At 40.7% G+C, this 72,089-nt stretch overlaps 2 protein-coding genes across 3 annotated transcripts; both read right to left on the minus strand.

Moving 5' to 3' along the window:
• Positions 1 to 11,428: 11,428 nt before the first annotated feature.
• On the minus strand, positions 11,429 to 18,886 carry LOC131578299 (sulfotransferase 6B1-like). The gene is made up of 7 exons (XM_058836900.1): positions 18,628 to 18,886; positions 16,315 to 16,454; positions 15,801 to 15,890; positions 14,138 to 14,264; positions 13,619 to 13,713; positions 13,034 to 13,190; positions 11,429 to 11,943 (listed from the first exon to the last, which is right to left on the minus strand). Exons 1-7 carry the CDS (start codon positions 18,827 to 18,829, stop codon positions 11,813 to 11,815), a joined length of 942 nt encoding a protein of 313 aa, XP_058692883.1. The 5' UTR covers positions 18,830 to 18,886; the 3' UTR covers positions 11,429 to 11,812.
• A 9,879-nt stretch (positions 18,887 to 28,765) lies between these two features.
• Positions 28,766 to 36,541, minus strand: LOC131577585 (sulfotransferase 6B1-like). 2 transcript variants are annotated; one of them, XM_058835578.1, is made up of 7 exons: positions 36,321 to 36,541; positions 34,753 to 34,892; positions 33,994 to 34,083; positions 33,197 to 33,323; positions 32,363 to 32,457; positions 31,698 to 31,854; positions 28,766 to 30,098 (listed from the first exon to the last, which is right to left on the minus strand). In XM_058835578.1, the coding sequence occupies exons 1-7, from the start codon at positions 36,520 to 36,522 to the stop codon at positions 29,968 to 29,970; spliced, it is 942 nt and encodes a 313-aa protein (XP_058691561.1). In that variant the 5' UTR covers positions 36,523 to 36,541; the 3' UTR covers positions 28,766 to 29,967. The 2 variants fall into 2 exon arrangements, with proteins under 2 accessions (XP_058691561.1, XP_058691562.1); XM_058835579.1 differs by lacking the exon at positions 33,994 to 34,083.
• Positions 36,542 to 72,089: the final 35,548 nt, after the last annotated feature.

Here is a 72,089-nt window from a genome sequence, read left to right on the forward strand (position 1 = left end):
GAAAAACAATCAAAGACCCCAGAGAGGACGTATTTCCCTCTGTTTTTTCAGTAACTCCTATGATTCTCCAGTTTATGGAATCCTTTCAGTTTCATCTGTATAAAATTCTAGGAATACCTTCTATATTCAGTGACTACTACCATCTCTTAAAACTGGGATAAAAGGAAAACTGCATTTCCTATATATTCTATCCATCTTTGCTAATAAGTGGATTTATTAATACCATGAAAATGTTCATCTGGCAAGCTTAGTTACAGCACCACCAAAAACTTGCTGTAGTGTCAGGGCCGACCAGAAGTTGATTCAACCCACCTAAAATCAGACTCATCCTTTTATACCCAGGGGGATTTACTGATTTCCAGTAACTATAGAGAGGCCTTATAATGCTGCCCCAAGTGCATGTTATTCAGATAATCTTTAGATGTGATGAAATTGGAACTCATGTGTGGACTGCCCAGCTCTTCTCAGCATGCCAGACAAGGAACATCTGAAAAATTATGATCAAACACAATGCTGTGTAAAATACAGTCTGGCTTTCATAAGTGGCCTTCAAATTAAGTTTCTGTGGGAAGTCTATAAACTTCAGTTCAGGGAAAAGAAACTGCTAGAAATGGGAATTCCTTTTTCTTTAATCCTTGAATATTTTTTCAGAGAAATTATTATGCTGTGCTACACTAACTAACACATATGCACTACTTCATATGTCTCTAGTTTTCAAGTGTCTTCCCCACAGTGCCCTTGTCTCCTGCCAATGTTTCCCTTCAGGCCACCAGAAGATCCTGCTTCCCAGAATGGCAAATTTCTCCTCAGCCCAATGCCAATAATTTCGACCCAGGTTGTAATTACCAGAAGAGCTCTGTTGAGCCTTACAGCCTCCAAGTAATTCTAAGGTGAAGAAAGCATTTAAAAAGTGACAGGCTAAATAAAAAATTCTAGTAAAACCAAGATTATTCTTCTGGGCTTTTGTAGGCAGTCTAGAAATAGCAAGCATTTTATTGTAGTGAATGTTGTTCTGGTGAATCAACACTACATGCTTTGCAAAAAGTTTGTAAAAATGATTAGCATTTTCAGCTGTTTCCATCTGGAGAGGTCCAGATGGAGGCTCATGTTCCAAAAGTGCTGAGTATGAGGGAAAGATGAGATCTAACTATGAAGTTCAAATGGGCTGTACATGATTTCAAGAAGCCCCAGGGTTCTGAACCTGTTAAAACAGAAGGGTTCTTGGGTTATGTCTTGAAGCAAAGTTTGGGTGTATAGAGACCTTTAAGACAAAAATTGAGCTGTTTCACCTCTGGAGTTAGGCAGCACCTGAGCTGTGGTTTACAGGATGAAAAATATTACGCTTGTGTACTTCAATTCTTGCTTAAACACAATTCAAGAAATTAAGTATTTTTTCTCATCCACTAAGTCACATGCAGCTTCATCTAAAAGTAATCATAACATTCATGGAGTTAATGGAATTTCTCAACAGGATATGAATATCCAACTGATTATTTTTTTCTTCATAGAAACTTCTTTTTGTATTAACCAATACACAAAATTGCAAGAATCCAGCTCATTCCACCAAGGTCAAATAGAGCATGTCACTTTTGCATGGCCTTGGCGAGGAAAACCTAGAATTAGTATCATGAGGAGTGTGCAGTAACTGATTTGTATTTCTCAGCTGACAAGCTATGATTCGCAACATTTTTTTAAAATATGGCCCATTTTCCCATAACAAAACTCTTTAATAGAATACTCCTGAATAAGTGGTAAATGAATTGTTGTCTTTTTGGATGAGATTTCCTCAGGGGACAAATCAGTCTCAGGGAAGAGCACCCCCACGAGGTAAGACACCAAGACTGATGTCTAGCAATAAATGAACTTTCTGCTGCAAGCACTGACCTCTCTCCATTAGGAAGATACGAGGATAAATAGCTTAGATACCCAACTTTTAGGTAACTGAGCCTAGGTAAGCTCAGTAATTCTTGGTACTATTGTGTAAGTGCATCCACATAATTTTCTATGTAGCAGGAGCTATATAATTGTGAGATATTATTAGTACCAAGAACTGAAATAGATTTTTTTTTTCCTGCTGCCTACAAAAAAATATCAACTCACCCTTTCTGAAAAAAATATTCCCAAATGTTTTTGTAGTTCTGAGGGTTCATAGCTTGGAAACTGGTCTTCTTGGCAGATGCTTCAATTTTCACTAGTCAAGGAGACCCAGGGAATTCAGCTACCCTTCCCATTCCCAGCATCTGATAGTGATTCAGAATTTATACAGAATTACATTTTGGCTGTACCTTTGGCAGTGTTCCAGCATTGTAACTGTAGACTTCACAATTTTCTTTTAGTGGGCTTGCTATGAAGAGGCTTTAGGTCCTGGCTCCACTGAGAAAATCTGAGGCAGAGTAAGAAGGGAAGCAGTGGGTAGAGGTTTCTCCTCATGCAAGGCTATTTTGTTGGTACAAAATGATGTAAGTGGGAAACGCTGTACTAACAATAACTTTCAGGAAACTCTGGTAGAATTCATTGACACAGCTTATGATTCTGTATTTGAAAGAATAAGTGTTCTGGGAAGATACAGGGTCATGAGCCAAAAGTGTATTTCCCAGGGAACTGATCCCAGTGTACAGGGAGAGACTGAACTAAGGAAGCAGGATGTCTGATGGTGGGGTAGCATCCCCAGCATGTCCATGTATTTCAGACTTTTTGAAGAAGATACTTAGAAGACATTTTTAATCTATAAAAGAGAACACATGCAAGCAGTAGCTAAAACCTTTTGCTAAATGCATATTTCATGTTATGGCAATGTAGTTTTCAATTCCATCTATAGGATCCATATTTTATAGTTAACTCTTCATTTCAGTCTTGTAATTTAAATTCCATGGCAATATGTTGGATATTTTTTAAAAATAATGCCATATTGGGCAAAATTTCTTTCCAAAACACCTTTTGTATCTTTACATAAGATACATCACCTGGTCTGATTTTAAGAGCTATTTCATGGTATCACCCTCTACTGACACCTATAAAATAGGTAGAAAATAAATGCTCTGTAATTTTGAAAATTATGTCACTGACGATTCATACATGACCAACATATTCCAAACAATTTAGGAAAGAAAGTGAACCTCTAAGACTTATCCTGATTCTGTCAGCAGACTGGGGATGTATAGATGTGCATACATTCTTGGGTTCCAAGAATCATTATAGAGAGCACTGGACATGTGGTTTGTAATAAAAAGTGTTTTTATTATTTAAGCCTATCTTCTTTAGTATGGTCTTTGCTTGAAGTTGGGAAAATTGCTCCTTTGCCAAACGATTTGATTAGAATTAGGTCATATCAAATCCCAATTTTTAGTATTTCTAAAAACATTTGAGTGTATATATTAAGAGCTCCATCCAAGATATTTACCAAGAAAGGCTTTTTGACTGATAGAAATTTTATGCAAAATTTTTCTTTTTTTGTCCAAAAATGTATTTTAATATTTCAGGTTTCAACAGCCAGTAACTGTATTGCATAAATATGCATTATTTTAATGTCACTTGCAGGATCAGCGATTTCCTGACCGTTTCTGTTTTGAAGCATCATTGAACTGATCTTAATGGGTCATTATGACATGTAGTACATGGTTTCAGTAATACTCTGACCAAAAGTTGAAATATATTTTACTTTAAGTAGCATTAACCCCACCTCTTTTGATTCCTCATAGCTTACCGACTATAGATATTCATCACTGAAATGCCTGTTTCACTCAACTGCACGGGCAAGCCAATTCCCAAGCCACTGTTGGAGAGAAAAAAAGTGTTCAGCATGAAAGCATAGATGGCTTAGGTAGAGGAGAAAGCGTTTCTTCTTCACTGCTACCTTCCTTTCATAACTTTAGATTTATGTTCAGCTGTGGGACTTGGACTATGAAGCAAGAGTTAAGAAACAGAGGAGCAATGAAGCATGATATCCAGAACTAGCTGGGATAAATAACTGAATTCTGACTTGTTCCCAGCTCCTGAGCTGTATTTCATTTTCTTTACAATAAACTGTTTCTGAAGAAATAAGATGAAAGAAAGATTTTCTATATTAGCAGGAGGATACTCAGAGGTGCTTTAATAGGTTTCAATCCTGGAAGAACCTTCTGAATGAATTCTTCAAATATTTTGACATTAATGTCTATGGTATAATTAACATCATCTATTACTCTACATATACGTCCTCTCGAACCTTTGATGTCTGTATCTTTGAACATGAGTTTTTTCATTCTAACAACATTTTTTACTGTCATGTTACATGTTAAACCCTTCTCCCCTCAAAAAAATTGCTACTCAAAAATGTTACTGCTCCTTTTAATGCAGGTTGTAGTACTCAACATGTTTTTCTTTGAAATATTTATGAAGAGCAACAACAAAGCTTCAAAAATAGGTAATTGATATTTTCTGCAAGCAAGGAGAATGAATAAAACTGTCCATACTGATACATACAGTCTTGGTGAAAATTTTTCTTTTGATCCCAGGACTTAAATAAACTCTTAGTGAATCATACACAACAAACATATTTTTATGGTTTTTGGTTTCTATTAATATATGCAAATCTCAGGTGATAACATGGGTCTGATTGCTCTGACTTCGTGCTTTGCACAGTTTTAAACAATTAACATGTCTTCAAAAAAATAAGGCCTAGGAAATACTGTCCAACAAGTAGTCTGAGGATTATATCCAATCTGTCCTGATGTTTCAGCCCATCCTTCCCTTTTTCTTAGGATTCCAGACAGAGGAGTTATCTAATAAATAACCATTGCTCAGGCAGCCCAGATCTGCTTTTTATCAGCCATCAGAAAGTTGGAAGTAGGTAGGAAAGCACACAGGAATCACTGAAGAGGGTACAAATGGCCTCCCTCCACATTTCCCCTCATCACGTTCCAGCTGCAGCAGGCAATGTGCATTAGCTGGGGAGAAGCCAAATGCACAAAACCAACCCCTGCCTTTAAACTCTGGTTCAGTCTCTTGCTAAGAAAAGTTCAATGCAGATCCACATCTGTGTCTTTGGAACCTCAAAAATAATACATGACAATTATTTCAAGAGTGGGGGAATTCAGGGCTAAGGTTTTTGAGTACTTTTCTGGTGGAAAGACCTAAATAACACAGTGTCAGAAAATGCAGTTTCTGACAAACACAAGTTCAAATTCTGTTTTTCTGTTCATTGACAAAAATCTAGGCACACTTTGGCTACAGCTATTTTTATGTGTATGTGCTGATAATCAGACTATCTTTCTGGAGAATGGGAACCCTTGCCATTCATAAAGGTGTGAAGTACCTATCCTGGAGGACAAGTAAAAGTTGAAGTAAATGGGTTTATCTTTGATGTTCTGGATCTAATATGAAAAAAAAAACGTAAGTATGCAACTGCGTGGCTAAGAAAAAGATGTTAAATACGCAGAAGATATGTGTTTAACATTTTTTAAAATTTTCAATATTGTTTTAAAAACTAGTGAATGCACACCTTTCTTACTAAGCTGTTTTGGGACAGAAAGGATATAAATTCTATATTTTTCAAATAAGGAATGACTTTCTTGGTGAAACAACCAGAGGGAATGCAACGAACCTGAAATGATCACCACAGAATTGAGGCCCAAAGTTCTCCTTACAGAAAGAAGTCAAATAATTCCCCCCAGCCCAAAGACTGTGACTCCCAGCACATCTAGAACCACTGCTGGCCCTGTTTGGGTATGAGGGAGAGAGATGCTATATATCAGTGCATGCACAGAGTGCTGTGTCTACCCTGTTCCCTTTCGGTGGCCAGCCAGGGGGTTGCCCCTTTGCCTTGCTGTGCCTGCCCTGCCCTGGGTGAAGGAGAGCCCTGAGTTGGCAAAGTCTTCTGGAGCATGAGGGCATGACCCAGTGGGGAAGAAGCCTACAGCAAGGGCAGATATTAGCAGATGCTTGAAAGAAGCAGAAAATGACAAAAGCCAAGTCTTTGAAGCAAGAAATTCTTTCTTAGTGACCCAGAGACACCAAGGGTGAGGTTGTGCAAGACAGCTGGGTCAATCTGACAGCTTGCTGTCACCAAGAATGAGTGTTCTGTGCTGTTTCAGAAAGCTGGGGGTGTCTAACAAACAGAAGAACTCATGCAAAAAAAAAGAAGCAGACAACTGCAGTCAGAAGTGGGAAGTAAGCCTAGCCTTTGGGGCAGCCATGAGCTCAGATTTCGCAGGAATATTCAGCCTGTGTGGAGCCTGCTGCAACCCAAAATTCCACAAAATGCTGCTGGACTGAGACAAAGAATGTGAGGAGAAAGGTCTGTTGTATTTTTATATTCTCATTCAGAAGAAAATTTCTGCATTTGAAACATTAGCTCTCCTAGTTTAGCTAAATGTTAATGTAGTCTTTAGAAATTTACAGTACTCTCAGTGATTATAGTCTGTCCTCTGTAAAATAAAAGTCTAGTTAGGATCACCTCTAAGCTTTGGACAACTGAAGATCCTTTCACAGCTAATTTAAAGATATCCTAGTCTGGATTTCTTGGGACGAAAGAGGCCAGGGAGCAGCTCCATGAGGAAATTCGAATGAACATTTGTCTTCAGCAGGGATGAGTGAAGGCCACAGTAGCCACCACTTGTAAAGAATGTGTGTTCTTAGTCTTTGTAAACATCACTTTTTTTTACTAGGAAAAAGATAGTTCCATGAACTATAGGTGAAACTGAATAAAACAAAGGAAGAAGATTTAAAACTGCATGCCTTAGGAAGGGACTTTCATTATAGATAAGGTTTCCAGCTTTTACACTGTTGTGGTTTTAAAGCAGTAACTAAAGAAATTACTAGAAAACTTACTTCTTGCTGTGAGATATGGATTAGAACAAGAGCAAAACAGGCTTAAAACTTAGAAGGAATAAAGAAAGTTTATTAACTACAAGAATAAGAAAACCAGAATAAAACTTCCAGAAAACCCCCTTTCTCCCACACTACCCAACCATTCCCTTGTTCACATGACAACATAGAGACAAAAAGCTTTGGAATTTTGGTGTTTAAAACAGTCCCAATTCCTGCTAGAGTCTTTTCATCAGTCTTTGTAGAGAAACAGGAGTCTTCTTCTGTTCATCTATGGAGTTTCTCACAAGAAAACTATTTCTGTTACAGCTTTCTACTTTTCTGATGCTAGCTGCCCAGAAAAAATCTGCCACCAGTCCTCTCTTCTCCTCTCATTTCACATCACTTTGAGGTGTGCTATGGGTCAAATGAGTCTAGGGATGTCATTTTTAAGGATGAGTTATTCAAAGGCAAAAGTTCTCTTCATCTGTCTCTGTGTGCCTCCCTGGAAACAGAAGTTTTTTCTTTGCCTCTCACGGCCCCAGATCTTCAACTATTACTTCTTCCCCTCTGTTCTAGCACTTCGCTGTATCACAATTACTCCACTTTTTGCTCAAAATCCATACTTTGAACACTATTCCTCCCAATATACTCTGTCATGAATTAAAGGAGTTTTTTCAGAACACTATTGTCCATTTCCATAGCTTTAACAGAAAAATATTTCAGCTTATAAAGCATCTCCTTATTCTCTCTTCCCCATCTAAAACTTAACTCTTTTCTTCACTTTTTTTGATGGTTTTATGATGTCTTTTTCATGTTGATTGTCTCTCTCTCTCTGACTCTCTGGGAAAAAGGAGTAATCTTTAAGTGTCATCCAGGTAGTAAAAGAATTAAAGTCTTGGAAAAGCTGCAGATGTTCATGGTGTCAGGTTTCAGTCCAGCAGCAGAAACTACAAACCAAGCCAGGCCGGCCGGCTCCGTTTCTCCCCGCCCGCCCTCTGCGGCCTTGTCCGGCCTGGAGGGGGGGGAGGAGGCCGAGACAGAGCCTTGGTACCTTGTCAAAAGCCCAACACCAAAAAGGACAAGAAGGCCATGGCTTTACATCTTAAGGTGGTGTTCACAAGTTCATCTCACTTCTCAATGGTTAAAACCGCCGCCAATTCTCAGAAATGACCGATAATTGGTCAGGAGAATAGACTCCCATCAGCCACCAGCAGCTTCAACTTCCTTCGCTCCCAAAGGTATCTTAAAGGTAAAGTCACCCCATGACATACACCCATAAGCATACATAGACTGAGGTCAGAAGAAGGAAATCCTTTAGGATACCATTGACGCTGCCCCTGCCGCGGCTCTCCTGGCCCTGGCTAGCTCTTGCTCCCTAGCCGCTGGCAGCGTCGGGAGTGGGGAACGGTCTGGGAGCTATTTGTCCCAGACCGAACCTTCAGAGCCTGTTAGCCACCAAGCTCTGCGGTCTCAGGTGCGTCGTGGGTGTCCAATAAAGGCAAGGAGGAGGCTCAGAGTCCCAGGTTCTCTCCAGAAACCAGGCTTTATTCCAGGAACGGGAACAGTGGATGGGGAAAGGACTGGAAAAGTCGAGGGTAGGACAGACTGAGCGAGGAGCACCTCTGTGCACCCCAATTTAAGGTGGGGAGGGTACAAACATGGGAACCAATCAGGGCATCTCAGGGGAGGAGTTGGGGGGAGGGTTCACAATGCTGGGGACCAATGGGAATAACATATGGGAGGGGCGGCAGCTGCAACACCAATGGGGCTTCGAATGAGGGATGAGTGACAGGGAACATGCTGGAACAGAAGGTTGGGTTTACATTGATTGATAGGATTCAGGGGCAGGAACAGGGTGATGGACAAGGAAGGTTCAGGAAAAAGGGCAGGGGTTTACAATGATAGGCAACTAGGGACAAACCATGTTGGGATAACGGGGGAGTAACTGGGGTGGACCAACTTTAAACCTCATGAAAGTGAGCAGACTTAAATGAAAGTAAACAGACAGGCGGCAACATACCATCTGATGAGAAACTATAAGATTTCACAAATCAGCAGACTGATGACTGTATTTCTAGAACTAAATCCAAAACAGCCTAGAATGACAATTTTTGTCCAAAGGAAATACAATTGATCAACTTCTGAAAAGATTTTTTTTTTTTCAATGGAGGGATAAGTCAAAAGTAACAGTCTTCACAGACTAAAATGATTTTGGTTCCAAAACTAGTTTTCAGAACAGTTTCTGTGCAACCATTACCTTGTCTCCTAATAACCAAATCCAGTTTCAGCCTTTTAATTATCAAGAGAGTCTGAGCTCATCTCCTCAAGTCATATTGCAATAACTTCTGTGAAAAATGTTGTTTGGAAGCCAGAAGTCCTTTCCCTCTGCAGACCTGAAAGTTTGGCTGCATCCCTCTCAGCTTACCCATAATTCACCACCACATGATGTAATTAACTGCATTGAATCTTGACAATATTATATTTAAAATAAGTCACATAAAGCATTTCCTAACACAGTTCTTTTAAGATTGGTTGGAAATTTGAGATGCTACAATTCAGACATCAAATTATCACTAAATTACCTATGATATTTACATAAGATAATTTTATAACTTTTCTGTCTGAGAAAAAAAATAAGTGGAGAATTAAGGAGATGTAATTCAGATCAAATATCAACTCCTTTTTTTTTTTTTTTTTTCACTCAAATGTTCTGTTATTTCTCTAAGTGATTTGGTAAAAACGTGAATGTAACCAATAAACCCATATGCTGGGACTGAAAGGTGTGGGAAGGGAGAGGAAAAGGGTCCAAGAATCTGGGCAGCAAGTGAGCCTGTAGCTCCACTCAGTACCAAGAAATTACCTACATTTTGCAATGAAAAAATCCTGTGGAAGCACCTTCTGCCTTCCTCCAGGGAGCAACCCCTAATCCTGTCCCTCTACAGAAATCTGAAGTCATCATTAACCAGTCATGGGCATTATTTCTGTGTTATGTGCAGCCACACAATTCTGTACCGCAACAATGAATAATTCATCAAGCAAGAAAGACTCACCCATGTTAGGAAAGCTGGTGAGAATCACATCATCACTTCTGGCTTACAAGAACTTTGGAGTTTCCAAAGTTTCTGGGCTGCTAAGGGCCTTTAGGCTGCAAAAAATCTTTTCAGAAGAAAAAAACAAACCAACACATTGTAAGATGTCACCTCCCTATCTTAATAAAAGCCTTTTGAATATTTCAGTGATTGTTTTTCCATTTCTGGCCAGGCTTATTCCCTTGTTTAAATCCTTGTTCAACTCCTTGCAGACACTGAGATTACACAGTGTTTTCTGTTGTCTAGACAGCTTTTGATATCACCATACAGTAAATCATATAGTCTGTCCTAGTAATGGGTAAAAATGTTGCTAATTTCAAAATTACAGGTCATGGTCTCTTGCCTCTTTTCATACATGGAAGCCCAGAATAAGTCCTACTTTCTGGAAATGGAAACCTACAAACCCAGAATCATCAGGTTCAAACAAACGTACCTCTCCACACAGAGCTTTTTTACATATGCAGCTCTTGCACCCACATTTAGAAAATCTGCCTGGGAAGCAGGTTTTGAGTGGCCCTTCAGAGCTGAATCTGCATCACTGTGACATTATCCCTGTCACACAGACAGTGGACACAGGGCACACTGGCCAGAGCACATCCTACTCTCCAGCCAGGTGCACAGCAGCCAGGGGCACTTGGACAGCCCCAGCCCAGGCATCGGACACTCTCCTGGCAAGTGATGGGCTGAGGATTGGCCAGGATGTGGGTCTGTGGAGGGATCCAGCCTGGCAGGGCCAGTGGCCAGGCAAGGAAGACTGTGAGGAAATGAAGCCTGACCCTGCTGTGGCATCACTGGAGCAGGGCTTGGCATGGAGTCCCAGGCCATGGGCAGGGTAGGGGAAGTCCCAAGGAGCTGTGCAGGGACAGTCAGCACTTTGACAAGGACTTAACGATTTCCCAGCTTTGTTAATTATATTTGTGGTCGCTGGTTGCTCAGTATTTAATCATAGTTCAGCATAAGAGTCCTGCTCATAAATCTATCTAGGAATATGGCAGAGGAATCCCTCTTCCAAGGAACTGAATTCTGTTTGCCAGACAGACACCTCCTTGGCTTTTCTTGTTTCCCAGGAGACTGGTTGGGACAAGGAGTCATGCAACACATTCTGCACAGATGTAGCAAGGACATGAACATCAGGAAGGAGGGTGTGGAAAACACACCTGTGTACCATAAGTGTATTTATTTTCAAATAAATGCCACTCTCATAGTTTAGCTAGTTTAGCTTAGGGTCATCAAGGGGCTTCTTTCCTTCAGTCCTCCCATTTGAATGTCGTGGTTCTTCCTACTAGCCACTTACCTTCCCACAGAGTCCAACAGGAGCAAAACACTCCAGAAAGCATATAGCAGTTCATTACTTGAGAGTTCATGGCTCCTTGAACTTGAGAAGTTCCACCCTTTGCCACACCAATGTGTGAATGAAGTATGCCTAAGTGTCAAAGTCCTTTCTGGCCGGCCAACACCATGGTAGCTATGATGGATCTAAACCCAGACCTGTATTCTACCTGTACACAGATATTGGGTGGTTCAGACCCACACCATATATCCATGTCAAGTCCACTCTGTGCCAGAGGAGAGGCTCTGTGTTGATCCCTCTGTCTCACCAACAAATCCTGCAGGGGTCTCATTCATCATTTAAGGCCAAGAAGCAGAGACAGGGATGTCTCCAGACTGGTGCTATGATGTCTGTGTATCATCTCCCTCCTGAAAGGATGCCAGGCATTCACTTGAGGTATACACACCTTTTATTTGGTTACATCAATCAAAGCACAAGCTCTAGACCCTGGACACACCTAAGAATTACAGGCCAAATCCTTGGAGGTGCAGGTAGTTCTCAGAGGGGTTTCTCTCTTGTCTCATGGGAAGGAAAAATGGGGACTATCCATCTTTGGAGAATCACCTTTGGAACATGACTTGCTGTCATGCTATTCATCTGCTTATTTTCAGTCCTTGCAGTAGACATCATATTTTATCTTTGCTGCCATCTTTGTTCCTCCTAGGGAATCTTGAAATTTACGGTACATTTCTTCATTCTGAGCTTTAGAGAAGACGTCTCTCCAGTTTCCAACAACCCCTGTGTACAAGTACCAAAAACTGAAGGAAGATGGTCCTGAGAGAAAATAATATCTAGGCAGTAGTGGGGCAGAGTCACTGATTACACAAGGCAGAAAGGTTCATATTTATTGCCCTGAGAGGTCTCATTGCCTGGGAGAGGACAGGTATCAAAGATCAGAAGCAAAGGTTGTAGCCAGACAGCAGGGAGCATTACTAGTCAGCTTCCTGCAAGTGCTCCCTCCCCAGAAGGAAATTTACAAGGTGACTTCACAAAGATTTTACGCAGTAAAGAGGGGAATCTGGTTTTATCACAAGGGAAAGATCATTTTTTAATTACTTCCTCTGAAGGGGAATATTTTGTGGTAGGTGGCAGAGAGTGGCTAAATCCCTCTTCCTCCAAGGAGTGGTGGAAGAAATGGATTTTAAAAAGCCCATGCTCAAAGTATTCAGAAACAAAAGATTCTTGAGGTTGTGGGGAGCAGGAAATCTGCCAGAGCTCTGACCCTGGCTCCACATCTGTGAGAGACCATCTCTGGGACCACCACTGACATGTCTATTGAGAGGAGACATATAAAGCTCTTGCTGAGTAGGTAACAGGAAGACGCCTTTGAGGCCAGCAGAGCAGTGAGCAATGCATTCCCTTGAGGTTCAATAGAGTCTTGTCCCATTTGCACACCTCCTCCAAAAGGTGACTTTCATGAAGTGACATGTGCAGCCTCATCACATAATCACCTGAACAACAGGAGACAGCTGCACCACAACACTGAGTAACAGAGTTACACAGACCCCAGGAAGGTTTGGTGCACAGCCACAACCTCACCAGTGCTGGCCCACACCTTTGCACCTCACTCACCTAAATAAGCAGGGCTGCTACAGAAAAAGACAGCAACACAGAGGCAATGACTGAGGACATTAAGACTGGCACTCTGGTAAGTTTCTCACAAACAGCCCCCAAATCCTATCAACAGCAGAAGCTCTTTGTACAAGTGACAACACAGGAGAGAACTCACCCAGACAGTCCAATGAATTCACAGCTAAGAAAATAACATACTCAAAACTCCTTCTGGAGTTCTCCTTCAGAAGGTAGCTCTCCATTTGCAGAGACTTACCTTTCCGGAAGAGGGCGTCCCCAAACTTTCCATGGGTTTCATTTGATTTCTCTTTCATAGCTTTGAAACTGGTCTTCTTGGCAATTCTGGAAAAATCTTCCTCACACAGAGAAAATCCAAAGAAAGAAGCAATCTTTTTCATCCCCAGTATTGGGTCCTGCCCAAAGGAACATACCACAGATGTAAAACTAAAAGATTTGACACTGTGGCTGTGGCATGGAGCCAGCGCCCTGTGGGAAGCCCAGCAGGGGAAGCTGTCTCCTACAAGGTCACCAAGGAATTCTAAGAGCTGTAACAGAAAATCCTTCAGGCCAGGAAACCTACACATGCTGGCCTCAGTTTCAAGGTCTTTTCTTTTTTCCCAAAATCTGTGCCTCTGCCATATAAAACTCCTTTCACAAATAAGCAAAGCTATCCTCCTCCTAACCTCCATGGGCTTCCACCAAACAAATATGAGTAACTCAGGAAGGCACATCCTTCTAAAGGGGCAGACAGACTTGCCCCAAGAGCTTCTACTTCCCACAGCCATACATAATATGGGGGGATGCACAGCACACCCATCAAGAGCTGGGTGAAATGCCACACCTCTTTGAGTTCCTCGTAGCTTATTGTCATGATGTTCTCATTGTCAATGTATTTGTTCCATTCCACTAGGTGGTCAAAGTAGGATCCCCAGGCCACTGCAAACAAAGAAGAGGCATAACAGTGTAGTGTAGTCCCCACTACATGCCCTTAACCAAATCAGAGTCAGCCCAGACAGCTTTCTAAGTGTGGCTTTAGAATGGTGAAGGGGTGACCAGCTCAACATATCTGTTCTTTCTCCTGAGGTCAATGTAGAGTGGCCCAGGCCTGGCCACTTGATATGGCAAACCACAAGCTCTCTTTTGGGAATAGAAAAGTCAGGGTAAAGCTTTCTTGTGATCTCTCCATTCTAAGTGAGAGACGAAACTGATTCTCTGGTAGTCCATTTCTGCCATAACAGGGGCCTGTCTGCCTGTTCTGGGAGTGCCTTGCTAAAGTATGTCACAGAAGGACTCCCATGCAAAGGGCCCTGCGTATGCCCCTCATGGTTGGAGAAATGCCAGAGGATGTAGGACAAAGTACATTTTCCATTCATGAAGTCTGCAAAGTACTCATCCCAGGAGGCAAAGGACGGCAGCAGTGGTAGGTTGTTGCAGAAATGGTAGTAGGAGACAGCTGTGTCCTTGGGGTTCCGAACTAGCACAAGGATCTAGAAGAGGAAAACACATAATTTGACTGACCAAAATGCCATCTTCTTGACATATCACATAGAATCATTGAATCACAGAAACATTTAGGTCATCAAGTCCAACCATTAACCAAGAACTACCAAGTCCATCACTAAACCATATACCAGATCTGCATATTTTTTAAATATCTCCAGGAACACTGACTCAAACACTTCCCTGGCAACCAGTTCTAATGCTCAGCAACCTTTTCTATGAAGAAATTTTTTCTCATATCCAGATCTAAACCCCTCTCAGTGCAACTTGATGCCCTTACCTTTTGTCCTGTCAGCCATCACTCAGAGAAGAGACCAAGCCCCACCTGGCTACACCCTCCCTTCAGGTGGTTGTACAGAGTGGCAAGGTTCCCCCTGAGCCTCCTTTTCTCCAGGATAAACACCCCTAGCTACCTCAGCTGCTTCTCCTAAGACTTGTGCTCCAAACCCTCCTCCAGCTCCATTGTCTTTCTCTGGACTCACTCCAACACCTCAGTGTCCTTCTTGTAGTGAGAGGCCCAAAACTGGACGCAGTACTCAAGGTGTGTCACTTACCAGTGCCAAGTGCAGGGGGACAGTCACTGCCCTGGTCCTGATGACCACACTGTTATTGATCCAGGCCAGGATGCCACTGGCTTTCTTGTCCACTCAGGTACATTTCTGCTCATGTTCAGCCACTGTCAACCAGAATTCCGAGGTCCTTTTCCACTGGGCAGATTTCTAGCCACGCTGCCCCCAGCCTTTAGTGCTGCATGGGGTTGTTGTGACCCCCATTTTGTAGGACCCAGTACATACTTTATTTAACCTCATACAACTGGTCTCAGCCCATTATCTGTTCAAATCCCTCTGCAGAGCCTCCTATCCTCCAGCAAATCAACACTCCCACCCAACTTGTTGTCTGCAAGTTTACTTGTCCACTAAAATTCACCAGACCATACAATTCTGGTCTAATCCCTTTCATTGAGTAAAAAATCAGAGCTTTGGCAAATCACTTGTAGCTAATGTAAGCTTCAGGCTGAAAAAAAATAAGCTTTTCAGTGATTCCCTCAAGACAGTTCTGACCTAGTTCAAATTCAGAGAAATAAGTTCATGATCTACTGAACAAAAGAGCCACAAACAGTCTTTAGATGTACCCTAGCTTGTCTCTGCAGTAATTCCCATCTAAGACTATCTTAGCCTCAATCTGTGGTGGGCTTTCCACAGGTACCCTGGTTTTGAAGGCAAGTTAAACCAGTCAAATTATTCCTTGCCTTGCTCAGTTTTCTGCCACCAACCTGGAAGCATCTTTCTGAAGGAGATCTGAAAGGACAGTGACACTCAGCAACAAGCCCACCAATAGTCAGCAAAGCTGCTGCTGGGAGAGGATGTTTGTTCACAGCCTTGGCACACAGACCTGTTATCTTCAACCTCGAAAATGTGGCTGTGTATTGACCAGCTTGTGTGAAAATGCAGAAAAGACACCTCACACAAAAGAAAGCTAAATTAGGGTGGAAAGCTTATGCAGTGTGATGCAAGAAGACTCACCTTAGCCTTGCTTTGGAAAATGGATGGAGGCAGGAGATCAGGTTTCAAATGAGTTACTATAATTCTTCTTGAAGGAAGCTGCTTCATCCTCTTTAAAGAAAGTGAGAAGAAATGTGACAAGACAGAAGTAGCTTATTCAGTGAGTTGTGCCTATTCATTACTTGTGGGTTACAGGAAAAGGCGAGACCAGGGAAATACTTTATCCCTTGGGAAACCCACAGGGATGCACTGGTGGTGTAGGCTTCTGCCAACCTCTGCCACCAAGCACCATTTCACATGACACAGGCCTAAGAACAGGACACCCAAGAAAAAGGTCTTACTAATCAAACTCACTGGCCTATGGCAGGAGAACCTTGTGCCTTCTCAGCCTGTCTCCTATCTGAGGCCCTTGTGTTGGGACACCAGAGGCAGTAGCACATGGTACTTCACAGACCATTACCTCTGAGGTCAGCCATTCTCTTTCAGCTATCACTACCTGTAGGGAGAACAGTGAGTATTTTCAGTTCCTGCTTACCTCATATATCCCAGGATCCCCAAATTCTAGACGCTGAAATGTCTCTAGCTTCTTTTCAGCATTTATTCTCTCTTTCATTTCCTCTTCTGTATATTTGGCATCTGCCAACTCTTTCACCATTTGTTCAAGCCAATTGGTTCCTAAAAAGATAAAGGACATCCATTCAACTTCATTTTTTCATGCAAACCCAGCTGATGGTATCCTGTCGAATTGGTTTCAAGTGAACCAGTTTGGCTCAATGTTGTACTTTAACCTTTAAACAAGTGTGTGTGCTGGTTTACACTGCAATGGAATTATTTTTCCCCATAGTAGCTGGTATGGAGCTATGTGTTGAATTTGTGCTGAAAACAATGTTGATAACACAGTGATGTTTTAGTTATTGCTAAGCAATAATTACAGTGTAATTATTGCTTCAAGGCCTTCTCTGATTCTCACACTGACCTGCCAGAGAGTAGGTTGCTGGTGCACAAGAAATTAAAAGGGGACATAGATGGGACAGCTGATCCCAACTAACCCGAAGAGTATTCTATTCCATATGGAGCCATGCTCAGCAATAAAATTTGAGGGAAGAAGAAGGAAAGAGAGATGCTGAGAGCTATGGCATTTGTCTTACCATACCACTGTCATAGGTGATGGAGCCCTGAAGATGGCTGAACATTTAACTGCCAGTAGATAGAATTAATTCCTTACATTGCTTTGTTTGCACACATAGCTCTTGCTTTACCTGTTTATTTCAACCCATGACTCCTCTGTTTCCCTCCTGCATCTCATTGCAGGTGAAATAGTGTGTGGTCCTGTGGGGCCACTGAGTTGAGCTGCAAGTTTCCAGCTGAGGTTAAATCACGGCCCTGGTTAATAATCGACAAGGGTATGCCTAAGGTCAATGGGGGAAGAGCTGTTAAGCAGATATTGTGAAGTGCTACCCTGCTTGCTTCAGAATCACATCATATCCCTCAGCAGAAGCAGAAGCAGATCTCTACTGCTCCTTTCAACACTGATACTTTTTGGTTACCTCACACTACTCCCTGTGGAAACTATTCAGAAGCTGTGTGGCTGCCAGCACTGGGACAGCTGAGTCATCTCTTGGCTGCTTCTGCTTTCCTTCCACAGTGCTGTTTTTGGGAACTCTATTCCCTCTTCCCAACCAGCTTCACTTTATGGTCTCTTAGTTATTGACACAGTTTGGCCTTATTCACCATTCCCAGCTAGGCTTCTGTAACTGTCAGAAGAAGGGTCACCAACCAAGCCACCAGACCATCATGCTTCTGACACCTTCTTTGCAGCAGACTTAGTTGTCTTGGCCTCTACAGCCTGGGAGAACTGGTAGGTGAGGGATTGGGTTCAGAGAGCCAAATCTCAGCTTTCAACTATCACTTCCTTCAGTGTTTAGGTGGATCTTCACACATATAAACCATTTCTTCTTAGGTACAGCTCTAGAGGCTGCACACAAAGGTGATGTGATAAGGATCAACTTCCTATTTTTCAGCAAATTACATATTAAAATATTTCTGTAAAGTCAATAGGAAAAAAAATAAGGCGTCTGAAATGCCCACAGTGAAAGAGAGAGAAAATGTGTAAAAATCCTTGCGGCATTTGTGTCTTTCCCTCCATTTAGATACAAGAGAATCACCTGCATTCTGCAATGAAGTAAAAATATGGAAACAGCAGTTCTGCTTGCGTTGGGAGCATATATTCCCTGTATTGCTCTTGCAGGGAGTAAGGTAACAACATACTTTCTTTTATTAGCTAGTGTGGTCAAAATATCAAGGGATGTGATTATCCTGCTTTAGCTGGCACTCTTGAGTTCACCATTTGAATGCTGTGTGCCATTCCTAGACTGAAGCACAAATGATTTTGAGAACTGGGAGAAAGTCTTGTTGAACTTCCATGAAACTACTGGGAACGGGAGCAAATGAACTGCATTGAAAGGCTTGGTTTGCTCAGGCTGGAGAAAGAGGAAAAAAGGCATGGCAGACTTTCACCTCAGCTTCCAGTACTGAAGATAATAATGAAGACAAGACTCTCTCACAAGGGTTGTCTAACTGCATTGATGTAAAAACAAAAGTTTCAAAACCCTTCTGGACTAGGCCTTGAGCAACCAAACCTTACTTTGGAGGTTAGGTCTTTCCCCTGCTTTGAGCAGGAGGCTGTAGTATTTTAGCTCTAGATATGCCTTACAGCTTAAATTCATGGTTCTTTGATGTCATCATAAGCTTTTCTCAGGAATTATTGCTGTATTAATTGATGGCATTGAATAATCAACTTCTGGATTGTAGCACTGTGTACTTATCTATTGATCAAGAAAATACTTACCTGATTTAGGATAGCCTACAAGAATCACATCATCACTTCTGGCTTCAAAGGATTCCAGAGCTTCCAAAGTCTCCGGGCTGCAAACTGTAATGGGGTATAAAATACCTCTGTAGGAAAAGAACATATTTTCTGGGGCCATCTTGTCACTCTCTGAAAAATATTTGTCCATTACTTCAATGATCCTTTCACTGTTTCTGGTCATGTCTGTATCCCTGTGTAAGTCTTCCCAAAGAGATCCAGGCTGTCTTTCCACAATGCAGAAAAGCTCTGAATAAATAGGACAGGGTGTTGACTCAGGGATGAAGGTGCAAGTCACTGATTAACTCTACACTGTTACCCCTTTTTGGCATTGCAGAACTCCATGGAGATCAATAGTAGTGAAAATATGGTCTTTGCTGCAATTGATACTAGGAACAGGAACTATTGGGACAACAACTAATAGGATTAAAAATGTTAAATTAAACCAGAGAAAGATCCGTAAAGGATATATTCTGAAATATTTATAAGTGGTGACTAATGAAGTGCAATTTGGCAACTGGAAAAGTTGTCCATGTATGTAGTGGACACCTGGACAGTGGATCTCCACTTGGTTTGCTATTGACTCCACTAATCCCACATCCTTGTGTCTTTTTCATAAATGGATTTTAGACTCTCAGCAAACCTATACCCAAGATTAATAAAACATGAGAAAGTATCAAATCAAAATCATATGGTAAGACTTGGAAGATTGCTTAAAATTACCTACAAAGAATAATTTAAAATTATTTTCCTTTCTCCCAAAATGCGGAACCATCAAAATAGACCATTTTATTGGAAATATTTTCTCTATCAGTGCTGTTTTACTCTTATAAGTTGAAGACACTGTTCATATATTATGATTCCTGTAAGCTTTGTTTTAGTTATTATTTTCAGGTTTTTGTCCATGCGTTAACTCTGAATTACAAAAAAGGCAAATTTCCTCCTGTTTTCCAGTACTAAAGTTACAGGCATCAAGAAATAAACACCTTTTTCTCAGGCCAGCTGCCTGAGAAATTTTCTTTGGAACCAGCTGCCTGAATCCTGAGGGAGCTAGATCACTGTAATACCTCAGCAGGGTATTTAGCAACCTGTCACCTGAGCCACTGGGGACACAGGTGCCTCCAGGTCCTTTAACCTTTAGACTCTGCTCTCTGCTCATGAGCAAGGTCTTCAGTGCTGTCACACCGTATGTCAGTCTGCTCAGGAGCTGCAGATGTGGGGGTCAGAGCAGCCCTGTCTCTCTAGAGAGGCTCAGGGCAACCAAGGATCCTGAGGATGCCAGCAATCCACATCCCAGTCCCAGCACTGTCTGCCCAGCAGCCCAATTATCTTGGGGTATGCGGGTCAGCGAATGTGGAACAGCTCCTGTGGTCCCCAGGGAAAATTCTTGAGTTGTTCAGTTAGTCACAGGAAAATCTGCCTTGGATGGAAATGCTGCTATCAGGAGCATTTGAAGTAGAACATAAAGAGAAGATGCACTTTAATGGAAGACTAACCCTAAACTGGCTTTGGAAATGGACTGGGGAAAGGACATGAGGTGGAAGATGGGTTAATATAATTTTTCTGGTTTGTTCTCTTTAAAGCAAACAGACAAAAATATGATATAAACATCCTTGTCAGCAGAAATGTATCTTTTTAGGCATCATAGGCAACAAAATAGACTAGACCAAAAAGAAAGGTACTCTTTCATTTTTTTGACAACTGGTAAGAACATAGAAGTAATAAATTTTGAGAGCTGCTGCTATTGTGTCAGTCAATTATGTCTTACCTTCAAAAAAGATTCCCAAATTTTTCTGAATTGATTCTCACACTTACTGGCTTCATCTCTGCTTACTTTTCACTGTCTCAAAATGTTACTCATCCATCAGGTTTTCTTGCCTACATTAATTTTTTGACATGGCAACTTGCCTTTTCCGTTCTCCCTTCTTCCACCTCCTTACCCACTGAATGCAAGGGCCCACATAGTATCTCTAATGGAGCAAAAGCACATGCGGTGTTACTGCTCTGAATAGCTCTGTCCTTCAGAGTGAGATTGTTAAGGACACAAAGGCATTGAAGTCTGGCCTTGAGATGACACAGGAGAGGATAAAACTACAAAAACAGGTCATGGTCTGGTTTTCAATCATATCAGCAAGACCAGAATAACATCTGAGCCTTCTTTTTCTAGCACTGTCATCATGTTAGTCCTTGCTGAGTGTGATTCCTCAGGAGTTTTTATGCCAACTGCTGCCTGACTGATTTACTCCCATCAAGTACCTGTTGCTTTGGCTTCCCTTTTCTAAATATAGAGTTTTTACACTTATCTTTACTAAACTTTGTGTTCCCTAATCTTCTCAGTTTGTTATGTTTCAAATTGTTTTGCCATATTTCCTAGTAGTTTCAGCCCTCTGTTCTGATCCCCAGACTTAAAAGCTAGACATTTATGATACAGTATATTAGTCTGCCCACCAGTGTTGAAAACAATATTGAATATGGCCAGGATTCACCACTAAAGGATATTGCTTTAACTGCCCTCCCAATTTTGCTGTCAACCAGTATATGCAGTGTGACCATAAGCATACTATTACAACCAAGTTCATAATATCCATGTAAATAGTGGTTATTCCTGAAAGTATTGTTGCTGCTGACAGTGTTTCTGAATACCTTTTATTGCTGTTGTATGAATTTCTAAGAACATAAGCCTACTTTCAGTACTTTTATTTCCATAACCACATTTGTATGTTGCCGTCTTTAAATAAATTTATGTCTCTTTAGTCACATAATTTCAGGCCCTCCCCAGTGCTGTCACCTCTTGTATTTTCTGTCAGTGGCTTATTCAATATATAAGTTATCTTAAGGAGGATCACAGACTTCTTTAACATGATTTATATTTACTATTTCATTAGGTTCAAAATGTTCCATGATCAGTTGCTTTGTCATTTTTGCTACTTGTCCTGAGTTAATTATGATGTTAAATTGTATCCCCATTCGTCCACCTAACCCAGACACTGGTTTTGTATTCTTAAAATTTCATCTAAGACTAAAAGTGAGTGGAAAAGAAGCACCGAGTCTGTTATCAGAGGCTGTACTTGCTCCCCCCACATCGGGAGTTTTGACTACAGCACAGACAGACAACAAGACACAGATCGCCTTGGCTTTCCAACTAGCCAGAGCAGAGGGGTCTTCCTGGACTGTTTTCTTTCCCTTTTCTGAAACAAATCGAACCTGCTCTGGATTGGGGACTCGGGGGAGCACCGGGAGCTTGCACCCGTGGACTACTGGGAGCCCAGCCTGGGCATTTTCCAGCGCCAGAGGGACTGATAACAGAGCAAACACCCACAGGAAAGAGACCCTCTGAAGTTTGTCATCTCTTCGGAACGGCAAGAGGTTTTGTAATTTGATATCGTTCATTCTTGTGCTGGGTAGTGCTGTGCCTGTGAAATAAACAGGTTTTTTCCACTTCTCTCAGAGAAATCTCTTCCCGAACTGGTTGGGGGTGGGAGAAAAGGGCCACGTGGGTTTGCTTCCCAGGGGGAGCCCCATTGGAGGTTTTCTCCCAAAATTTGCCCTTAACCAGCACAAATACATTCATTGTCACCCAGCACGTGGCACGAGAGAGTGGAAAAACCCTGTACTGATTGTACTGAAGTGGCAATTACTTTGTATTGGGATAAGATAAAGCAGTCCCTAGCCATCCAGCCATGCTGTTTGAATTAATAATGTTTTTTGGGGTGCAGGCCTTCATGTGTTTCTAATCGCTAGGCTTTTTTGAGGTTTTAATACCTTTATGGTCCCTTGGTTTATTTTCTTATCCACAACTAGCCCCGGTGTTGTCCCTAACACATAGCTTTTACAGTAGAGGGGCACAGATTAGAATAGCTATTGGGCGGGGCCTAGTGATTATGATTTCTAAGAAGTTTATTCAGGTGCTGGAGTCTGTTCCAAATATAAAGGATTCATGGGTATGGTTATGCACCCAGTTTGTTAGAGGAGGAGTAAGGGATGAGGCTTTTCAACTTTTCCTTTCCTTTCCTTCTTCTCCTCTGAATCTGTTACATCACTATTGGAGAGTGTTCAGTTCCCCCTGAATGTTAAAGAGACCATCTTCCTGGCATTTAATCTGGTAAGTTTCCTCTATACAGTCTTCAGCCTCTGTAGAATGAGGGCTGAGATTTCTAGAGAGACTGATGAGACCCCTGAACCAAGCATGGAAAATCCTGAGTGGGGTGGAGAATGGAAGGATATGGGCCAAATTCTGAAGGAATTTTCTGACCCTATAGTTTGGGACTTTCCGCATGAACAAATTCTGAATCCAGCTGAGATGGGGAAATACCTGAAAGAGAAGTGTCAGGATGATTCCAAGGGAAAAAAGATCATTGCAGTAAGCTGGGCCCTGGCATACGCTTATCGTACATTGCTGGATACTGTAGGGCAGCAAACAGGAGAAAGGGGACAGGGAGATAAATCAACAGTTACCCCAGTTACTCAGGCTGCAGCCAGCCTCCCAGTTACAAAGCTGGTACCTAAGCCAGACAGCAAGCCTCAACCAATGGCTGTTGCTACTAGCACGAGAAGTGGAAAGTGCACAGACAAAACCGATCGACCAGTGGATGATGATGATGATGCAGGAGAAGGACCCTCAACGCCTCCTGACACAAAACCAAGAGTCAAAACAACTGGCACAAGATCAGAGGCTAATATTGAGTCCTTTTCCCTGAAAGATCTTCGTGGCCTGAGGAAGGACTATACTCGACGACCTGATGAATCTGTAATTAGTTGGTTAGTCCGTCTGTGGGATGCTGCAGGTGAAGCTACAGTTCTGGATGGAACTGAAGTGAGGCATCTGGGATCCCTGTCATACGATCCGGTTATTGACCAGAGGATGATGAGGGGAGCTAACACTCACAGTCTCTGGGCATGGGTCCTGGAAAGTGTAGCCCAAAGATATCTGTGTGTAGATGATCTCTACATGCAGCAAACGCAGTGGAAAACCATCGAACAAGGGATCCAACGCCTGAGAGAAATGGCAGTGGCAGAGATAGTTTTTTCAGATGACATACCAACTAAGAATCCTGACTTAGTGCCATGTACATCCGTGATGTGGCGAAAATTGGTACGACTTGGGCCACAAGAATATGCATCTGCTTTAGCAATGATGAAACGGGATGAAAGGGAGGAGACCATGCTGGATATGGCAAAGAAGCTTCAAGCATACGCAGATGCCGTGCATGGCCCCACACATGCAAGAATCGCAGCTGTGGAAACGCGTCTGCAGAAATTAGAAGATAAGATAGAGGAGAATCACAAGAAACTTAGAGATGAGATTAAAGAGGACCTTCTCCAAATCTCAGCAGTACAGATCAGAGATCCTGGCACTCAACGCAGGCGTTCCCCAGCTCGGGAGAGAAGGTATACCCCACGAGCTGAGCTGTGGTTCTACCTGCGTGATTGCGGAGAAAACATGAGGAGATGGGATGGGAAATCTACTGCAGCTCTGGCACAACGGATGCGTGAATTGAAGGAGGAGAAGAGTCACAAAGGAAGTTCCACCAAAAGGGAAGCAGATCCAGTTTCCCGTAGCTGAACTGCCAGGTATGATGATGATGATATGTCCGATCCCCTTGATGGAACATCCCAGACATATACCCAAGGAAAGAAGGATAACCAGGCTTAGAGGGTCCCTGCCTCTAGCCAGGTAGAGGCTAGGGAAAATCGTGTTTTTTGGACTGTGCGGATTTGTTGGCCTGGCACATCAGAACCATGAAAATATGAGGCCTTGGTTGACACTGGTGCACAGTGCACGCTAATCCCATCAAGACATGTGGGGGCAGAATCTGTTTCTATTGCTGGTGTGACAGGGGGATCACAGGATTTTACCTTGGTGGAAGCAGACGTGAGCCTGACTGGAAATGAGTGGAAGAAACACCCTATTGGGACAGGCCCAGAGGCCCCATGCATTTTGGGCACAGACTACCTCCGAAGTGGGTATTTCAAAGACCCAAAAGGATTCAGGTGGGCATTTGGGATAGCAGCTGTGGAGACAGAGAGTGTCCAGCAACTGAACACCTTGCCTGGACTGTCTGAGAATCCATCTACAGTAGGACTTCTGAAGGTGAAAGAACAGCAAGTACCAATTGCCACCTCCACGGTGCACCGCTGACAATATAGAACAACTTGAGATGCTGTGATCCCCATCCACAAGATGATCAGAGAGCTGGAGAGCCAAGGGGTGGTCAGCAAAACCCACTCACCCTTCAACAGCCCCATCTGGCCTGTGCGTAAATCTGGAGGAGAATGGAGACTGACTGTAGACTATCGTGCATTGAATGAAGTAACTCCACCGCTGAGCGCTGCCGTGCCGGACATGCTGGAGCTCCAGTACGAGCTGGAGTCCAAGGCAGCAAAGTGCTACGCCACTATTGACATTGCCAATGCATTTTTCTCCATTCCCCTGGCAGCAGAATGCAGGCCTCAGTTTGCCTTCACCTGGAGGGGAGTGCAGTACACCTGGAACCGACTGCCCCAGGGGTGGAAGCACAGCCCCACCATCTGCCGTGGACTGATCCAGGCTGCCCTGGAAAAGGGTGAGGCTCCAGAACATCTACAGTACATTGATGACATCATTGTGTGGGGGAACACAGCAGCAGAAGTGTGTGAGAAAGGAGAAAAAATCATCCAGATCCTCCTGGAAGCTGGTTTTGCCATCAAGAAATGCATAGTTAAGGGACCAGCTCCTGAGATTCAGTTCCTGGGGGTAAAGCGGCAAGATGAACGGCGTCAGATTCCCACTGATGTCATCAACAAGATCACAGCAATGTCTCCACCAACTAATAAGAAGGAAACACAAGCTTTCTTAGGTGCCATAGGGTTTTGGAGAATGCATATTCCTGAATACAGTCAGATTGTGAGCCCTCTTTACCTGGTCACTCAGAAGAAGAATAATTTCCATTGGGGCCCTGAGCAGCAACAAGCCTTTGCTCAGATCAAGCAGGAGATTGCTCATGCAGTAGCCCTTGGCCCAGTCAGAACAGGACCAGATGTGAAGAACGTGCTCTACTCTGCAGCTGGGAGCCAGGGTCTGTCCTGGAGCCTTTGGCAGAAAGTGCCTGGAGAGACTCGAGGCCAACCATTAGGATTTTGGAGTCAAAGCTACAGAAGATCTGAAGCCCATTACACCCCAACAGAAAAAGAAATTTTAGCAGCCTATGAAGGAGTCCAAGCTGCCTCAGAGGTGATTGGCACTGAAGCACAACTCCTCCTGGCACCCCAACTACCGGTGCTAGGATGGATGTTCAAAGGAAAGGTTCCTTCCACTCATCATGCAACCAGTGCCACATGGAGCAAGTGGATTGCTCTTATCACACAGCGCGCCTGTATTGGTAAACTGAATCGCCCTGGGATTTTGGAAATAATTACAAACTGGCCTGAAGGTGAAAATTTTGGTCTCACAGATGAGGAACAAGAGGAAGTGACAAGGGCTGAAGAAGCTCCACCGTATAACCAGCTGCCAGCAGAAGAAACATGCTATGCTCTGTTCACTGATGGTTCCTGTCGCATCGTAGGGATGAACCGGAAGTGGAAAGCAGCCGTATGGAGCCCCACATGACAGGTCGCAGAGGCCACTGAAGGAGAAGGTGGATCAAGCCAACTTGCTGAACTCAAAGCTGTTCAACTGGCCCTGGACATTGCTGAAAGAGAGAGGTGGCCAAAGCTCTACCTCTACACAGATTCATGGATGGTGGCCAATGCTCTGTGGGGATGGTTGGAGAGGTGGAAAGAGGCTAATTGGCAGCGTAGAGGAAAACCAATTTGGGCTGCTAAAGAGTGGAAAGATATTGCTACCAGGGTAGGGAGACTACCAGTGAAAGTCCGCCACGTAGATGCCCATGTGCCCAAGAGTAGAGCTAATGAGGAACACCAAAATAATAAGCAGATAGATCAGGCTGCAAAGATACAAGTGTCAAAAATAGATTTGGATTGGGAACATAAGGGAGAGTTGTTCTTAGCCCGATGGGCTCGTGATGCCTCAGGTCATCAGGGTAGAGATGCCACCTATAAGCGGGCATGAGACCGAGGGGTGGATCTAATCATGGACAGTATTTCCCAGGTTATCCATGACTGTGAGACGTGTGCCACGATCAAGCAGGCCAGGCGGTTGAAGCCCCTCTGGTACGGTGGGCGGTGGTCCAGATACAAGCATGGGGAGGCCTCGCAGATTGACTACATCACACTGCCCCAAACCCCCCAAGGCAAGCGCTATGTGCTCACAATGGTAGAAGCCACCACAGGATGGTTGGAAACCTACCCTGTGCCTCATGCCACTGCCCGTAACACCATCCTGGGACTTGAAAAGCAGGTCCTTTAGAGGCATGGAGAGGATTGAGTAAGACAATGGGACTCATTTCAAGAACAGCCTTATAAACAGCTGGGCTAGGGGACATGGCATTGAGTGGATGTATCATATCCCTTATCATGCACCAGCAGTTGGGAAAGTGGAGAGGTACAATGGACTGTTAAAAACCACCTTAAAGGCACTGGGTGGAGGATCTTTTAAAAACTGGGAGAAACATCTAGCAAAGGCCACCTGGTTAGTCAACACCAGAGGTTCCACCAACCAAGCAGGTCCTGCCCAGTCTGAGTCTTTGCATGTAGTAAATGGAGACAAAGTCCCAGTGGTACATGTCAGAGGTCTGCTAGGGAAGACGTTTGGGTCAATTCTACCTCGAGCACAGACAAACCCATTTGTGGGGTTGTCTTTGCTCAAGGACCGGGTTGTACATGGTGGATAATGCAGAGAGATGGAACAACACGATGTGTACCTCAGGGAGACCTGATCATTGGGTAAAAGGTTACTGCCATTGTCTGTACATTAAACCATGCAGACATAAAATAGAAGGAAATGTGTAAGTGTTGAAGATATGAGCAAGTGAAAGATGGTGTTTTGAGTGAGTAAAATGAGAGTGGGGAATCCTGCAACTCTCCAGCATGGGGGTCTGGGTTCAGTAGCTTGGTGTGGGGCGTGACAGGGGCATGATGGATATATTGCTTGTATTTTTTGGGTGGAACAGAGGGGAAGTTTTTATGTATGTAAATGTGTGCAGAGTTAGAATGTTAGTTTTGGCAGTAAGTCGATGACATGGAGATAAGGGGTGGAATGTCCTGGGTTGATTATGATGTTAAATTGTATCCCCATTCGTCCCAGACACTGGTTTTGTATTCTTAAAATTTCATCTAAGAGTAAAAATGAGTGGAGAAGAAGCAACGAGTCTGTTATCAGAGACTGTACTTGCTCCCCCCGCATCGGGAGTTTTGACTACAGCACAGACAGACAACAAGACACAGATCGCCTTGGCTTTCCAACTAGCCGGAGCAGAGAAGTCTTCCTGGACTGTTTTCTTTCCCTTTTTCTGAAACAAATCGAACCTGCTCTGGACTGGGGACTCGGGGGAGCACCGAGAGCTTGCACCCGTGGACTACCGGGAGCCCAGCCTGGGCAGCGGCATTTTCCAGCGACGAAGGGACTGATAACAGAGCAAACACCCACAGGAAAGAGACCCTCTGAAGTTTGTCATCTCTTCGGAACGGCAAGAGGTTTTGTAATTTGATATCGTTCATTCTTGTACTGGGTAGTGCTGTGCCTGTGAAATAAACAGGTTTTTTCCACTTCTCTCAGAGAAATCTCTTCCCGAACTGGTTGGGGGTGGGAGAAAAGGGCCACGTGGGTTTGCTTCCCGGGGGGAGCCCCATTGGAGGTTTTCTCCCAAAATTTGCCCTAAACCAGGACACTACTACATTTCTATGTCTCAAGTTAAGGTGACTGTTTTATTTTGATTGTTCCTTCTCAAGTTTTTAAACACTGCTATTATATATGTTCTCCTCCAGGAATCTGGTACCTTTCTGGTTGCTTACAGATAACTTGTAATTGCTCAAAGATGTCTTGCCACAGGACTTTTTTGAACCTATTAATTTCTTTCTAAATATTCTAAGTATTACTTCTAGCATTCCTATTTCTTTACAAAACTCTGCATGTCCACTTATGCCCAGGTAGAACTAACCAGCTTTAGAAGAATGAAACAAAAAGTCTTTTAACATTTTATTCTTTCCAACTGTTTATTTTATTTTTACATCTCATCTGCTTAGGTGATGGATCAATAAATTGGGTGGGGTTTTTCCAATTTTTAATTCAATTATAATTACAGAACCTTATTTTGCGTTTTTTTCCAGAACAAGTCCCTGGACAAATACTGAAATACAGTGTCTAAAGAGGCAAATGCCAATGGCAGTTCAGGAGAGCTGGGTATAGCAATGTCTCACCATTCACACACACACATCACTCTTGACAACCCCCCTATCTCAATAGAGGCATTTTCAAGAAAGACACAGACAAACCAGAAGGGTTCCAAGGGAGGACCACAAAGTTGAGAAGTCTCAGAGATAACCTCATCACAATTTCCAGTACTTAAAGGGCAGCTACAAAGAGGATAAAGGCTTCCTATTCACATATGGAAAAGAAAACAGGCAGTGGGTTCAAGTTGCAACAGGAGAGGGTTGATCTTGATAAATGAAGTAAATACTTTCCAGCATGAACAATCATTTGATGGAACAATGCTTCCAGGAACATGGTAAGATCCTCATCACTGGAGGTTTTCAAGATAAGATATCTAGATAGAATCTCATCCAGACTCCCTTTCTCATGAAAGGTTGGACCAGATGATTTTTCAATGTGTCTTCCGAGCTGGGCTGCTCTGTGATCCTGTAAAAAGCAGTGCCTCTGAGTGAATCTTGCCTGTTAACATTAGCCCATCATCTGAAATCCATCTTGATATTTTACATTCAGAGGGATGAAGAGTCTTAAGAATACTGATCCATATTCCCCTTCTTTCTCCTTCCTCTTTGATTTAGTTTGTGCTGAATATATGGAAGTTCTCTGTCATTAGGCTTCTGTCATATATTTTTGCTAGTGATATTTTCTGTGAAGCTGTTACCTGATTTGAAACATTTTTGAACCAAAAAATAACCTACATACTAAATAATTATAAATAGTCTAGAAAGATAGAATTTGGCTAGAAAGAAAAGGGACGTTTCCTTCCAGGTGACAGCTGGAACAGGGCTGTTGAGGGTTTTTAAGTATGATTAGTCGACATCTTCCTCAGCAAATAGCCAAAGACCTCACCGTAAAACAAAAGGTCATTACTCATCACTGTCACTAAAAATGCTGCTGCAATGATTCTTATAGTAATTCTAAGATGATTGGATTGTTTGATCTAGATTTCCAGTGTATAACATTCAGATGATCTGAGTCTGCCTTGCAAAATTCTCATTCTAACCATATTTCATTACTCTTCAGGCTTTGCAGTATAAGTCATACTTCAACTTTTTTCCGAGTTTAGTTCCTCCTAAAAGTTCTTCAAATACTTTATCCATTTTCTTATTCTGATCTTCACTGAAAAGATTCTTCCAGTCACTTACACCACCTTCAAAGAAGAAAAGAAACTCTTGAAAACAAATAAATTTTATTTCTTTTTATATAGATATGTCCTTTTTATTGCATTGTACACTAAACAGTGTTGATCCATTTTCCAGATTAAACATTTTTTCTACACCAATATATTTTTGTGAAATCAGTGGAGTTACACATATGTCAATAATCTTCTGCTATAATGAAAAATAATATATTCCTCTTCAGATGACTGTGTTCGAAAAGGCAGCCTGAAGTCCTGTTTCCCTGCATCTCTCTCCTCTAGTCAGTTATGACTCACAAAGTGGAAGATCATGAAGATTTGATAAGGCATCATCTGCCAGGAGGCAGACCTGGGTTTCTGCTCCTTTGGCAGCTTTTTAGCCTTTGTCTTGGGTTGCAATGCAAGAAGTAGCCAGAAGTATGTATTCTATTATCATCTGTTAAAACAAGGTGGGGCAGTGTTCTTTATCTCTTCCACAACCCATCCTCCCTCCAAGGGGATATCTCCTGTTAATGGGCCATTGAGTCTCACTGCAGGACTGATAAATTCCATCATCCCATTGTCAGATGCTCCACCAAGGGGGAGGAGTCAAACATTCCTACCTGGATATAATCTGAGATTTGGAACACCTTTCTCCACTGGATTTCCAGTCAGCTTTTCTCCACTGGATTTCCAGAGGAAGACCGGGCCCATGGATCCACCACCACTGGATCTTCAGAGGAAAACTACACCCTTCTACAGGATCACTGCTTCAACACAACCACATCTGTCACTGCAGCAGCCACCATTTAATTGGACTGCCACCAACAGCCTGACCAACAGGGTGTCAGGTTGTATTCTGACTCTGACAGTGGCTGGGTTTATTTTGTACTACTGAATTTTTATTTCAGTTTTCCTAGTAAAGAACTGTTATTCCTATTCCCATATCTTTCCCTGAGAGCACCTTGATTTCAAGATTATAATAATTTGGAGGGCTGGGGGGGTAGTACATTTTTCCATTTCAAGGGAGGTTCCTGCCTTCCTTAGCAGACACCTGTCTTTTTAAACCAAAATATCAAGCTACTTCTTCAATGTAAAATGCAGAAATAGATTCTGACAACCATCTTGCCCTTCTCATGTCTGTACATTGCAAAACTTGTTCCCTTTTGTTTCCTCTCTTGTGTGTAACTGGATTCTTTCTTGCTTGGCTTAGTTCTAATGTGTAAGAGTGAAAAGGCATTTAGAAGTGTCCATTTCAGAAGATTCTTATACTCTCCTAAAAAGTGTGGTCACACCACTCATGCTGACTTTGGCCCAGTGCTGCCTGCTCAGGTAGTCTCTAATGGCTGGGCAATTGGTGATCCACACACAGAGGTGGAGAGGAATTCAGACACATGACAGTTCCTCCTTCCTGCCAGCCATCTGTGAGCCTCTAAAAGTGGTCTGCTGTGAGAGCCTTACTGGGTGTCTTCCTCACCAGTTCTCCTTGAGTAGTCTTCTCAAGCAAAGCAGTGATAACCTGCTTGATACTAACTTGTAATGCTAATATGAGAGCGAGAAAAAGAACTAAAGGATGTCCCATGTTCTTGAGAGTGAGACATTTCTACCCCTGAGTCACTTGAAGCTTCCTACCTTTTCGAAAGAAAAGATTGCCCATTGTCCCATGGGTCTTCTCTGAGTTTTTCTTCATAGACTGGAAGCTGCTCCTTTCTACCACAAGCTGGAGCTCTTCCTCAGTCAGAGGAATTCCAAAGAATGCAGCTATGTTTTTCACAGACTGGGCACGATTCTGGAAAAAGAAATGTTACATATGACATGACTTTCAAACAAATTATGCTGCTTTCCAAGGTGTTTACACTTCCCTATATCTCTCTGCTGGCTGCATACATAGGATATTCATAGAGTTCACTAGGATTAGACTGGTCCATAGTGTTTCCCTTCTCCATAATTATTTTGAAGGAGACATGAGCTGCCTTCCTGTGGATTACAAAATATTATATATGACTTACAGGTAACCAAAATCTACAGTGCTGAAAACATAAAAGCTCGTCCCCCAAAAAATTACTGGAGATATTGATGTACAATTATTTGGGCTTATATCACAGAAAAACAAAAAACAAGAATCATTTTCACAAGCAAAATTTCAAGGTTTTTAAGTTTGAATTTTACCCTTTCTTCCCTTAAAACAAGAATCTATTTCATACACTTTGGATACCCTGCATGCATATAATGGTGAATTGGTTCAGGGAAAAATGTCCCTTGAAATATAAAGTATTTGTAACTATTGATAACCTTACCTCTTTTACCTCTTCATAGGTTACTGTCATAATATTTTCTTTGTCAATGTATTTGTTCCATTCAGAAAGGTATTCTAAGTAGCATCCCCAGGCAACTAAATAAAACAAAAGAATTCTAAGATGAAGCATAAATTCAGATTTTACAAGTTTTACTCATTAAGTTGTCTCAGACAAGGGCTTTATTAATCATGTCTGTGGAAGAGTTTACACACTTCTGTGGGAATTATAGGTTTTGCTTCAGGCTCAGTCATATGCTACCATTTTTAAGTCAGAAAAATAAAACTTGTTAGTATTTCAAGATAGCTGTGAGTCCACCAAAAAGCTATCATCTTGCAGACCCTTTTGTGAGACCCTTTAATCCAGCCATGTGCTAATCCAAACTCATAACTTTAAACTAGGGCTATTACTTTTTTCTCTTTTTTAACACATTAGATTTAGTCCACTTTTTAATGTACTAGACTTAGTCCAAATAATTTTTTTCACCCAACTTGGCATGGAGGTGGTTTTATATCTCAATGGACACAAGATGATGGAGATGGTTAGAGCAGGGGCAAAGGGCACCCAAGATAGATATAAGGAAGAACTGCTTCTTCCAGGAAAAATACCAGTTTTTACAAGTTGAAAAAGTCTGTGGAAGTGCAGTTTTGACCAATATTTATCCTCAAGCAGTAAGGCAAGTATGGTAATCTTCAGATTTCTAATTCTCTGTCTTTAATCTCTGCTTTTGTACTGTAAACCAAAAAATCTGAGTGAAGCTGATATACCAAATTACAAGGGTTTTTAGACAAAGATAAATCACTGGATAATTGACACAGACAGAAAAATATACTGTACTTTTCTTTGTCATGAAATCTGTGAAGAAGTCATCCCAGGTGTCATAGGAGGGAAGACTAGCCAGGCCATTGGAAAAATGGTAAAAAGATGTAGCTACATCTTTTGGATTACGAATCAGCAACAATATCTAGAAAAAAAATTAAATTAATTATTAACACAGAAAGACATAGCAGACTATAGCATTATAAAATAAATAATAATAGTATACTTTATAACTGCAGTTGGGGATTTCTAATATCTGGTGTGCTACTTGCAGAAGTAGCACTTTCATTTCCAGTTCAGAAGGTGCAGTATTTAACTTTACTTTGGTACCATGAGAAGATGGTTGCCTATAAATACTATATTTTACAGATCAACCAAATAATTTAAGCAGAATCTAAGTATGTTTTGCTCGATACAAGCATAGTTTATCATTTAAGTAGCAGGGAAAATTCACAAAAATATAAATTCTCTCTGAAATTTGACACATTGAAGCCCTCACTTGCAACAATGTCATAAAATTCCTCCCACAGGAAATCATGTCAAAATACATTTTGCCTCTGGAGGACTTGTTCAAGCCCTGCAACTCTCTTGTGGAAAACTGTCACAAAGGTGCCAATAAGGGCAAATTGAGGTTAAGTCAGATGAATGGCAGTACTTAAACGGTCATGTAGAAATGGCCAGGCTAAACACATACAAGAGAGAATGAGGATATTCTAAAAATTGGCAGAAAAGTACTATATTTGCTTTAAAAAACAAACAAACAAACAAAAAACTGTTTAGGTGTTTGCTTTTCATACATTAAAATCAGCACTCACCTTGACTTTGTTTTTGAAGATAGACTTGGGGAGATTTTCAGGACGGAGATGAGTAACTATAAATCTTGGAGAAGGTAATTTGGTCATTCGCTTTAAGAATTGGAAGGAGGAAAGTGGATAGTAGAATTAGTAAAAGTATTTTTTTTTGTTTTATTAACCTATGCTAAAATATTGCCTTGATAAACTTATCAACAGTTACTGGCTGATAGAAGCGGTTTTTTGGGGTTTTTTTTGTGAGTGTTGCCCTGGGATATTAGTGGGCTGCTCTGAGTAGCTCTGATCTTCAAAAGCCCATGAACAATTGCAAAGAGACTATCCACTGTTAGTTCTCTTCAGTGGTAATTCTCTTCAGTTCTGTAAGACAAGGGATCAAATCTAGAGGTAGGGTATAGGTTAGCTATATGTGAAAGCTGAAGCATCTCAAGGACTGAGAGAGGGGATGAGGAGGAAGAGCTGGTAAAAGAGGCAAACCTAATATTTCATTATTCAATACTTCATGAAGCTCTTCTTAAATACAAAAGATGCTATGTTGAATTTTTGAAGTTCTTATGTATCTCATGGGTATGTGTTCCTCTCATGCCCACTTAAGTGTTCATTCATCCCTCAGTATTTGACAGTCCAGGTGAGATTAATCCTGATCATATGCCAAATAAAGAGAAGTGGTAATGTTCTTCTCAAACAATGGAACAGTTAATACATTATATATTCAGTATTTGAAGCACATAATTTTGATAATTTCCATACATATTCTGTTCCCACCTCATATTTCTCAGCATCTCCAACTTCGAGGTAGGGGAATTCTGCTAGTTCTTCGGCATTCGCACTGCTTTCCCTACCAGGTGTTTTCTTTTGAGATATGTCTATCAGGTCATTTAAGATTTGACTTAGCCAGTTTGTGCCTGAAAGAAGAAAAATACAGAATTTCTTGTAAAACTTTTAGAATGAACAGAAATGGATTTACCAGGGAAGTCAAGGGCTGGTAGTGCTACCAGCTGAGTTACCTGCCTACTTGCATGTGATACAATCATAGCTGCCTATCTGGTCAATCACCTCCCAGGGTCCTCCTACTTTTGCTCCTCATAAGGACATATTTCTCCAGCTTGAACACTTCAGTACACCATAAATTAACTTGTATACTGTAAACTAACTAATAAAGGAGAAGAACCACTACGATTCTATTAGGAAAGCCTGCATTGATGTAATAAATTTTATTGAGACAAATATAAGGGAGACTTGGGTGGTAAACCTGTACTTTAAAACCTAATGTATTACGCTGGATTATTTTAGGAAGAAAGATGGGTCACAGTACTTCAACACAGGAGCACAACTAGATCTGAAAATTGTGCATTCATTTGCTTTAACAACAGGAAAAAACTCTACGAAGTGACATTTCCTATACACATTTATTATCTTTTTCTCAAAAGATAACAAAGAGCCTGCATCAATTGCCCATCTCTAATTTACCATTTCCTGACTTCTGGACCCTGAGTGCCTACATCTTTCTCACTGCAGTCTTAACAACTGCATTCAAGTACATAACATATCTTTGGAAAGCAAATACAATAAAGAATCAAAAACTTCACAATCCTGTCAGCTGTGACTATCTCCTGTAAGGCAGTGTGAACCAATTGCTGGAAGAGAGAAACAGCTAGAATAAAATGTATATGAGGCACATCTAATCCAAACCTTTGGCTTTTGTGTGGACCGGTGCTTTCAGGCAGAAGGAGCAAGTATGTAGCATAAACTTGAAACCCTGGCAGAGATCTCCTCTTGATTTCCCAATAATTAAAGAACAGTGTAATCAGTTCAAGGACTACAAAAATATTTTTGATAGCTATTTCCTGATATCTATGTGAAAGAAACTAAAGAATATTCAGCATCTGAAGGTAACAAAATCTCCATTCTGTGTAAAAACGTAAAGATCTTAACTTTACAAACAAAAATGTGAGAGCAGACCATGTAATATCAAGAGATCTAGCTATCTCTGGTGTAAAAAACTGTATTTTGATTCTCTCCAATTTGTGCATTTAACTTCATAACTATGGAAAGTAAAGATAACAAAAATCTTTATATGCTGTAAAAAAGAAAATCAGATGGTTTTTCTCACTCTTTAGGAAAATTCCCCATATAAAATATTCATAATTAATTTGTTGTGCTTTTTAAAAATTAAATCAGTTTTACAAAATTCTGTGAACATTCTAAATACTATTATTTATCATAATATATAATATTATGTATCATGTAATATATATTGCATATATTTAGTATCAACCTTGTTACTTGCAATTACAGAATTTTATTTATGAAAAAAATCAAAATATATTCACCGGATTTAGGGTATCCTGCCAAAATTACATCATCACTTCTGGCTTCAAAGGACTCCAAGGCTTTTAATACTTCAGGACTGCAAAAAGTGGTAGGGTAGGGAATTCCATTGTACAGAAAAAGCAGTTGATCACGAGGCAATGAGCTGGCAGCTACTGCTGCCTCCTCTAGGAGATCAGTAAATACTTTCCTAGACTTGTCCATTCTTCTCTCTCTCACACACACAGGCTCTGTCACAGTGTGAAATGCTGAGTAGATGGAGAAACCCACAGGCTGTCCTTTAATAGGTGCTTGGTTTGTTATTTGGGTATTTTTTCTTGACCCCTTGAATAATAATTAATCTCCTTCTGAACCTGTGAAAAAATATGCAGCTCTAGTTGAAGACCTTAAGATGAACCTTTGAAATCAATAGAAGTTGAACATAAACAAACAAGCAGCCAAATGCAATTGCATTCTAGGATAATGGGCTTAGATTATTTCAGAACATCATGCCAAGTCTGTGATTACAACACTGAATTTATAAAAGAAATATAACAAAATAGAATTACATGAATTGCAGAGTGGAATTTAAATGTCATGATCAAAATCCTCAAGGCAGTTCATTTCTTTCCAGTACTCACTGATGGGATTTTCTTTTTTTTCTTTATTATATCACTCATCATTCTCATCAAAGTTAGATAAAATGTAATGGGATTTGGAAAGAAAATGTTCAGTGCACTGGAGACTGAGCTGTGGACAGTCCTGTGAGTGTGGCTGACTGTTCCCTCCAGCTGGTGCCCAGGAGGGTATAGGGGCACATGCACTCTTTGGCCACTCATCAGACTACACTACAGAGATTTGTTTTTCTGGTGGTTACATGAAAATTAATCATTTATACATTTCTTTAATGGGCTCAATCATTGTTTAACAATGGTTCAGTGCTTAGGGAGTTGGTAAGAATATATTCTCAGCTGCAGTGATTAGTATTTTAGTAGCTTATCATGCACTTCAGATGATGAGCTGCTGACTGCACTGACCCAAGTAGAAGAACTGGCTTTAGGCTCAGGTTCAATATTTAAGTCTCTGGCAAAAGGGCAGATGGGTTACAAAAACCGAGAAAATAGTTCCCCTCCAAAACCTCCAGGAATTTACATGCCATCCTTTCTTATCTATCTTTTGAATGCTGCCTGTTTGCACTGGAATAAAGAGGAGCAGCAACTACATACTTGCACACTTTTGACACTTGCATTCCCTGAGGGATTCAAGCCTGGTCCCTGAGGCATAATGCAGTGCTCATGGGGTGATCTAGCCCTACATTTTTACACCTACTTTTTCCAGTTCATACAAAATCTTTTGCTTATCCCTTCATCTCCCTTCTTTCTGTAAAAAACATAGAAAGACTACCTATATGCAGGCATAATCTGAAACAAGTGGGTATCATATGGCCTGATCCATCTGATGAATGACATCTGTGCCAAAGGGCAGCCAGTTGGCACTACCTGCATCATCTCACTGACATCAGCTAAAAACTGCTTTCCTATTAAATAGCACTTTTGCTGATTCTTGGTGAGAAACTAGCCACCCTAGCAAAACAAAAGGCAATTTAATTCATTTTCCTTCCTTATTTTCCCTTGGCACTAAACTGTCATGGACTGAAGATAAGAAAACGTGTTTAATTGGTATTTTTGCCTGCTGGTGAAAAAATTAGTTGGGACAGTCCTCCCTAAAAGTGGGAAAAGAGGAAAAATGGCCTGTAAATTATTAGTGCATTTCATGCAATAGCATACTGTTGGAGTAGGGTTTCCAAAATTAAAAAAAATATATTCCAGAGAAAATTCCAGAGGATTTCCAGCGTATTTTTGCAAGAAAGAGCAGTCAGGCAAATTATTCCTGTGAAACATTAATTTATCCTTATGAACCAGAAAAAAAAAAGCCTGTTTCAAAGCCTTCAAACAGAGCCCAAGGTGGTACTGTAATACATAGCATAAATAAATTCATGCTAAAGTTATAATCTTGTCTGATAAGAATCCTAGAATATTTCCAAGAAACCTTCTCTGATGAGATTATAGTGATATGCAGCAAGGCCAACATGAACATGGGTCTGCAAGGAGCCTATTTCCAAGAAACCTCCGTCTGATAAGATTATAACTCATGAATATTCGTCTGCAAGAAGTGTATTTCCAAGAAACCCAACAAGATTACAACATATACACCCAAAACAGCATGAATATTTGTCTGCAAGACATCTATTCCAAGAGATCCCCGAAAAGCCTGCAAACATATAAAAAGCACCTTGAGACAGTCGCAGTTCGTGAAGCATGGTGAAGCGGTGCTAGCAAGCCCCTCACCCGATGCTGTTCGCCCGGTACAGTGTCAAACTGATTTTTGCTTGTGGCTTTTTACAATTGTATTTTTTTAATAAATTATTTTTATTAATCAATTTAGCTACTCATTTATAATAGTAGGATTCTTAGGTTATGTGACAAAAGCTGTCTGCAGCTTCTGGAGCATAGCAAAGAAATGAAGGAGTACCTTGCCCAGATACTCCCATGAAATCAGCTCGTCAAAGGCCTGTCTCCACAAGCTCAGAGGAGCTCATGCAGAGAGGAACGCAAGTTAAAGACTCTTAAAAATGAACTGGACCCTGTCCAGGAGCCTTCTATGGCTTTTCCAGGAAAGTTTCAGACCCAGTGTCCTGGGGTAAAGATGACCCATCAAAATGATCAGTGCAGGAGAATGTTTTGAAGACTGGCAGGTGCTGCTGTCTGGGGTTATAGGCACATGAAGAAATGCAGAGGAAAAGCCTTTCATGGTTGCACATGACTTATTATGTCAGGATTACATCAACTGCCACTAAACAAATTATGTACCAGCCTGCATGATACTACTAATGTTGACTTTACAATATAGAAAGTACTGAAACAGAGATGAAAAATAACTAATCTTCAGTACAAGATCAGGGTCGATTTTCCTGACTCCTCTAAAACACTCTTTGGCCCAGAGAACTAATCCATTGTAAAATTTTCTAGGATCCTCCTACATCTTTTCTTTCCCTCTTAAATAGTAGAGCCTTTTTCATGATGGTCACCTTCCCTGACCAGATCAAAGCTTGTCACAACATCAGATTAGTCCAATACAGATTGTGTATATAAGCATATCCCTGCTCTGTCTTTCTTCTACCCTAAATTTCCCACATCTCTCTTAAACTTTCCTCTCAACAGCTTTTTTATGGGCTCAGCTTTGCTGTCTCTGGAAAGGTTCCATTTTTGTAATCCCCTCTCTGGAACAAGATAGGAAATAAGAAATTTTTCACAACTTTCATCATCTCTATTAATGTATTGGCTAGTTGCCAAAGTTGCAATGGCTAGCTCTCCCACCTGTTAATACTAAACAAAATAATATGAAAGAACAAGCCAGTAAATACAGAGAATGTCTTGACACACAATGCTGGAGAAATAATCTTATACTAACCTAAAGAGGTCAGATGTATGTTAACAAACTCCCCAAACCACCATCTGGTGTCAGTGGGTACAGAGTTAATTTTCTTCCCAGTAGCTGGTAGACTGCTCTGTTTTGGATTCAGAATGAGAATAATGTTGATAAGACACGGATATTTTGGTTGTTGCTGTTAGTGCTTATCCCAAGTCAAGGAGTTTTCAGTTTCCCATGCTCAGCCAGCCAGCAGGTGCACAAGGAGCTGAGAGGAAGCACAGCCAGGACAGCTGACCCAAACTGGCCTAAGGGATATTCCATAGCCCATGGAGTGTCATGCCCAGTAAATGAACTGGGGACAGCTGGTGAGGAGAGGCCGATCACTGATCAGAGATGGAATGGGCATTGGTCAGTGAGCGGTGAGAAACTGCGCTGTGCAGCACTTGTTTCTCATAGGCTTTATTCTCTTTTTATTTTCAGAATAATTAGTAGCTATTATGAATAATATTGTTTTGTTTTTATTTAAATTATTTAAGTTATTAAATTGCTCTTTTCTCAACACATAGGTTTAACCTCGATCTGATTCTCCTCCCCATGCCACCAGTGAAAGGGGAGGGTGAGGAACTGAGTGAGAGTTGCATGGTACTTAGTTTCTGGCTGGAGCTTAACCCTGACATACCAAAAGAACTTTATTTCCTTGCTTGTTTGTTTTATCTGAACTTTCCCAACTATACTGGTAAAATTGATTTTAAAAGTTGAAAGTCTCTGGCTAGAACATCATTAATAAATGTGAGGAGCCAAGGTAGTGATGTCAAGAAATCATCTGTTACCTCATTGTATATCTATACAACTTGACATTAAAAGGGGAAGGGGAGGAAGGAGCAAAGAAGAATGTGATAAAACTCACTGATGTTATAGAAGACTTTCTGATTAACCTTGTTAAGGTCCTGTTAACCTTCGAACCTATCATTAATCCCATTCTGGTCCATGCCCCTCAAATGATCAAAACTCTGGAGCCTTTAGTACCAGAAGTAATTATATCACTCAAAGTGTGATGCGGTAATACAAATGAGGCTGAATATAAAACGCAAATGTAAAGTAGGCCAAATTAAGCTGATTAAAGAGGCATTTGAAACAGGTCATCCAGATGCATTAAAATAATTAGTCCTGTCATATTCTTTGCAAAGTGATAAAGGCATCTTAATTTTCAGTATATGAATTTGAATGCACTAATCAGGATTATCAATGCAACTTTTTCAGTAGAGCACATGAGACATCAGTGGGTATATTCTTGCAGCTTGGGTCTTAAGCATAAGGTGTAAACTAAGTATGCTCACAGAGAGAAGATAATTTAATTCCTTTTCTGAAGACATTATTCACACTGGGTTTTTTCCACTTGAATTATCAAAGAAATCTTGTTTTATTCAAATATAATGGTATTATGACCAGAAAATCCTGCAAAAAGAACTACTAAGAGTTTTTCTCTGATTTTTCTCAACACATGTTTCTCAGTGGCTTTTATTGAGTTCCAGTCATGGCACTGTTAAATAATCCTTTAATAAGTTTAAAGAATAATTGACAGCTAATGGCCTGCGGGGTAATTCAAATACTAGTTTCTTAGCTACCTGGAAGACATGGGCATGACCAATAACAACCTGTGATCTTGGCCTGTGATCTACCAATTCCTTCACTTCCTGCTGCCCTCTGAAACACCAAGGGATCCAACTGAGCTCCTCATGGTGTGTAGAGAAAGACAAGCTGGAAGCAAAGCTGGGAGAAGGAAAGAGCTTGGCATCTGTTCCCTCCCACCCTTATAGGATATGGAGAGGAGGGAACAGGACACCTGAGCTGATGTAAAGAAACAGAGAGGGAAACAAGACTTTGAGTATCTCTTCTTTTGAAATACCTGCTTAACCACTCTCTGGTATCACCACTGTGTGATAACTGCTTTTCTGCTGCCTCCAGGGTAAACTTAGCAGCACAGCTCTCCTGGTAGCATCACCTCTAACAAACCCACGCTCACTCCAGTGTTTGTGCAGCACTGAGCCTTAGCAAACAACTTTTTCTAGGAGGATCACATGGAGACCGCAATGCAAAAACATCTAACTATTTCCTCAGGGGCAAAGCTGATGCCAAGCAGGCAATTCAAGCCCTGTAAGACAGGCTAAAAAAGCCACTGCATCAGTATCTGGCTTCCCAATATGTCTTCTGGTAGCCATATAATCAGATTTTTCAAGTCCGAATGCAGGTATGTCACAAATGTCCATCTCCTCAGCTTCATGCAGCGTTCTCATCATAAACAAATGCAAGATTCCTGCACTTTAGTTTCTTCCTGAAGAAGCCCATTACTAATGAATACATAAGATTATTTCTGCAAAGATATTGCCAGACTAGCTGAAATTCCTCTGCAGTGCCCAGGCAAAACCAGCAGTGAGTCCATTTGTGTATCTGCTTGGATCTTGGCCTGTCTCCCAGGAGTGGTCGGCTGAAGGACTCCGCTCAGGTGCATTTACCATGGGCCAAATGTCAAGTGTTCACCATAAAGTTGAAAAAAAAAATTTAAAACCCACTTTTTTCTTTTTATTTTTTTAATCTCCTCATGATTTTCTCTTCTTTTTTCATGTGGTCAGAAGGTTTGATTCATCTCATCAATTAATGAGTTTGTGAAACTTTTTTGCTGTTTGAATACTATACCTCTCAAAACAGATTTCTCGGTCTCTTCTGAGCCGAGCTCCTTTGGAATACTCCTTCATGGGGAGTTCCATTTATCTCAGTTCTCTGGGTCAGGAAGAAAACTCTAAAGCTAGTTAGAATCTTGTTTCTCGTGTTTATTAGGATGTTATCACAAAATTTGGCAGGCTTCCCAGACTTTCTGCATAAGCTCAGTTCACCATAACCTGGCTCACTTTGGCTCTGAAGACACAAAATGGCCCCAAACTACACGGCTGTTTCATCTTTATATCCATTTTTACCCAATTAACAATAGACGCGGATATTGGTTTTATATATTAACAATTAAGTTTTCTGTATCTATTTACGTGATTAAAACTGTGACTAGCTTTCAACCACTCTTTGTGCTCCTAAAAACTGCAGAATCATGGAGAAGAAGGAAGAAGGAGAGCTAAGAACCATCCCCCTTTTTCCTCCATCTTTACTCCATGTATTAAACACTCTAAAATCTGTATTTTCTACTTCAGTGGCATACTAAACATTATACTACTTTCTACTTAATTTTTTATAAATCTTGGTTTACTCAGGGATATTTGGAAGCCTTTTTGTCAGTGACAGACAAGATTAATACCTTTTTGGAGAATAGGACAGAGAGATATTTCTCCATTTCTGGATTCCTACAAACTTGAGCTCCAGCGGGATTGCTTGGCTCTCATCTTTTCTAATCAGATTGCATTCAATACCTCCAGATTAATTCCTAGACGGGAAAGGAGTGTTCGGATTCCACTTGATGTACCTGATACTGGACAACTGTCTCTTCAAATTGCTAATCTGAGGAACTTTTATAGCTTAGAGTTATTCAAAATACACAGTACCCTTTGATCTCAGGAAAAACACAGACATAAAAAACATGTAACTTTCTTCCTTCTTTCTATTTCACATTACTTCTTTCTTAGTTTCAAGACTCCCTCATCTTAACCATTCACCTTTTTGATCCTAACATGATCTTACATCTCTCTTTCCATATTCCCTAAGTTCATTCCCTATATGAAGATTCGCTTCACTGTATAAAGTTGAAGGGATTTTACAAGCAAAACAAGACAAAAATATCCAGCAGTAGCACAGCTCACTAGATGCACTTATCTGTTCATGAAATAAATTTCCACATATAGTTTGGAAAAGACAAGATTTATGTCTCTTTTCAAGTGATCAATTTATCTCATTTAAGTAATTTATGGCTCTTTTGCTTCATAGTAATCCCAAAGTTGCTGTCTTTGAAGAACAAATGCAGATATTTAATGAGAAAACTCCTAAATCCTCACAGCTTCTACCATCCTGTTTTACAGTATTCTTAAACTGATGATATTTTCCTTGATGTACCAGGTATAGTTTCTGAAGCTCAGTCCTCCAGGCCTTTCTCTTCCAACCAATAATGGAACAGTGCTTTAGGACAGTAAGATAGCACAGACAACTGGGTCCAGTCCAGTTTCAAACCGGTGTCTCCACATGCCTTGAAAACTGTGTTTCCCATTTTATATAGCAATTTTATAACAGCTGTAGGTGCAGACTGCATCAAAATTGCTTAGATCTAAAAGTCAGTGCAACAAGACAACAAAAATGTTCCTGCTAGTGTAGATTACCAAGTTAGTGTATTATTTTTCACTCCTCATTAATTTCAATGCTGTTCCCATGCTTAGTCTCTCCGTCTCATGACCAGCAGCAGAAGCTGCTTAGTAACTTAGGGCCTTCAAAGACTCAGGAAGGAATGAGGCCACTGACCAGAGGCCATCGAGACTAGCTTTGCTGGATTACCCTTTTCTTCAATGAACAGATGAAGTTCATATTTAAAGTATAAGGTTATGAATGGATTTTACCTGAAAAAGATACAGATAAAATGATTACTATATCATACAAAGGATTTCAGGTTAAATAGCACAACTCCTTAATGAAGGCCTTATTACACACAGACCAAATTGTATGTGGGAAAATGTTTCACTAATTAGGTCTTAACTGCCACACTTCCCAGCTGAGTTCTCATTAACCTTTAGTAGCTGTTGACTTGGGTAAAAGTAGAGTGATCTCCAGCTACTAGAGTGACACATACCAAGTACAAGCAAACTGTGGAAGAAATACAAAAAAAAATATATCCTTTTCCCTAAACTTGAATACTATCAGGTTGCAGAATTGCAGGGTGAGGGAGAAATGAAAAATGTAATTTCGAAGAGAAGGAAAAGAGCTGGTCTGAAGAAATGCCCCTATCTGGGAAGCAACAGATATTATATATTAAAGTGCTCTTGTATTAAAAAACATATGTATTTTTATGAGTATAGAATCTGTAATTACTTGATTTGTGAACTTTATTTACTCCACAGAAATACTGATGCTACACCTGAAAAGAGCAGGTAGCAAAACCTGTCATCTGTTATGTGGGGAACTAACTATTGCAGAAGAATATTTGCATAAATGCATAACAGGTTTCTTGGAAGCACTCTCTCCTTGTCTGGAGGGAACCAACAGGACAAAAGTATTTGTGGGACCACAGGGAATACAGACCTTCTGTAATCAGGCTCAGAGCCATGCCTATCTTTGTCTGCAGCAGCCAGTAACAGGGAAAAAAAAATGTCACAGAACCTTTAATCCTGGTCTGGAGGAATATGATGCTGCTCAGTCACTGCATGAGTATTATAGATCGGTAACATGATGGATTGGCTCTCACAATTAAGGGATGAATATTGTGTATGTGATAAGCAAGTTTTATCCATATATAGTTATATCATCGTAGGCTTGTTTTTTAGACATCCTCTCTTGTCCCCATAGTCCCCTTCCCCCGTCTCTATTGTTGCCACCAGACAGCCTTGGTTGTAAAAGACTTGTGAAGGGAGGGCATGCACATGTGCATGGGGCAGTTAAAAATAGGGAAGGCTTGTGGCTAAGGAGGCGTGGAATAACAACACCTGACCTCCAATCAAGTTGCAAGAAAGCAGTCTCCACTGATGGACGGCGAAGAAGACTGGCAAACTTTGGGAGGAGGCAGGGTTGGCTGATGCAACCCCCAGGGGTATAAAAGGCTGAGCAGCCATTTTATAGATGAACACATGGTGGCTGGTCACGCGCTCCCAGCGCTTTTTACCTATTCAGTCCTTTGTTGTATCTGTTACGGTTTAATCAAACTTTGAATATTTTAAAGTAAGTGGTCATTTCATACAATGAGCATTGTCCATGCTGAGTTCTGTCAGGTTCCTAAGGCTGCAGGGTGTGGTGGTTTTTAGCTCTAGCTAAAATCACCAGGGTACTTTACTCATTTCTTGCTGTGAGATATGGATTAGGAGAAGGGAAAAACAGGCTTAAAGCTTAAAAGGAATAAAGAAACTTTATTAACAGGACTATAAGAATGAGAAACCAGAATAAAACCTCCGGAAAATTTTTCTCCCCCCACCAAACCTTTTTCCTTTCCCAACTAACAATGTAGAGACAAAACCTGGGATGTTAAAGCAGTACCAACTATACAACAGTCTTTTCATGAGTTTTTGCAGGGAGAGGAATTTTCTCTTGTCATTCCATGGAGAGTTCTCCACAAGAAACAGTTTTCTCATGGCTTTTCATTTCTATGACTGGCAGCTGCCTGGGCACAAATTCTGCCATCTTCTCCCATTTTTACAGCCCTTCTAAAGCTGTGTCCATGGGCCATGAACTCAAGGGGTATTATTTTAAGGATGAGTACAAAGGCAAAGGTTCTCTGGGCAAAGGGTCTTCATCAGCTCTCTCTCTCTCTCTCTCTCTCTCTCTCTCTCTTTCTGTTCAAGCACCTCATGGGATCACAGTTACTCTACCATCTGCTTAGTTCACCAATGGATACCTTTGCTCAGATCTACAGTTTGAATACTTCATTCCCCCAATACCCTTTCATGAATTAAAGGAGTTATTTTTAGAACATTATTGTCCATCTCTATGGCCCTACCAAAAGAAAATTTCAGCTTATTAGAGCATCTCCTCATTCTCCTTCCATCTGAAGCTTGACTCCCTCTTTTACCGACCTTGATGTTTCATGTTGTCTCTCTATGTGTCACTCCTTTTCTTTCCCTGGAGAGAGGGACAAGGCCTGCAGGTCTCATTTGTGTAGTGAAAGGGTTAAATCTTGCCCAGGCCACGCAGACAGTCACAGCTTTGTATTTCAAGCTGCACTGGTGCCTCTCTCAGCCCGGAGAGGACCGTCCTCCTGTCCTCAGTCTGGAGCTGTCTGTGTGGGCCAGAGGGAGGGAGGGAAAGAGGTGTCAGCAAGTGTCAGCAACCATGGCTCGGCCCAGCCTGGAGCCAGAGGCCCCCCTGGGAAGGGTTTTAGCTGGAATGGGACCCAGAGGGCTTCTCGGGAGAAAGCAGCACCGCAACAGAGCCTGGCCCGCCCTGGGGGATTCCCCGCAGCCTCCATCCCCTGCCCGGGAGCCGCTGGAGTCTGTCCCAGCCCCCCCCAGGCAGCACAGGCCGCACAGGCCACAGGGGAGCGGGGCCAGCCTCACCACAGCTCCGATACCTTTCAAGGCCGGAAACAAAGAGAAAGAAGTTCCCGGGCTTGGGTTTTTAAGAGGTGGTATTCACAAAATGAACTTACTCTTCAGTGGTGGAAAATGTTGTCAGTTCTCAGAACTGGCTAGCTATTGGCCTGATCTCAAGCAGAGAAGAAACTCCCAGCAGCCTCTCTCAGAGAAATCACTGTGTTTCCCACTTCTTTCCTTAAATGCCAACTAGCACACAGAGACACTCCCAAGGAAGGCAGAGGTGTCCTTTAGGCCAGCACACCAACCTCATAGCATCAGCTGCTGTTACAAGCCTTTCTGTGCTTGGGCAGGGTGTGATTGTGGAAGAATAGCTGAAGGCTATCAGGGAAGCTTCTTCTGAGCTCCTATGAAAGCCCCAGAGGCCAATACCCTGAGAAGACCTCAAGAGACTGCCTGAACAAAGTTTGAGCAAAGACACATCCCTCCTACAGAAAACCTCTACCTACCATACATATGGCACAGCAAGTTGTGTTGAGCAACAGATCAAGTCTCAGAAATCTGGGACCAGTGCTTCATTTTTCACTTCAGAGCAGACTTGAGAGGTGGGCAAAAGTAGTCAAGACCAAAGTCCAGGGCAGGAATATCTACCAATCACTCTTCCACAGTCAGGTAAGTACCTGTGCAGTGTGTTCCTTACATTAGTGTTTCAATGCATAAAGCAAACTGGTGGTTATAAAACATTATCAAAAAAAGCTGTTACCTGTAGGTGACTAGATGATACCAGTCAGTGATGTAAACATCAAAATTATGGCTAAGGGTCCACCTACTGCTTCCAGGAACAAAACTTGTAGTAAGGCAGGTCTGGGGTATGTTAGAAATCCATGAAACAAAAGCAAAGCAACAGTAAACTGTAGCTTTACTGTATAGTGATGAAGCCAACAACAGAAGCAGCATCTACAAATGGCACACACAAGCATAATCTGTCTGTTTTATGGCAACCATTTTTATTAGGCTAAAAAAATAAACCAGGAGTCTCAAGCTGACATGCTATGCATGATACTTGAATAAGATTCAGATTTCTGCTGATGCAGACTTGCAAAGAAGCACATGGCCTGGCAGAGAATTTACTGAGCAACTCTTGCTTCTAGATATGTATATTACCCAAAGCTATGATGACAGAGGTTGACATTCTGCCTTTAAGAAGATAACTATACTTTAAATAGATTGAGCTACTAGTGTGTTATGAGCTTCTTTCTTAGCAGTTTTTAATGCAGATTTAATTCAGATTTCAATTAAGTCAATACAGAATTTCAAATTATTTGAAGCATAATTGTATGAAAACTTAACCGTGGCAGAAATATTTTTTTCCAAAAAGCAACCTGAATTGATAGTTTTTAGACAGGTCTCTAGATGGAAGATAGACTTCACTGCTGTAGACAGACTGATGAATTCATTCATAAAAGCAGAAATTGAATATTCCATTAGGAAGGCATAAAGAGAAACAGTGCTGTTAGATTTTTCTGTATGTGATTAGTTATAATATTGTTCAATAAATTAACAACTTCTCAGTATGCCAAAGGTCTCACATTTAGCATTAACATCTGATACACACTGTAGATAATATAAATGCAGCTGTAGTACAAATATTACTACACTTACCTGGACATTGACTTTTGTCCTGTGTATAATGATTAGAGTTCAAGAAACAATTGCTTTAACAGCTCTGGTTTACTTCTCAAGTTTAACAACACACATATTTTAACATGGAGTGCTTGCTACCAAGTGCCCCTTTTACACTTCCTCCATTTCCAAACCATGCTTTTCCTCAAAAAGCTTCCTCCAGTCACTAACACCAAAGAATCCTTATTTACACTGTAAGATTTAATGTCATAAAGAAGCATTATTCACATCACTCTATGTAGGATATAGTTAATAGGAAAAGTCTACAACATACACAAGAAAATAAATTAAACAGCTTTAAACATGAAAGTTTATGGTGGATTTTTTTTTTAATTTGCAAGTAACAATATACTATCCTTTCTCATTCATCTCAAATAAAACATGAAATATTTCATACTTGTAAGTGCAACATCATAATTATATTATTAGTAGTAATTACTATTATTATGATTTTTTTAATTACTGTTGTTACTGTTATTGCTACTGTAATGCCTATTCTGATTATCAGCATTATTATGTGCAGCAAGAAAACATATATAATTTAGGAAATCTTGCTAGGATAACATCATCTCTTCTAGCTTCAGAGGACCTCATACCTTTGAATACTTCAGAGATGCACAGCATTGTAGGATAGGCAGTCCCCTCATAGGTATAAACCAGGTCTGTGATTTTTTAACACACCAGCTAAAACTGTTTCCAACTCTTCTGTTCCTTTTTCTTCCTTTTTGCTTTCCAGAATTTCCCACTGACTTTAACAGTCATGGGCAACAGAGGAAGGCACAGGCTACCTATTCATGGGTTATTTCTAGTAGTGAGTGTTTTTTAACTTGAAGGGGCCTTCTCAAGTAAGGGAAAGGGAAGGCCTTCAGTCTTTCACAGAAAACAATCCTAAATGAGCTGCAACTGAGTCACTTAAAACTGGCTCACTGACACCACTCCACTTAGAAACCCATAGACTCCAGAAGAAATATAAAGGAATCTGTTTTTATTGACAACTCAAAGGACAGCTAACATGCATCATGTATCGTCCAGTAGTTATTCCAATTTCATCATTGTTAACATGGCCTCTGACATATGAACATGAGATAATTAAGGGAAACTAGGCTTCATACTTTGCCTAAAAGTGAATATGATAACATCACTGACTAACCTCGGAAGAAAGTATTTTTCCATACACACTGAGGGAGGAGATTCAGAATACCCATACATGACAAACAGTGTAAGACTCTTCACTGATGGTCTTTTCGGTCTATTTCAGCAACACCAGAGCTTTGGCCTGGATATGCAGATCAAGAAAGAGAGGGTCCAGAAGAACGGGCAAGACAGCAGAAATATCAGCATGCTGACAGGGTCCTGAAAAGAGATTTGATGACTGATAAAATGGACGCTCATTTCAGTGTCATTGAGGGTCAGATCTCTGGGTCAGTGTGATAAAGGAAGCAGATTAAGAGACTCTAATGAAAGTGCTCCTTGTGCTTTTTCAGACATCTGCCTTTTCCTAAAAAGTATGAGTAGCTGGAATAACTTGGGTGTTAGACTAGATAATCTTTAAAGTCCCCTTCCAACCCAAACCATCCTATGAGCTAGTAAGCATTTAATTGCCATTTTAGGCAAATAAAATAGTCCTAGTTAGCATGGAAAGGTGATGGCAGGTCCCATATACAAAGATGGGAAGTGTATCAGCTGTACTTTTTTCTCAGAAGTAAACTAAAATGTTTATATTCTGTGAACAATGATGCATACATAAGTGTTGTAAATGGTGAACTAAAAATTTGAACTGGTAGTTTATCACTAGAAGCATTATTTAAATGAAGAGCTGCCATGCTAGAAATAAGAGAAGTCATAGCTTTTGATACATTCTAGAAGTATGTAACCAGTTCAAGCAAAACCCCACTGCAGGACACTGCCTTAAAGTTATGAAGCTTTCAAAGAGCAGCAACAGCCTCATGGAAGATAAATTCTCAGAGGGCTATGAGATACAAGAACTTACAGTTTCAAGATGTCTTTAGATGACAGATTAGAGACTAGGAAACAATTTTGAGTAAGTATCACTAAATTCTGGATATTCTGTTTTCCACACTTGTACCCAGGACACATGGCTAAATGCTACTTTGGTCTGTTCTATGATCCATATTCTTTAAAGACTTTGTTTTAACTTGGCCTCATGTCACACTAGTCTAGCCAAAGTCAATATTTATCCTGTAATGCATAAATAAAATAACAAATCTAAAATATCGCTTAAGCTCCAATGTATGCTCTATTACGCAGTGTTTGTTTAAAGTACACAGTTAAGCTCATTCTCAGGTTACAATTGGTGAAAAGATCAGTTTTCAGGCTTTTATTTCACTCTTCTGTTTGCTTAGCTGATAGTTATAATTAAAAATAGAGAGGTTTAGCCTGCTCTAGGTCGATGTACTTATAGGGCCTGTGAGTACTGTTTCATATTATTTTATGAAGAATGGATCATGTCAATTCTGTCAATCATTCCAAAGCCTTTCAGGCTAAGAATTTGACATGTTGCCAGGGGCTATATTTTTTATGAGAATTTTAGTGAAAATAATCTTGCCACTTCCAAGTATGTGAAAAAATGGTTGGGGAAATAGTTTCTTCCCTCCTTTTTATGGACATTATGATTAGCATTAAATTACTGAAATCATGATTGAAGCCTTGACTTAGTTAGAGCTTTACTAGTCATATTATAATTAATATGAGTTTTATTCAGTTTTATTTTTTTTCTGCATGCTCAAAAGAGTTAGATAACAAATTTTTTTAAGCCTTACCCTAGTTAGAGCTTTAATGAGCATAGTACAAAGCTTGTGAGTTTTTTCCAGTTTTTTCTTCTCCACCCTTAAAAGAGTAAAATAACATTAAAATTTTCCTCTACAGGAAATGTTCTCATTATTTATTATCTAAATTACACAAATTTATCAGAATGGAACAACAGCTACCACCAGCTTGTTGTTGCCTTACTTTCATAGGTAGCTGAGCTGAAATTTATCATTGGGCTAAGGAGCAGAAATTTGACCTTGTTATATATCATCCAACACAGAGGCCTGCATAAAAGCCCAGATCACTACAGGGCATGGGACAAGTGAAAGGAGCAGAAGAGCTGAGTCTTGGCTCCTGATAATGCTGGGCAGAGTTGCAATTCAACCAGAAATAACATCTCCAGTCATGTATTTGGTTCTTAGCCATGAAAAGGAAACCTTTGTTTAACACTTCAGCTGCTGAAATAGCCAGGAAGCAACAACATGGGACTCAGCCTGTTTTAATGACAGATATTTGAGCCAGTTTAATAGAAGATATTTTAGCCACTTTTGCCCCCACTGTATCACAGAAACCTGGAGAAGGCCCAGGAGAACATTTAGTACAACTTCATTGCCAAAGGAGTTACATTTGGTGACCTTGGCACAAGGCTGAGCAGGACTATGCCCAGCGGACTTTGGAATCTGGCCGAGGACAGAGATTTCCCAGATCATGTCTTCACCATTTGATGGATATAGAGCATACTTGAAATATATGATGAACTCTACCTTGATGCTTAGGTAATCTTACTGCCATGAATCACAGCAAAATTATTCCATGTTTATAGGCAATAAAGAATGCCTAAAACACACTGTGGAATACACATACACATACACTGAATGTATATCTATTTTGTTTATAAGAACCTAGTCTGGAATGTAGAAAAAATTGGAATTAAGCTAGTGATATGGTTTTGGTGATTTTTTTTATGTAAAGATACAGAGGAAATACTAATATTATATAACTCTGGAGACTTCTGGAGTACTTTCTGATCAAACTTTTTTTCATCAGAAAACTTCCATCAGCTGTACTGCTAACACCTAAAAGGAAAAATCAGATTACAGACAACACATGGCATAAATCTTGTGTTCTGAGAGGGCAGATCTACCTGCTGTTCTTCATACTGAAGACTGTGAAGTCTGAGAAAGATTCAGATACTTTGATTTTTAAAAGAAGATGGAATAGGTCTGAGAATAATTCTTGGTCCCAAAGATAAAGTTCTAATGAATGTATTTTTATGGGAATTGAATAATTTTACGAGACACTGCTGATAAAATTAGGCTTAGATTCTTTCCATTTACTGCACTTACTGGAAACTAGACTACTTGAATGATTTGTTTGAGCCCATTATCACTCTGAAGCAGATACTGAGAGAAAACAAAGACACAAGGATAAAATATGTATGAAAAACATAACCATTTCAGCATTAAGAAAATAAATTATTTTATCTTCTTTTCTTCCTTAATTTCAATCATTTTTGCCCTGAGGCCAGAAGTTTTTTCTAGTTTATATAGTAATCCAATACAAGACCTTCTCCTGACAAATATTCTTTATCTGTATATGATATATAAAGAAGGCCATAATAACAAGAGTGCTACCAGTCTTCTCAAAATTCTTCATCTACTAATAAATACCATCCCAAAACCTTTGATTTCAATAATATCATCACAATTTTCATCACAGTTCAAAGGGACATTTTACTGGCATGTGTAGACTGTTGTATCTGTGATAATTTCTCTTTGCAGAACAGAGAATATTCTCTGTGGCTTTTCCTGACATTTTTTCGAAAAACCAGAATTTACTATTTTCAACAATGATTTGAACACCCTTCCTTGTTACTAAGATCTGAAAGAAAAAAAATATTTTTTTCGTTTTTTTATCCCAAAATCTGGTTCTGAAAAGAAATAGGTGATATTCTGCAAGTTACTGACACTGAAGATTTTTTTTAATGGTCTTTGGACAAGCTTGATACCAGAAATGTGTTTAACAGAGCTATGGGAAATTCAGTTAGATTTTCCAAAACATTTTCCAGTAGTTTGAATCTTCTTATTTAATATCCCTGCTCTTATAACTGTGAAAACAGAGGCTCAAAGATATTAACCAGACCAGCTCAGAAGTGTGAAGCTCTCCATGTTTGTTTGCTTCAATGGAAATGACAAAGTGCCAGCACAGTTCTCACAAACTTTCTCATCTGTCTTTCAGGAATTTTCAAAGCTTATCCCATTTTACCCCTACCTCTTCAGGAAAAAAAACAAGGCTTTCCAACAACAGAGAAAGCACAGAAGAAATTCACATTGGACAAACAGGGAAACTTCAATCACCTCTTTCTTCCAGTAATTAAAAGAATGCCTGCCTTGCTTTTTTTCTAATTTTCTGGTATCATCTAAGTTGGAAGTGGGAAAGGGGTAACCTGGGATGGTCTCAGAGTTGAGAGGGTGCAGGCAATAACTGCATCTGTGAAACTGAACTCAAGAATCAAGGTAAGGAAGAGAATAGGTGACACTAGCAAAGGAGGCAGAGATGCTGGATTTTCATGACCTGGGAAAAAACAGACCCATAGAGGGAGTTGTGCTGCTCCCACTCTCAGGCCCATGAGTTTCCATAGCAACACCACGTTCCCAGGAGGCGCTTGGGAGATGCTCAGGAGATGACATCGCCTGCTGCCTGCTCTCTACATCAGAGCAGATCCTGGGCAGTGATTCCTAGTACCGGGACTGGTCTAGGTAGATCTAGCAAATTCAGCAGAATCAGACAGCTCTCAATCAGCTAGCTCTTCCAAAGAGGAAGATGAGACCACAGCTTCCCTGAATAGGCAAAGGAGGGGAAAGATAGCCAGAAGATCCATTAGGAAGCATAGTCCAACAGCCAAATGTAGTAGGTCAAAAAGGGAAAAAAGGGAAGAACCAGTTCTGCAAGCCCCATTGTGTCAAGCAGTCAGCAATCAGGGGCCAACATATATAAATCCCTTGTCAAGCTAGAGCAGTGGAAAACAACTGTAGGAAAATATAAAGAAAATCCAGATAAAGTAGCAAATTTAGTAGAAAGGGCAATTAACACACAAAACCCTGGCTGGACTGATTTGAAGTCTATGTTGGACACATCGCTTGATCCCTCTGAAAGACTAATGGTTAATAAAGCTATTACAACTTCTGTAGAGGCACAGATAGCTGGTGGATCAATCCAAGGTACAGTTGCAGAGGTATTTCTGTTAGACAATCTTGGGTGGGACCCTAATGTGCCAGGACAGATGGCAAAGTTAAAAATTATATCAGAATTTCATAGTGTGTGGATCATGGTGTCTCTAAAGCTCTAAATTGGTGAAAGTACAAAAGTACTTTTACAGTACTTTTACAAAGTAAAGGAAAATTATGATGAATCATCCACTGATTTTTTTAAATAGGTTAAGAGAAACTGCCATCAAATATACAGACCTAGATGCTGAATCAGCTGATCAGAAAGCACATCTAGTTCCCTTGTTTATGGGCAAAGCTACAAATTATATAAGAAAGCTGCAAAAGCTAGACAGAGTTCAAGATACAGATAAATTGCTAGAAGTGGCCTGGAAGATATGTTGGGACAAGGCCCAAGTGACAGAATTATACACCAACCTAGTAAGTAGGTGATTCAGGGGAAGTCATCCCAGAAAACTTCTCCTACAGACAAAGATCAGTGTGCCTATCGTAAAAAATGGGGACATTGGAAAACTCACTGTCCAGTGTTGAAGCAAAAATCCTCAGTTTCCCAACTCACAGCGGGACAAGACTCACACTCAGAATGACGGGGACTGAAGGCTTCTCCTCCAGCACAGCCTTCAGTTTATATGGTACTCCTGTACAAGACCTTCTCCTGACAAATATTCTGTATATATGAAGAAGGCCATAATTACAAGACTGCTACCAGTCTTCTCAAAATTCAGTTATAGCTAAGCTGGAGAAAGGCATCATCAAATTCTTGGCAGATACCAGAGCAGCATATTCTGTATTAAATAATTTAGAAGGAAAACTGAGTCAAGATATGTATGTTGTTGGGGTGACAAGGGTAAGTGAAACAAGACCCTTCTTCCTTTAAAATTCAAATTGGGGAAGTACTGGGTAACCCATCAATTCTTTTATATGCCTAACTCCCCCAAACCATTGCTGGGGAGAGATTTTCTATAGAAATTGGAAGAAGAGATTAAATTTAAAAAAGGGAAGAGGTGTATGAGTTGTAATTCCTGAATCTAAATTTGTCAAAGTTGCTGCACTTTTTATACAGGACAAATGTGGTGAAATCCCCATTGAAGCTGAAAATGCTGTCAACCAAATAGTGTGGGCCATTGATATTCCAGGAAGATCCAAATGGGCAGAAGCAGTGAATATTGCACTCAAACCAGGACCCACAATGGTAAGGCAAAAACAATACTCTTTGAAATGAGACAGGTATAAGGGATTGGCATCTGTAATTGAAAAATTCCTCCAACATGAGTAATTAGCGCAATGTGAGTCCAAATACAAAAACCCCATACTTGCCGTTAAGAAAGCAGATGGTAAGAGTTATCGATTAGTACAAGATTTAAGAGCAATTAACAAAATTACAGAGGACATCCACCTAGTGGTAGCCAATCCCTACACCCTTTTGACCACACTGACAGACAAATTAGGGTGGTTTACTGCTGTAGACCTGAAGGATGCCTTTTTCTGCACTCTTGTGCATAAAAACAGCCAAGAGCTCTTTGCTTTTGAGTGGGAGAATCCCAAGACAGGAAGGAAAAGTCAAGTTACTTGGACAGTTCTACCAAGCTTTCAAGAATAGCCCAACAATGTTTGGAAACCAGCTAGCAAAAGAATTGGAAGACTGAGGAGACAAGAGCCAGGAGGGTTATTCTTCAATATGTGATGACATCCTGATTGCAGCTAGAACCAGAGATGACTGCATACAATTTACCATAAGTTTATTAAACTTCTTGGGACTGAGTGGGTACAGAATTTCTAAAGACAAGCCACAGATTGCCAGAGAAGCAGTAGTTTACTTGGGGCTTGAGATCTTTTGTGGACACTGACAGCTCAGCAAAGAACTGAAAGAAGCCTCTGCTGACTCCCAGAACCCCACACCATAAGAGCTTTCCTGGGAATTGTAGGTTGGTGTTGTTTGTGGATAGCAAATTGTGGACTGCTGATAAAACCCCTATACGGAGCATTAAAAGCAGCCAGAAAAGGAATTATCATATTGAGAGAAAACTCTAGAGCAGCTTTTAAACAGCTGAAACACTCTCTAATGTCAGGTCTAGCACTGAGACTGCCAGACTTAACTAAACCTTTTGAACTTTTTACATATGAGAGATTGAATGTGGCTTTGTGGGTACCAGTGCAACACCTCAGGAACTGACGGAGGGCTGTGGCTGACTTTTCTAAACAGCTAGACAGTGTTGACCAAGGGTGGCCAGAGTGCCTGGAGGCTGTGGCAGCCACTGTCATCTTAATCCAGGAGGCCTGAAAACTCACCCTTGGGCAACACACTGTAGTGTATGTACCTCATGCAACAGCAGCTGTACTTGAACAAAAAGGGGAGACGTTGGCTATCCGGGAACTGGGTGCTAAAATACCAATCACTGTTATTAGAACAGGATGATGCTACCTTGAAAACATCTTCTGTTGTTAACCCTGCCACGTTTCTGTCGACTTTAATTGATGATATGCCTGAGCATGACTCTTTGCAGACAATTGAAGAAGTCTATTCCAGTCAGCGTGATCTGAAGGACGTGTCTCTAGAAAATCCAGATTTGGGGCTTTTTACAGATGGGAGCAGCTTCCTGAGAAATAGTAAAAGGATGACAGGCTATGCAGTGACCACGCAGGAGAAGGTGATCGAGGTAAAGGCCCTGCCAGCAGATGTGCCATCACAGAAAGCTGAACCAATTGCACTGATGAGGGCCCTGGACCTGAGCGAAGGAAAAAGGTAAATATATGAACTGACTAAATGTGCATTTAGTGTTGTCCATACCCATGGAGCCATCTGGAAGGAGAGAGGACTTCCGAATACTCAAGTTAATCAAATCAAACCTGCTGAACAAATCTTCTTAGATTTACATTAAAAAATCCACAGAAATAGCTGTCATGCACTGTAAAGGTCACCAAAAAGGGAAAATCACTCCAGAACTGGGAAATTGCTTTGCTGATAAAGCAGCAAGAAGAATTGCAGTAAAAGATATTCCCGCAATAATTCAACAACAAGAGATTTGTCAAGGTTGATCCCAAAGATCAATCAGACCACAAACTAATTAACTTTCTTAAAGATCACAGAAAGTGGATGGGCTGTTACACCAGCAAATCAGGTTGTAGTCCCACCCTTGATCCTTCAAGAGCTAGCTCAGAGACAACATGAAAACACACATTTCAGGGCTGAAAATCTTTTGAAACATCTGAAAAAGGTAGTAATAGGGAAGGGAATGACTGATATTTTACAAGTAGTGAGAAGATGTGAAATCTGCTGTAAAAACAGCCCTGATATGAGGAAAAGAGTTCTGTTAGGAGTAACAAGTGCAGGGGATCTTCCTGGAGATTACTGGCAAATAGGCTTTGCAGAGTAACCACACAAAGAGGGATAAAGGTACATACTGGTATTAGTTGACACCTTCAGTGGATGGCCAGAAGCTTATCCCTGTCACACAAATACAGCCAAGAAAGTGGTGAAAGTTTTGTTCAATCATATAATCCCGAAGTTCAGGGCTCCCTTGGGGATGTCATCTGATAGGGGACCACACTTTGTTGCAACAGCGGTTAAAGAAGTTAGTCGGATTTTGGGAATTACTTGGGATCTGCATACACCTTATCGACCCCCAAGTGAGTGGTAAAGTTGAATGTATGAACAGAACCCTTAAAACATAGATGAGTAAAATTTGTCAGGAAACATCCATGACATGGGCTCAAGCCTTACTGAGAATCCACATACAACCAAGGTGGTGGGATAACATCAGTCCCTACAAAACACTGTAAGGCAGACCATAACAGATTCCTCATAGTCCAGGTGAAATTCACATGAAGAGGAAACTTGATTTACAGAGATATCTAATAACTTTAAGTTCCACTTTGCAGAAGCTCCAGAATTACATTGTGATATCCAGACCCATAGGACTGGACACATCCATTCCAATCTGGCGACTGGATCTTTGTTAAGCGGTGGGACAGTGATCCTCTACAAGCCAAGTGGAGAGGACCATTCCGTGTCCTGCTGATTCACTACTCCAGAGTTAAGAAGGCTTCTGCTCCTGAAACAACTGAGAAAACAGAGACTGATATAGACAAAAACATGTTTTAAATGATTTCTCTTCTGTGCCTAAACAACTGTTCATAATAATCATTATTCTTCTTTGCATGATGGCTGACTGTACAAAACATTACTACTGTTAGATATTTATTATTGTTAAATATTTACTGTTGTTAGATATTTACTGATATTATATATTTATCATTAATAAATACATATTTTTAATAGATATTTAGACTAGAGACTCAACAAGGTAGAGGCCTTGTCAAGCCTCTAAAGGGGGGGGATGATGACTTGGGATTTGGCTTCCATGTTTTCCAGATTCTGTGCATTGGTATGTAACTGAACTTCGTATGGATTGTTTGTGGGTCCTCTTTGCAGTTTTGTAGGGTGGGACAGTCCTTTTCCAGCCTGGGGGCTGGGGATGTCATTGTGACTTCAGGCCCAGAGGGTGTAGATGGTGGCAAATTGGGGGCAGCAGTCTGGGAGGATGGGACTTCACGTCCCAGAGATGTTGTTGGGTGGTTGGCCCCAGTGTGTAAATGGACCAAAACTTGTATGAGTCTGGGGGTTTGTAGCCCAGTGTCCATCTTGCGTGGAGCCACAGCCGGGCTCTTGTACTGCCCAAGGTATATCCTTTGAACACCTTTTAATAAATACTTTATTCCTTTAAAACTGTCTAGCCTATGTTCTAGGAAGCCTTTCAAAGCATCCAGGATTCAGAAAACAGCAAAGCTCAGAGCTCCAGGAACTCTGAAGGTATGAAAGGCATGCCAAGGTGTGCATGGCACTGCCCCAACCTTGCTCCCTCCATACTTTTCTTCTTGGCATAATCCATATGCTGGGTACCTTAGGAAAAATGTGCTTTGACTAATGCACTTAGGGTTAATCTTGGGAAAGCACCACAGCCCGGAGATCCAGGGATACCACAAATACAAAAGGCATGCCAAGGACAGCACGGTACTGCCTCAATATTGCTCCCTTTACACATTGCTCCTTGCCACCACACCATTCCAGTTTATGGTTTTTACTTCACTTCAGAATTATCATTTGGGTTATTTTTAACATTTCATTTAATCTATTTTGTCTTCTATCCTTTTCTTTTTGTTCCCTGATTTTAAGATTTCACTGAGTATAATTTTCAAAAAGGTTTGATTCTTTTCACTGCACTTCCTCTGATCCCATTCCATTTTATTTTTTTCATTTAATTTCAGAATTTTCAGTTTGTATTCTCAGCATTTCATCATGTTTCTTCTCGTGTCTATTCAGTACAATTTAGTCCCTGATTTTGAGATTTCAATGGGTATAATTTTCTGCAAGTTTCAGTCATTTTCACTGTACCTTATTTCATCCCAATCTATGACTATGTATTCACTCCATTTCCAAATTTTCCTTTTCTTTTTCACTTGCGTTTGATTTCCTCATATGTTCTTTCCAATGTGTTTGTTTCAATTTGTTCACTGTTTTCAAGATTTTATTTCTTTTCATGAAAGGAAATGAAATCTTACAATTTCATTGAGTATCATTTCATGAAGTTTTGGGTAATTTCACTGCATTCCATTCCTTTTCAAGAATTTAACTTGTCCTAAGAATTTTGTTTCTTTTCAATTTCATTTCTTTATATTTACTTTCATGTCTTTTCATTTCACTTCCGTATATTTCTTTTCATGTCTTTTCATCTCACTTCTTTTCTTGATTTTTCATTACATTTCTTTTTTTGGAAAATTCTTAATTTCCATGAAAGGAAATGAAATCTTGAGATTTCAATTACTATAATTTCATGAAGTTCTGGCTCATTTCACTGCACCTAATTTCATTCCATTCAATTTCTCTCTTTTTTTTTTTTTTTTTTTTGCTTCGTTTCTTCATTTTTGTGTTCTTCAATATCATTTAATATCAGTATATTTTTTATTTTAAGTCCACAATACTAAATTCCATAGGCCCATATTTATGAGTAGATAAGCTGGATAACTCTGCCATTCATTAAAATCTTCTCCCTGACTGCATTTAGTGTTGCCCTGATTTCAGTTTCATCCCAAACCTTCCACTGCCATAGCCAGATTCATTCTTCCTTGTTCACTAGCAAGACTATTGTATGAAGACTCCCTGTTACCCACCCATCTTCTGCTGAAAGCATTTCCACAATCACTCTACTTCCATCAGTGCTCAAAATATAGATTCCTTTTGAAGTCCAAAAGGAACAATTAACTATCTGGTCTAATCACTTGTACAAAATGTGAAATTTTAGCCCTTTTCCTTTGTTAAGACAACTCACTTGGAACTGAATTTCCATCAGTGGTTGCCCTTTTCTTATTTTATTTCACCAAAGTGCAGTTTTCAAGACTGCTTTCTGGACTTCACTTCATTGGACTTTACTTACTCTCCTCCTTTATTTAGCAGTTCTGTACCACTGCTTGAGAGGCAGCAATCGCTGATTCCCTGGGGATGAATGTACTTGTAATTAAAATGCAAGCAATTCTGTCTTCTTCCCATTTTTTAACTATAGCAGCTATTGGCTGCAAACAGCCAAATTTTTCATATTTCCTTCTGACTGCTTCAGAAAAACTAAACAAAATTATGCCATTCCAATGAAAAAAAGTAATTACAACTGGGAGAAAAATCCTTTACTGAAAGAAATATGCTTTAGACCCTTGTAGCTTTCTCATTTGAATCTACATTTGGTAGATACTTTTCACCCCTTGTCCTCCCCTTTGCCTGAGCCCCCATGAGCACCTGAGTAGGTTCTGGATATATATATATATATATATATGTATTCCAGTAAAGAACTTCTGGAATTCTGGAATAAAATAAATTACTTCTCCCATGTTTTTGCCCGGAAGCTGCATAATTTTGAAGTTATAATGATTTGGAGGGAGGCGTCACTTTCCGGGAAGACTGCTGTCTTTTAAACCATGACAACATCTCAGTGTCTTCCAGTCACAGTCCACAGCAATGTTACCTGACCTGTCCATCACTGTCCCAGATCCCCCTCCCCAAGGAACTGATATGAAGGAAAGATGAACAGGTCCAGCAGTCACAGAAAACACTTCCTGACATGGCCCTGGCACATGATTGGGAGGCCAGTCCAAGACTGTTTTGGGCACATTAACATTTTATTGATTATTTTTTTGTTTGTGTTATCTTACTTATGTATTAAAGAAAATATATTATCAAAACTCACATACACAATTTCAATGCACTTACTTATTAACATTCACTTAGTAGTAGATTTTTTTTTTTTTAATTTCATTTTTTATTCCACTCCTTTCCATTCAATTGCATTTCAAATGCTTCCCAATCACTTCATAAAACTTTCACTTCAGGCTGAGAAAAATTATTCACCAGATTTAGCATATTCTGTTAATAACCCATCATCATTCCTGACTTCAAAGGTTTAAAGAGCTTTAAAAATTTCTGGCTGCTTATCACAACAGGATACAAAACTTCCTGGAAAGATAACATCAGCTTCTCTGGGGACAGATTAGCAGGGGCAGTTATTACCTTATCTACATGTCAACGAACGTCCGGTTGGCCTTTTTTTATGTAATTGTATGCAAGCTATGATATAAAGGGGCACCTGGATTATTTGTTTCTCAGCAATTAAGTAAAACTTGCATGTTTATAAAGATAACATTAACAAATTGTGGATAGTTTTGATGACTTGCAACAAATTAATGTGATTTTGACCCCTTTATCAGGAGTATGTGCAACAGTACAAGTTCTCTTATCCTTATACTGTTTGCATGTGGCCATGCAAGAAGCTGTCAGCAAATGCTGAGCAAGACATTTCTCTCTCTTAATGGAGCAGGGTACAGTGACTCCCTGATCAGCTGTATAAGCAGGAAAAAACAAAAATTTATCACCTCAGATATGATCCTGCACTAATGATTTTGGCTACAGTCTTTGCACAGCACCACAGTATCAGGTGGATGCAGTATGGCTTGGGTTAGAATAGCAGGGCTGTCCAACAGCCATAAATTCTGGAAGCCTTGGTTTACCACCAAGTGGGCTAGAAAGAAAATACCTGCATTTTACCAGAAGCTTGTTGAAACAAACACATTATTATAAAATGTTTCCACTGGAAAATTTGTTGGTTTTCAAACAAAAACTTGTTTCAACAAACAATCTCTGACTGCTTCTGACAGTTACCCAGCTCCTCTGTCAATGCACTGGGCAGACACCTTCTTCTTCAAAGAATGTCTGTCTGCAGCCCTGGGTATTCACTATCCTTAAAGCTCATTTTCCTACTCCCTGCTAGTTCCTGATGCACAGACACAGTCTTTACAATTTCTGGTCTCTTTTTGGTTGTCCCTTTTTAAGATTCCATCACCTTAAAACGCACTCACTGTTCAGCATGCAAGCAACATCCCTAGCACACCTAGCCATCCTTCCATAACTATTATTAACTGCTGAGATTGCACCTTCCTCTGTAAGGAACCTGTCTTTACAGATCTTTACAGCCATATTCACATCTGATCCCTACCTTGGCTCAATTCTGAACACTCCAAAATCTCTTCAGATGCCTTTTCTAGGAGCACTTCCGTCCATCTCTGAGGCTGTGCCTACTCTTAGCTTTCCATAGTAGACAACTTACCAAAGTCTTTTCTCTTCACCTTGTCCAACCAAGCTGGCCTACTGATTTCCTTCTTGGCTTTGTTCCTGATTTCCACCAGTCACCATGACCATATCTGCCCCTTCATTTCTTCCTTCCTGCACTCCAGAAAAGCCCTTTACATAGTACAACGGCTACTCCCCTGCAGCACACTGAAAGTCTCCTACCTCAGGCAGTAACATGAGCAGCTGTTGCCATCTCCTCAGAGTAGAGGATGATAAGGGATTTCAGAATATTAAGTGCTAGGATCAATTTTGGGGGAATGTTTTGATCTAAAGCAGAAAATGTTTAATTCTTTTCGTTTGAGTTGTTTTCCTCTTCCAGCCACACAAAGGTGAGAGATCATTTGAGGAGTCTGGATAGTCCTTCAGAATGACTTATGTGTAAGGCTGTGAGATGGCAGCAGCTGTGTGGAGAGCTACAGATGTGCCAAAAATAACTGGCAAACTCACCAGCTCCATATACTTGATGAGTAGGTCCTGTGTGACTTCCGCTTACCCCCAAGACCACAATCTAGAGACGGGCTGGATCAGAGCTGGAGTGCTGACTCCCATATCCCTAAAAAAGAGGGGAATACCACATTACTCTGAAAGTTGTCAGAGGTGCTTTTGTCAGGAAGTGCTTGGTCATCATCACTTCTCATAGGGATTCACTTGCTCCACCAAAACATACCTAATTTTTTTTTTAGGTGAAGTTTCTCAGCTCCAGAATTAAAATTTTAATGGGGACAGACAGAAACAGACTAGCCCACCCCAAACAGAATAATAACCAGGACATCCAAGGTACAGGGGACAATATGGGACATACATAGAGAGAATATAGAATAAGGATTTAGGGGAGATCAGAAAGAAAGGAATTAAACATGCCTTTCCTATGACCAGGGTGTGAGGAAGCACTGCATAGCAATGCATTAATTGTCTTGGAAACCTCTCAAGGCAGAGGGTGGAAGTTCAAACCTGAAGGAAGCAACAACTAAAAATAAACACAGTGGGAAAAGCTACAAAGGTGTAGGTGGGTTTGTAATGTTTGTTATATTTGTAAAACACTGTAGTCAAAGTATTTTAGTAGATGGCATTTCCAGACAATTCACTATAAAGCTGCTATAAATGACACCCATATAGACTGCATTTCTTTAATTTCCTTTCACACATTAGGATCCTTTTCTTCTCGGCATGCTCAGCCTAAACTCTTCTGGAATTTGATCCCTAACCCAGACCTGAAAACACAGGAGGTTATCTGACATCTTTGTGCCACCTACAGATCTTATCAGTCAGCTCACATCTATTTTTATTGCACAGAGCACTGACTAGATGTTTTCATAGAAAAATCGATTATGATTGTATTGTCTTGTTTATGAGAAGTAATAGTGGCTCAGAGTCCATACTCACTCTTTTCCTTTTCCTTTTTTCTCCCTACTATTTTCACAGTCAGACTGACCTCCAACATTCATTCAGGATTTCTCTAAATTATTTCCAACTCTTTAACGAGTCACCTCCTTTTGGTTTTGAAATGTTCCAATATTTAATTACAGCAGCTTCAAAAAAGTATGTCTTGTTTCTGATTACTTCATCCCCAAATGTAGTTTCTTCCTCTGAGATGGAGAGGGGTTTTTTTAGAAGCCAGCACAACAGCAAGATAACATTCTTTGCCTTTCCACAAAGAGAGCCTACAGAGTAGTTTGTGAATTCCCAGACTACTTCCTGGATGCAAAACTCTATATAATTAAACACCTTCCTCAGAGACAAAGAAAGGACTGGGGTCTAAAAATTCACCTGCTGCAGCTGTATACCTTTGTACCTTTGAGCTGATACCTCTGGAGCTGGAAACTCTTTGTGAGAGAAAAGCTCCTTGCCTGAAGGCTGGAGATGTTCAGCTGAAAGTTTCTTTGGAAAGCAATCAATAACCAGTAAAAGGAAGCTTGAGGGTACCCAAAACATTACTTTTCCAGACATGCCAATTTAATAACTATCTAAGATACTGGATATTAGGTTAAGGTGACATGGTCACAACAGTAACTAATTTACCTTTAAAATTACCGTGCACTCATACTTTAATTAAGATAAGGAAATGCTTTCCCAGTCTGAGTTCATACACAAAAAAGGCAAAAAAGGGAAAATTATTACTGGGCTTTCATGTAAGAAAAATCAGCCATTAGTACAGCCATAGGGGAGAGAGCAAAAGTGCAGCTAGAGAAATAAATTTCACACAGTAACTAATACTGGATGGTAAGAGAAATAATTTATGTAATGGCACAGTCAGAGAGCATTCCTTTCTCCTGTTTATACACCCATTCTTTAACAATCAGCATCTGTGAGTTCTTGAGCTGATAGATGCACACCAACTACATTTAACAGTCGCCAGTGGACCAGTCCTTCATGTTTTTTCCAGACTCTCTTTTGTCTAGACACGTGAACTTCAGTTTCCACAGAATCCTGTAGCAGTAAGTTCCACAAGTGAGTTCAGTATTGTGCAAAAAGGATTTTTCTTATAATGAAAATATAATGATAATATATATCACCCTATAAGGACTTTTAGGCAAAAAGGTAACTAGAAACTCTATTTCCTAGTGAAAAACCTGCAAATAAAATAATCCTCTGAAAAAAATGCATATATGCCTTTTAGAAACTGCTTTTTAAACTGAAAAATTATTTCCTTTTTTCTTGATCAATAATACTTATCATGAATTTGTAAGTCTCAAGGATCACAGGAAGAAACCCACTTTCTCCCTGGGTTCACCATGTGCTGCTCAGCCTCAAAGTCAGTACCAAGAGTTATTCACATGCCTTAAGTGCAAGTAACCATTATTTTGCTTTGTGAATTCACACTAGGGATGAAAAACCTACCTAAAAACTATGCGTGTTCTACTGTGTTTTAGGCACTAGCACTCTTTAAGTGTACTATGTACAACCTACTAACTGCATTTTACACTAACACATATACATATATAAGTATATGGATAAAATGCAGTTAGATTTTTCCTTTTAATCTGGCAATTTTGCAACTAATTTAAATGGAATATCATTCCATGTGCATTACTACAAATAAAACACCATCATTTTAAGGTAAACAGGGAAACAGCTACTGTCCTAAAAAGTTGTCTTCAATAATGTCAAAGGTTTTCTTGCTATTTTTTTTTAATATATGGGATGAAATATTTTGTATGTTGGCCTCTTACACTTGAACACAACAAATAAAGTATTTTCTTGCAACATTAATTAATGGTGCCTTTACTGGTACCTAAAAGGCACAGGACAGATTTCTTATCTAAAACTTGCACGGTTCAAAAAATGATGTCACAACACATTAGTAGTAGAAAATATTTTATGAAACTTATTGTATTAGAATATGGTATTTCTTGCAAAACATTTTTGTTGAATCTTGTAGTTTTTTAATAGAGGGAGATGTATATTGAAGGGGTGCATCACATCAAACTCAAAATAGAATATTTGGGATTGACTAGTTTCTGGAACATTGTCCTGATTTTCTCCTGTAATACTGTTTAGACTTACTGATAATTCATTAACCTAATACATTATGTGAATTATTTTACATTTTAAGAAGCAGCTTAACTCTACCACTTCCTACCTTTAGACTATTTCCCATCTTTATTCAGATAATATATATCAAATATGGATACAAGTAGCGTTTAGTTTAATACAGTTTAATTTATATATGGGTTTTCACCCCTCACAGGATTTACTGTGCCCTGTCAGATGATAAGTATTTGTCAATCCCAGCTTTTTGTCCACTTAGCACTCCCCAGACTTGGTGCAGTCTGGTGCTGTGCCATTAGGTGTCACTATGGACCACACAAAAAGAAGCCCATAGTATGAACTAGCATCTTCCCATTTGCAAACAATAACCCGAGTTTCAAAACAGGTATGCATCTTCAAAGACTGCACCATAGCCGTGTGCCCTCTCCCATATTTACACCTTGGCCTCCACCACCACGTTCCTCTGCAGCTGCTGTTCTGACACAACAGCACACAGTGAAAAGCAGGTCAGGCACCATACAGCAAAAACCTGCTCCTGTTCTCCTTTCATTTCATCAAAGAACAATCTCCAGGATCTGTAGCACCATGAAAAACACAGCTGTGGGGTGCCTCCTGGAGGGCCAAAAGACCATGTTGAGCATGGTGTCTGAGTTTAGAGCAAATGAACCACCAAAGGAGATGTATGGTGGACTGAATCTGAAGCCAAACTACTAACATTCTATTGCTGCACTGGATTTTTATGGCCTCTACTTCCTTTAGTCTTCTTCATTTTTTGGTTGACTTGCAGTTTTTTCCTGAGTTGTTCCCAGTGAAGAATTGCATCGTGTTGCAACTACCCCAGGGGAAGCGGGGAGTGATGGTGACCTTGATCTCTGGGGAAGCACTAGCAGTGGCAAAATGAGGTGAGGTGCTCCCACATCTGTCAGGTGGATTCTGCTGATGCTGAAATTTTTGGATAGAAAAAAACCCACTTATTGGCTTCTTGTGGTAGCGTGATCACAGTCCAACTGCAATTATAGTGTTTTTCACATTCCCAGCCTTCCAGGCTTGGACATCACAGTATTTTATGCATGAACTGCAGGGAGTAGAGCTGCCATGTCATAACAGGAAAAAATTTTAAGGTCCCCAGTTTTCCTGCTGACATGACTGTATTGCACACACTAGCACAAACTATGGAGTTTTGGGCACATCCTGGAATTTCAGCCAAAGGGAAAGTACTGCTTGGGGTAAGACTTTTGCCCATTGCCACATAGTTCCACTATTTCTAAGCAGCTCACAAAAGGCCAAAGGCGGGGCATCTTTGAAGTTCCTTGTAATCTAATAATATTTATGTCTTTTTGGGCAGAGCACCTCATATGTTGCAGCAAGACAGGGTTGGATTAATTCAAAAGGAAATTAAAGAAGGGATTATAAAACCGTAGAGGTTATTAAAGTTTCCTCTTTCTGATGGTAAAGCCATTATGCCCTCTTAAAAGCCACACTGCATACACACACAGGTGGAAAGCCAAAGGAACAGGGGTTGTGCTTATAAGATCTGATAGTCATGTAAGTGAAATTAACTTTAAACCAAGTGAGAAGCATTGCACTGTCAGGCCAAGAGCTCATATACAAGAAATTACAGTCCTCATTGGAGAATTTAGCCCATAAACTTTCATAGAGAAGAAACTCTTAGCCATGCTCCAGAAATGAGGACCCAGAGCACAAGCTCCTGGGATCATATGACATGGCTGTGCTGTTTGAGGGGGTTCCCTCAGACAAACAAAGTGACAAGCCTAAACTCAAACACCAAGGATGCAGAAGTGCTGCAAAAATTATCGGAGAGTTCCAAGTCCAAATTGGTGTGTAAATATTGGTATCAGCATCAGATGGGGAGTGTGCTTTGGGTAGGAGTAAAGCATTTCAAACTGAGGTGGCAGGAAACCAATACTTTTTATCTTCTGACTGTCACTATAACCTTCACCATTACAGAGGACAAGTTGCTGCTCTGAATGGTGGAAAAGAGGACTGCTAAATTTGAAAAGCAACTGTTCTCCAGAAGACCTCCTGTAGAATTCACATGGTGTTCTTGAAGGCTCAGAGGGTTTGTCTAAACAGTTGCTTCCTGACCTGCAAGACAGCAAAGTGTCTTTTTGTCCCACCTTCATTCTCTTCAGCAATGTGAGAAAGGGAGGTGAGTATTTTCTCCTTCATTACATCTTCTCGAGTCTCAACTTCTTTTCTCATTTTCCCACATTCATCTAAGGACAATCAGAAACATATCCTGAATCTTGTCATAGGATAACAAAGCCTGCCATCTCCTCTGCACCGCACCTTATGTGGTGGAGAGGTGCCATTCATTTCAAATTGCTTCCAAATTGCATTTCACATTGCTTCCAAAGGACTAAAAATATGAAGATTTCCTGTTGCTACCATAATCTGATGTCCTGAGAGGGTTGGATTGCTGTCCTCTAGCCAGGGTAGATTGGCAACAGAATATGCTGATTGGCAAACAAAAAATTTACACAAAGCGTATCTAGATTTCTGAATTCTCTCTAGGAAAAGCTTTGCAGTATTTGCACAAGAATTTGCTTGCAGTAAAAGAGATTTGAGTATATAATTTCAATATTCTGTTCTGTGAAGATGAAATATTTCTTTGAGTGCCCACATATGTGGAGATGCTTTGGTTCTTTGTAAATGTTTCTTCTTAATCTGTAATATAGCTGGTGCATCAGTGTTATTTTACAGGTATTAAAAATATTCAGCAGGGTAGCTGTTAGCTAAGGTTTCAAACTCTAGATAACAGATGGCAGATGTTTTTCTTTGTAGCAATGAGGATAGCAGCTGCCCCTGTTTCAGGAGAGAGAATGAAGAACTTGATCCACACTAGTGTTTGGAGAGAGCTGATCGTAGTGCTTCTGTCATACCTAGCAAGGTTTAAGAAAGACCACTAATGTCTCACTTAAGGTCAGAAGAAGATAGAAAAAAATATCTACCTTGCTGCTAATATGGGTCTGGACACCTTTGCAAGGAAAATTTCAGGGTAAGGATTTCTGCCATGTATCTACACTCTGCTGAAAAACCGTTATTAAAGAGCTACATGTACACAGAAGAGAGGAAATTTATTAGTTCAGCAGGGAAGAGGCATCTGGAAAGCAGGGCTGGAAACAACCTGATGGATAATTTCAGCTCAGCAAAAGAAAAGAGACAAGAGTTTGTGCTACTTGATTCTACTCATGCTGCTGCAGAAGGCATGGATGTGGGAGAGCACTAGTGTCTCTCAGGCAAGCTTGCACAAGGCTCCCGGGGGACACTCAAGCCATGGCATGGAGCCATGAGCTAGCACTGCAATTACAGACTGGCTGTGCCGCAGCAGTGCTGAGGCACAAAGGAGTGCTCAGGGACCCCAACACAAGGACAGCCCCACAGCCCTGCTAGGACCTCAAAGAGTACCTCTGGATACATATTGCACTAATGCAGCAGCTCACTCCAGATCACCAAAACAGCTCAGCGCTCCCCTGGTTAGTGAGAACAGAAACAGCAGCAGCCTCCTGAGAGCAAAGAATGTCAGCTCTGAGAGATGAAGAGCAAAAGTACAAATAGGAGGATGAGCTACCAAATCCAAACTTGAGCTGAATAATTTTTGGAGGCTCAGTTAATCACTTAAGTGACTTCAGATTTCCTTTCTTCCTCTCCATTTCAGGATTCCTGACAGTGTTACTGATATTTTTTCTACAATCATTGATAATTATCGAGCTTTGGTAACACTTTCAAATAGACACTGCGACTGCAAACCCCTTCTCCAAGATCCAGATTAAATTAATGTAGTAGCAGGCAGTCAAAGCTTTGACTGAGCTCTAGAAATGCCTGATCCTTGCTGACCTAAAAGTCATGGCTGCCTTCTAGCAGTGCTATATTTTTCTGCTTCTCACACCAATGTATGTGGCAGTAACCGTGTACCAGTGCACCATGGCCTGCAGTGTTTTATAAACATAGCAATAACCAAAAATCTCTTGTGAGGAGTAAATGCTCCTCTGAAATTCTTTTCCCAACTCTTTGGTGCTGGTATTTGAGGGAGCACATATGCCAACAGCACCAAAGCACACTTGCCACAGCCAGTGGGAAAAAGAGCACTAGAAATTCCCGCAGTTGTGCTGCACCCATTCCCAAAGGCAGCATGTCTGTTATCCAGGGGACTTATTACCAGGTGTACTGGATTTACATGGCAAGCTTTTGGAGGTTGGGGGAGGGAGGGAGCTATAGGAGTGGCTTCTCCAAGAAAATTCAATCTTCCCCTATATCTGACATATGCACTCCCAGATGGATCCATGTGGGTAGACAAATGCACTGCTGCCCAAAGCTGAGACAATCAGAAATGGTAATTAATGCTTCTGTAGGAACATATTTAAGAAGGGGGAAAAATGTATCTTCAGCCATAGAAGAGAGGAGTGAAAATATGTGAAACAAGTCTGCAGACACCTAAGTCAGTGCAGAAGGAAGGAGAGGAGGTGCTTCAGGCACAGAAATAGATACTCTCATGCAGTCCATGGTGCAGATCATAATGAGGCAGCCGTGCCCTGCAGCCCATGGAGGACCACAGGGCAGCAGAGATCTACCTGCAGATATGAAAGAGCCCAAAAGAAGGCTGTGACCCCGTGGGTATCCCACACTGCAGGGTCCTGGTAAGACTTGTGACACCATGGGGTGTCATGCTGGAAGAGCCTGTGTCTGAAGGACTGCATCCTTTATAAAGAGACCCACACTGAAACAGTTTGGGAAGAACTGCAGCCCGTGGGAAGGACATACTTTGGGGACCTTCATAGAGGACTGTCTCTATGTGAGGCACCCCACATTGAAGCAGGGGGAAGATGCCTCTTCCTGAGGAGGAAGCAGTGGAAGAAACAATATGTAATGAACTGATCATAACTCTCATTCCCATCTCCCTGAGCTGCTGGAGGGGACAAGACAGAGAAACAGGAGTAAAGCTAAGCCTGGGAATGAGGGGGGATGGGGGGAAGGTATTTTTAAGATTTGCTGTACTTCTGATTATCCTAACCTGATTTTGATTGGTAATAAATTTATTTCTTCAATTCGAGGCTGTTTTGACAGTAAGTGGTGAGTGATCTCTCCCTGTCCTTAATCCAGCTCAGGGGCCTTCCACTATATTTTCTCTCCCCATCCATCTGAGAAGTGGAAAGAAGCTTTGGCATCCACAGGGTCAAACTTACACAGCAGGAGACTGTTTTATATGTTATAGGTCAAGCTCAGACCAAACTTAATTTTTCACACTGGATTCAGGTATGCTTAAAGTGGATCTGTCCCAGTAATTAACATTCAGGGAGTAGAGTCATTGCCATGCAAAATTTTCTAGTAGTGCTATAACTGAAT

This window comes from Poecile atricapillus, chromosome 3, assembly GCF_030490865.1.
Source record: "Poecile atricapillus isolate bPoeAtr1 chromosome 3, bPoeAtr1.hap1, whole genome shotgun sequence".
NCBI lineage: Eukaryota > Metazoa > Chordata > Aves > Passeriformes > Paridae > Poecile > Poecile atricapillus.

Bases quoted from the DNA above. Each gene is read 5' to 3' on its own strand.
- LOC131578299 (XM_058836900.1), bottom strand. From the start codon at position 18,829: ATGACCAGAAACAGTGAAAGGATCATTGAAGTAATGGACAAATATTTT. The intron at 14,265-15,800 runs GTGAGTCTTCTT...TTCCTCTTCTAG, and splicing joins TTTTCCAAAGCAAGGCTAAG to ATCCTTGTGCTAGTTCGGAA. The intron at 11,944-13,033 runs GTAAGTCTCTGC...ACTTGTACACAG, and splicing joins GGACGCCCTCTTCCGGAAAG to GGGTTGTTGGAAACTGGAGA.
- LOC131577585 (XM_058835578.1), bottom strand. From the start codon at position 36,522: ATGGACAAGTCTAGGAAAGTATTTACTGATCTCCTAGAGGAGGCAGCA. The intron at 32,458-33,196 runs GTACAGTATATT...TGTTTTATTTAG, and splicing joins AGATTTCATGACAAAGAAAA to TTGCCTGGGGATGCTACTTA. The intron at 30,099-31,697 runs GTAGGAAGCTTC...TCTTCTTTGAAG, and splicing joins CAATCTTTTCTTTCGAAAAG to GTGGTGTAAGTGACTGGAAG.